Source organism: Rhipicephalus sanguineus, chromosome 6 (assembly GCF_013339695.2).
Source record: "Rhipicephalus sanguineus isolate Rsan-2018 chromosome 6, BIME_Rsan_1.4, whole genome shotgun sequence".
Classification (NCBI taxonomy): Eukaryota; Metazoa; Arthropoda; class Arachnida; order Ixodida; family Ixodidae; genus Rhipicephalus; species Rhipicephalus sanguineus.
In genome coordinates, this window is record NC_051181.1 from 71,120,909 (window position 1) to 71,192,997 (window position 72,089).

A 72,089-nucleotide genomic window follows, 5' to 3' on the forward strand; every position below is an offset into this window, starting at 1 on the left:
CCACTGAAAACATCCCTCGCGATCCCGAAGTCTTCTCCGGTCTTAGAGTTATTGTATCCAACGCAGGACAAAATCGGCTCACGTATTCCGGCAGCGAACCGTCGAACGAACAAGAGGACGAAAGCAGTGCGTGCCGGCTGATGATACGCATAGTTTCCTCGTGTCGTCACCCGGCATAACTAAACTCTTAACAGATCCGCTGTAAGATAGAGCATGGACATCTATAAAAGACTCAGAACAACAGTATCCCTGCTGCACGCATTCGATTTCTCTGTATACAGGTAAATGTAAGTACTTTGAGCAGTCTTCTTCAATTTCCCAATAATAAGAGTGTGATCTGAAAAGCAGGTGTCTTAGTTCCTGAAGACGATGATGTTGTTCGGGAGAACATTACCCACATTCTAGACAAATGGCCAAAATACAGTCATGAGCCAGTCGTATCAGTCCATGAACTTCTCCTGAAATAGGCGCTTATCAAAGAAAGTAAAGCTGCCTTGGAGGCTAGTTGGTACAGAGTGATTAAGAAGTATGTAACACACACACAGTGTTTCTCACTCTTTATATGATTATTGATGGGGCGTTACGCGGAAGATTCACGGTTCACCGATGACTCCCTCCGAAGCTTCGCCCCACTCATCGTCATTCACCACGTGGATATGCTGAGATTTTTTTCATTTGTCGTTTTGTCTAGTTCCTTGCAGTGTGAATAAGCCATGCATCAGGCAAGCTACCAGTGATGACCAATGACGTGGCCTCTTAGAGGGAGTGGATGTTCTTGGTCGGACGGCCAACAAGTTCGGGTTGGGGAAGGCTAGAGGCACAACAAGGTCGGTTGTTTTCTTCAACGAAAATTACCTTCGACTTCTTCAGTCGGACAAAGAACTCACGAGGCCTGTTTAACGACAAGGTGCTACAAGCAGCAGCAAAATACTTTGTACCTGTAAAAGAAAAGGCCGCAAGACTCAAGAAAGAAGGATTTGCGCTGCGCAAAGATTTTAAACTATCGAATTTAGTGAAGATAATAAGTGAGTGCAAAGGCGATTAATTATGGGCATTTTCCTTCGCAAAATCCCACACGGAAGGAATTCCGTCCCGTGGCATCGTAAGTGAAAGAGGTTCTTCGCAGCAGATAGTTAGCCGGCTTCTTTTAAAATGCCTGGAAACATTGCATGTTCTCGATGCCCGTATCACAAGTTCTAAAGGCGTCATCAGTTATTAACAAGGAGACGCTTCTGTCACATACGGTTTTTTCTTTAGACGCCATGGATTTGCTCTAATCTGTGCCTCAACAAGGAAAGTTTACCTCTGTTAGAGAATGCATTGACCGCAACTCTGTCGTAGATTTTCAGATTTTACTGGGCACACTTGTTTACAATTCAATAGTTTCATTTGAATTTTGCTAAGAGTCTACATTTACGTCTTTTACCGATGACTAGAACAGCGCCAGGGGACATGTATTCGTTCTTTTCTTGCTCCGGTGTTGTGTGACACTTTCTTGGCGCCTGTTGACCGCAAGATGCTGTGTTCGTTTGAGGATAGGTTTTCCTTATGCCTTTTAGATATTTTCACGGTGTATATTTAATGCTTGTAAAGACTAACCATGTTTTAGATTTGACGAGCGCATTAACGAAGTTTTAGATCCTCTTCGGCTGCATAGCAAGGGCACGGTCTTTACGCATGAATCCGCAGCCCTCCAAGGGCACAAATGTGAATAAAGACGTGTCAACAAGAACAACCTTCCCATAGCACCCTATAGTTTTTAAATCTGTCTTTATCTTTTGACAAAAACTACGTTTGTTGGCAGTACAGCCCACGTGGGTAAAAAGGTTTGCTCCCGTGCGATTCTGCGCGCTGTAAGATATTTTAAAGAGAGCAATAGCGAACCTCGGCATTGAGTGTATCTTCTTGAAGTCGTGTCCTCACGCGATGCAGGTTACGTTTTAAAACCAATTGGCAAGTCTATATTCTGCCGCCTTTCCGAGCACTGTCGTAGTAGCTGTCTCGAATTTTAAGCTCAACGCGCGAGCGTTGGCTGCCGAGTCGCTAAGCGCCGTATAAAGGAGCGCAGCGGCGATATGAACGAGAATACGCGCATGCGCGGAATGAACAGTCCGGTGCAGCTTTCGTCTACCAGGCTGATATACAAAATGGACCCAACACCACCTGTTCTTTTGTTCTTCCTTTTTCCCAGTTTTTTTATTGCCATGGCAGTTATCTTTGTTGCCTTAAAAAGTGCCGCGTGAAAAAAAATTAAAAAGACACAAAGCAATTTAAGAACAATGCTGATACGCACGTATAATCAGCAGTTCTATGTCATAGCTCATCAATCTCACAGGCAATCACTTCACATTTCCTTTATAACTTGATTTCAGCGTTCAAAAAAAAAAGGATGACGATAACGGTGCTCAAAATGAGCGGCGTTCGTGTCCGGTACCTGGAACAGCCTAGCAGAAGAAAGCCTCACAGGATTCCTCATCGCGCACAGGAACGTATTCTCGTTCATTTCGCCGCTGTTCTCCACTTTACGGCACTTACCGACTCGGAGGTCGACGATCACGCGTTGAGGTTAAAAAATGGGCGGCTGCACGTGGGCCAAACAGGGCGTTGTGTCAACGGCCGAGCACGGGAGCATGAATTATCCTTAAAAAAAAGGAAATGTCCCCTTGCCTGCGCATTGTGTAGCCTGTAGATGTGAGCCTCTGCTAAATAAGATCAAGATAATAGACAGGGTAGTGACACGTTAGAGCGAGAGTTATTGGAGACTACTCACATTAAGGAGAGAGTCGCGAGTTACATCAATGATAAGTCTGCTTGTCTTTTCCAAAATGAGATGGAGCTCTTTGATATGTAAGTGCAATTGCGTTTTGCAGATACCGAGGCACGCATGCGCAAATTGTTGTATTCTCTTGGGTTCGCAGTTCGAATAAATAGTGGAAGTTTATCGCCTGACCTTGCTGCTTTCTTCATGACGAACCGGTAGCGCAACCACACAGACACAAAAAACAACAAACAAGAAAAGACAGCTCTGGCTGACAACTACGTTATTAAAGACGATAGTCTTTCTTGGGGAACTTAAACGCAGAAATTTTGGTCTGTCTGTCTTTCTGTTTGTCGGCACGTCCCTCGATTCAGCCACTCGGCCAAAGTTGAACCACTTGCCCAAGGGCCAGCCGTCTTGAACTGGTACGGCTGTTCATACTTGTGAACGTTGTCGATAAAAAAGTAAATATCATGCATATCTGAGGTGCAACATCACTAGGTAAGTATTAGGTGGCGTGTTCCTTTAATAGAAAATGCGACGAAGTAAAAGAAGGCACAGGACAGGCGCTGCCTGTCCTGTGCCTTCTTTTACTTCGTCGTCGTCTAGTGAGCGCTGTTTCAACAAAGATGAAAGTGCGACTGCGCTGAAATTTGCCTTCCTCCGTGCCCTTCGCACGAGCTCATTGTTGTGTTTCGGTTTCGGTTCTGTATTGCACGGTACGAATGCCATGGGTTGGTGTTGAAAAACTTTAGTTTTGAGAAGGCCAAGAAGGTGAAAAAAAAATATTTAAAAAATGAAAAAGCAGCGTTGTGGGCGGCCTTCAGGCTGCCGGTTGTGGGCGCCGCTCTGGCGTTCCTGTTTTACTCAGGCGACGTGTAAATAAAAGAGTGTGGGGAGAGTACTCGTTGAGTGCGGACGTTTCTCTGCTTCAGCGCTTCGCGCCAAACCGCGTTTTCGGGCTGGCTGGCGTCCCCGCCGGTCGCGTTGGTCACCGCCGGTCTTCGCCTGCTGCTGCGCCGGGACTATCAGCACGCAACACAGCACTCATGTTTCCCGACGTATTGCCAGATGGCGTCCATATCTCACACAGCGCCTCTTCTATCGTCTTTACACGACATTTGCAGCGAAGCACGCAGATACACGGCCAATTTTTATTTCATAAACCACGTTTGCGCATGCGGGAAATATACGGGGTTTGTTTCTTATAACTGTCGTTTCTGAAAACAAAATTTACTACTGAAGCAACTTCAATACTGAACGTTCCAATCATCCAATTTTCTGCCTAACCAGCACTTTGTACTAGTCGCGTATTCGCTAAACTCATCATCATTCTCTAGAGTGACGCCTATAGCGTACCTTGCGGTTAGTTGGGTGCCAAGCTACCGCGTCAAATTTCAAACCAGATGGCTGATAATCGCGCGCGGTGGTTCCTAGATGGTCATGTATTTTGTCCACTGTGCTCGACACAGCTTTTATTACTGAACCTATATTCCGTAAATATTATTTGCTCCAACATACCATGAAAATAAGATTATCATTTCAGGAATACGGTGATCTTTCTTTTGCTTGGAAAAATAGTGTCTCACTCGCAAAGTGGAAGTGTATTTTACAAAACTGCGATGCCGTGTACTATCGCTTAACTTTATTTATACAGGTCTGGCCTACCGCCATCTGTTCTGTTTAATTAATATAAAAAGCCTAAAAACACTGTTCTTTTTATACTTCCTTGCAGTGGTTTCACTATCCATAAAAAAGCATTTCAATTTTTTTTTCAGAACCTCAGGAACTACTCTAAATTCCCAAAATATTCTTTTCCTTGAGATGTCTTCTCTGCGCTAAGGCAACAGGAATGCCTCTTAGTCACATACGAATTTTTTGGTGCCACAAGAATTCCTTCGTCTTCTTCCTTCGTGCCGTGTTCGTTTGTGCGCTATACAAACAAAGGATTCCTTCTTGATAATATTCCCAATAAAAATGTGGTACTTCGGAATTTTTCTCACTAGTTTATTGCTCTCCATAATATTGTATTTGTTAAGCGGTTTATTGGACGGGACTCGGCGACAATTCGCTATGGCGACAGTCAAGGCAAGAGCACGGGCTCCGAGAGCGAGCGGCATTTATAAGAGGACGACCCACTAGGAGCCGCTGGAGAAAGCAACCGTTAAACAGCACCAGTTCCGTCGCCACAATTACCCCGGGGTACGAAAAGGGAGCCGTCCGGCGACCTAACAGCTCGTCACTATGAGTGGGTCATAGTAGGCCTTGAGGCGCTCCACGTTGACTATGTCGCGCCCTCGACGGCGCATGTCCGAAGCTGGTTCGATGGGTTCGATGAAGTAGTTGACCGGGGATGTGCGCTCGACGACCCGGTATGGGCCTTCGTATTTCGGCAGCAGTTTTGAAGAGAGGCCACTTATAGTGGTAGGGACCGAGAGCCATACGAGCGCTCCAGGGAGGAACGTAGGCTCAGATGTGGTGGTGCCATCGCGAATGCTCTTCTGCAGCTCTTGTTTCTGCGTCGTAAATGTCTTGGCAAGCTCGCGACACTCTTCAGCGAGCCTGGCTGTGTCAGAAATAGGCGCACACTCAGATGGATCCGGCTTGTATGGAAGTATCGTGTCGATGGTGTGCGACGGGTGCCTTCCGTACAGTAAGAAGAAGGGCGAAAAACCAGTAGTGCTCTGAGGGGCGGTATTATAGGCGTAGGTGACGAAGGGCAGAATGGCATCCCAATTGGTGTGATCGGCGGCGACGTACATTGACAGCATGTCGCCGAGCGTGCGGTTAAAGCGTTCGGTTAGGCCATTCGTCTGCGGGTGGTAAGCAGTAGTTTTGCGGTGAACAGCATGGCACTCTTTCAGAATGGCTTCCACGACTTCTGATAAGAAGACACGGCCTCGATCGCTGAGAAGCTCTTGGGGTGGACCGTGACGCAGTATGAATCTGTGTAGTAGGAAGGAGGCAACATCGCGCGCTGTAGCCGCTGGGAGGGCGGCGGTTTCGGCGTATCGCGTTAGATGGTCAACAGCGACGATGGCCCAGCGGTTACCAGCCGAAGTCAGAGGAAGTGGTCCATACAAATCGCTGCCCACGCGTCCAAACGGACGGTTAGGGCAAAGTAGTGGTTGTAGACCTGCTGGCGACACGTGCGTTGCAGGTTTTCGGCGTTGGCAATCGAGGCAGGAGCGAACAAACTTGTGCACGTAGCGGTACATCCCACGCCAGAAGTATCGTTGTCGAATGCGGTGGTAAGTTTTGGATACCCCAGAGTGCGCGCATTCCGGGTCAGAGTGGAAGGCTTCGCATATTTCAGAACGCAGACTGCGGGGTATCACTAGTAGCCACTGGCGGCCGTCGGCGTTGTAATTGCGTCGGTGCAGGAGGTCGTCACGAATGGCGAAATGGTGGGCTTGACGGCGCAACGCGCGAGGATGGTGTTGCCAACGGATCAGTGAGCAAGTCGATTAGCGACGTGATCCATTTATCCTTGCGCTGTTCGGTAGCAATCGTGTGAACGTTGATTGAAGCAACAGCCATGTGAGGTACTGAGCAGGGGGTATTGTCGTCAGGCAAGAGGGAGCGCGAGAGGGCGTCGGCGTCAGCATGCTGGCGTCCGTTGCGGTACAGCACGCGGATGTCGTAGTCCTGCAGGCGAAGTGCCCAGCGGGCGAGACGGCCTGAGGGATCCTTCAATGACGACAGCCAGCATAGTGCATGATGGTCGGTGACGACATCAAATGGGCGACCATACAAATAAGGTCGAAACTTTGTAAGGTCCCATATGATAGCCAGGCACTCTTTTTCCGTGACTGAGTATTTGGTCGGCACTGGTAAGCCTACGGCTTGTATGCCACGACATATTCGGGGTACCCTGGTTTGCGCTGCGCAAGGACAGCGCCGAGGCCTACACCGCTGGCGTCCGTGTGTACCTCCGTTGGGGCCGTAGGATCGTAGTGGCGTAGTATGGGAGGAGACGTCAACAAACGACGGAGCTTTGCGAACGCGTCGTCACACTCGGACGACCACGAATTCAGGGGTCCGTTACTTCTAAGGAGCTTCGTCAGCGGCGATATGATGGTGGCGAAGTTTCGTATGAAGCGTCGAAAGTACGAACACAGTCCTACGAAACTGCGCAGTTCTTTTACGGACGTAGGTTTGGGAAATTCGGCCACGGCCCGAAGCTTGGCCGGATCGGGAAGGATTTCGTCCTTGGGCACGACGTAGCCGAGGATTGTCAGCTGCCGTGCTGCAAATCGGCGCTTCTTCAGATTCAGTTGGAGGCCGGCGTTGCGCAAACGCGTCAAAACATGCCTTAGACGTTGGAGATGCGTGGAGAAGTCCGGAGCGAAAACCACGACGTCGTCCAGGTAACACAAGCACGTGTGCCATTTCAAGTTGCGCAGAACGGTGTCCATCATGCGCTCGAAGTTCTCGGGCGCATTACACAGACCAAACGGCATGACGTTGAACTCGTACAAGCCATCGGGCGTGACAAAGGCTGTCTTCGGTGGAGCGTCATCCGCCATGGGTACTTGCCAGTACCCCGAGCGCAAATCAGGAGACGTAAAAAATTCGGCTCCTTGCAAGCTGTCAATCGCGTCGTCGATTCGCGGCTGCGGATAAACATCCTTGCGAGTGATCTTGTTGAGCCGTTGGTAGTCCACACAGAACCGCACGGAACCGTCCTTCTTCGCAACGAGAACAACGGGAGACGCCCATGGGCTGTCCGAGGGCCGAATAACGTCGCGTCGAAGCATATCGTCGACTTGCTCATTATTGACCCGCCGTTCTGCGGGAGACACGCGATATGGACGTTGCCGCAATGGTGGTTGGGCGCCGGTGTCGATGCGATGCGTAACAGCGGAAGTGCGGCCGAGAGAAGTTTGCCCGACATCGAAAGAAGAACAAAATTCTTCCAGCAGGCACAGAAGTTGGGAACGCTCGACCGATGTGAGGTCGTCAGCAATGGAGGACCTAAACACATCAGCAGGTGACGAATCGGACGTGGAAACAGCACTGGGCGTGCCGGAACTGGGACAGTGCGTGTCATCGGTTGCGTCCATAACTTGTGCGTCTTCGAGGAGTTCCACTCTGCCAAGACATTCCCCTCGCACCAACCTAGCAATATATGGAGATGGGTTGTGAACAAAAATAGCGGTAATGCCCTGAGTGACCTGGACGGTCGCGAAAGGTACCAGCAAGCCTCTCCTTGTGCAAACGTGGTCAGATGGCGAAATGAGTGCAATGGTGCCGGAGAGACCGGCGCAGTCGACTGACACAGCCGTCGACGAGTTTGGAGGCACTTTGGTATCGTCTTTGACGAGGATCTTGCTCGATACCGATGAAGTGTCTGCCGGCGTCAGATTGAGAACGGGGAGAGTTCGATTTCGGCTTGTGCGCAATGAATTACGGCGTCGTGGCGGGAGAGAAATTCCCATCCCAGGATGACGTCGTGAGAGCATGCAGCAATTATAATGAACTCGACATCGTACAGAACGTCCTGAATGACGACGCGAGCTGTGCATATTGCTGTAGGATGAATACTCTGGGAGCTGGCTGTACGGAGAGACATCCCAGAAAGTGGCGTCCTCACTTTTCGTAGTAATCGGCTCAATTTTTGGTCCATAGCGGATACGGCGTCTCCAGTGTCGACAAGGGCAGATGCGGGAACACCGTCGACAAACACGTCTATCACGTTCGATGGGCTTCGCTGAGGGCTTTCGCAGTTCGATAGCGTCGCAGCCCTTGCCTCCTGGACTGCGACGACTAGTCTTCCTGGTCGCGTGCGACCGGACGTGGGCGCATCGGCGACAGTGAGCGACGCCGTGACGGAGAGCGCCGAGTAGATGGAGCCTGGCGTGACGTCGGCGACAGAGGCGTAGGTGGGGCGTAAAATGTGCGGTTTGACTGGCTGGTGGCGGGCGACACGACTTGAGGAGGATGGACGCGATTGCAGTAACGCGCCACGTGGCCGGCGTAACCGCATGCGAAGCATATGGGGCGGTTGTCAGGTGTACGCCATCGGTTTGCTGGAGCAGGGCCCGCCCATGGCGCAGGACGTGATTGACGGGGTGGCGACTGGTATGACTGCATCGTTGGCTGCAGTCGTGGCCTCTGCATGACGTCGGCGTAGGTAGCCGGCACAGCCGCTTCGAAGGACTGATGTCTAGCGGCGGCTTCGGCGTAACTGTGTGGGGCTGCCGTAGGTATTACTGGGAACGTCCTGGCGACAACTTGGGCGTAACTGAGTGTTGCAGGAGCTGGATGGTGCTGGTGGTACTCAGGCATGACCTCCGCGATTTCTTGCTCAATCGCTCGAAGGAGGGGAGGGAGAAGAGTGGTTGATGGCTGTTGAACGTACTGAGGTTGAGCAAAGTCCAGCAGAGAGAACTGGCGCGCAATATCCTCGCGCACGAATGACTTCACCTCTGCGAGCAAGGCGGAGTGGTCGGATACGGTCGACAGGCCAGCGAGCTCGGCGTCGCGGGATGGAAGGCGACGGGTCATCGACCGCTGCCGGCGCAGCTCCTCGTAGCTCTGGCAGAGCGTGATGACATCGGCCACTGTGCTGGGGTTTTTGGCGAGCAGCATCGTGAAGGCATCGTCGTCGATGCCTTTCATAATGTGCCTCATCTTGTCAGATTCCGACATGGTGGCTTCGGCTTTCTTGCACAAATCGAGGATGTCTTCAATGTAGCTGGTAAAGGTTTCGCCGGCCTGCTGAGCTCGTTCTCGCAAACGCTGTTCGGCCTGCAGCTTACGAACGGCAGGGCGGCCAAACACGTTGATGATGGCGGTCTTGAAGTCGGACCACGTCGTAAAATCGGATGCGTGGTTGTTGTACCACAGGCCGGCCACACCCGCGAGGTAGAAAACCAAGTTGGTCAATATTCCCGCCTCGTCCCATTTATTGGGGACACTCACGCGTTCATAGATCGCGAGCCAGTCCTCCACGTCGGTCCCATCTGCGCCAGTGAAGACTGGGGGGTCGCGGATACGAAGGACAACGGGACATGAGGTCGGTGTAGGCGGAGGCGTCTGCTGGGCGGCGTCTTGAGGCATGGTAGCTGGTAGGGTACGGGATCGAAGCTCCAGAGGCATCGAATGGGAGCACAGCACTCTCCACCAATTTGTTAAGCGGTTTATTGGACGGGACTCGGCGACAATTCGCTATGGCGACAGTCAAGGCAGGAGCACGGGCTCCGAGAGCGAGCGGCGTTTATAAGAGGACGGCCCACTAGGAGCCGCTGGAGAACGCAACCGTTAAACAATACCAATTGCGTCGCCACATATTATTCTTATCTTTATTCTATATATACCAGTCATTCTTCAATTTTAGGGGCGAAGCTCCTTAAACCGTGGGTCGTGCGTCCCCGATGTATGTAGTAGCCACCTCTCGTTCAGCTCGTGGAGTGTCCGCTAGATGGCGGTACTTGTATATGATTAGTTCGTGGAGTGTCCGCTAGATGGCGGTTCTTGTATATATTGAAAACACTGCTCAAGGCCAGCTAGATAACTGAGGACGACGAAGTGGGAAGCTCGAGCAGCAACCACGATTTCTCTGAGGAAGACGACGCTCGGGTCTTCGGTTCTTCGGATGTGTTCAAGGCCTGCTAGATAACTGAGGACGACGAAGTGGGAAGCTCGAGCAGCAACCACGATTTCGCTGAGGAATACGACGCTCGGGTCTTCGGCTCTTCGGACTTCAACGCCTGATGCTCACCACCCCTTCACGAAGTGGTTCTGCCAGTCCGATCCCGCAACCTGTTCCTGCAGTGGATACACCTGTCCACCGCTACAGTCGCCGACTGCGAGGCCTTAGTCCCGAGGCCATCCCTCTGGAACTTCTCCAGCCAAGCCCTACATCAGGAGAAATGGCCACCGCCGTGCGCTTCACAGGTGACTGTTGAGCAGCCGACGCGAGAAAGTTTGATGTTTAACATTTCTCACGTGTTTTCTTTAGTGGGGCGAATTACTCGTATTGACGGTTTACCGATGAAGCCCTCCGGAGCGTCGCCCCACTCGTCATCATTCACCCCGTGAATATGCTGTAATTTTTTTCTTTAAACCTTAGGCGACCAACCCATTTCTCATTCTTCGTGTCTATTCAATTCAAAACTTGCCACTATATTCCGCTGGTTTTATGGATGATCTCCCGTAGTGGGTTGGAACCAAGAATCTGGGCAGAAACAAGCGAACGGAAGAAGACGCCTCATTCCACCTTCCTAGTGCCGTTCAGGTCGTGTCTGCCCGCACACGCCTTCAGAAGGGCATCCAACACCAAAGCACTAGTGAATGGCCACCCGTCAACGAAGCCGGAGAGCACTCAGCGTCGCCAGCAAGGTCACCACGTGGGTCAAGCAGTGCCGGTGCGGTATGCCAAGTCCACTGCTGCGGCGCCGAATTTCGCTGATAAGACCCACGAGTTGAACGCAAGCCACCACTCGTTCTGGCCATTCGTGGCTGTCTACCTGGGTATACTCTTTCTGACGGGACTTGGAGTCCTCCTGTACTTGGTTGCATCCAGCCACCACGAGATGAGCAACGAGACCACAACCGCAACACCGCGACGCTCGTGGACGCTGCACGACGTGCTCGTCGGGTCGACGCCGATCACTAAGTCACCACGTCGAGGGCTGACCGGCACATCTAAGTCCTCTGTCGGACTCTCGACAAATCCTGCATCGGAAGACGTGACGCATGAGAGCGACGACTCGTATAACCGATCGAGTGATGCTATGATTTATACGTAAAATGTGATCAATCCTTGACGTTACGTCTGCATTGACAGTCCTCAGGTGTTCGTCAACACAGAAAAGTAAAGAATCATATGCGATTGTCACTTGTGGATTTGCGGCTACTTAGTTCTACGCTGCTGTTTTTCCTCTTGCGAGAAGCACACACAGCAGCAGCAGCTATGATCATAAGGTCCCACCCGAAGGAAGCGCTTCTGGTTAGGTTATTGGTTTTATACGCCGTCAGGCATCGTCGTCCGGGTTGCACACTTCGCAATACTACTTTGGCTCGTGTCGGCTTTGTACTCGTGTCATGTCGTGTCGTGTCGGCTCACTCGTGTCGGCTTTGAACATACCACCTAAAGAAGAAAGAAAGTGACGCCATCGGGTTCGTCTGATGTGCCGTGAGGAAATCGTTGCTAATGAGCGCAGGGCTGTGAAATCGGCCAGCAAGAGAGTTCTGCATGTAGGAATTGTTATCCTTAGTACACGAATTAGAACACAGTGTAGCAGCGTTATCTGTCATCTGCGTATTTACGGGGCAAATGGCATCGATGTGTGTCTCCAGATGTTCGCTCAATCAATTACAGGTGCAACAGAGCATAGAATTAGCAGGTAGATGTTTAACGGCAAGAGCTCGGCGTTTCATCATCTACCAAGAAACGGTAGAAGATAATTTCCCATCGTCACACATCACATTGTTCCCGGCTCACAGGGGAAACATTTCCGGAACTCCTGACTGCAACCCGAACGAGCGGGCACACTAATTGGCGCGAGAACTCACTTTCCGCTTCTGCGGTCCGCCCCCTCGCTTCAATGCAGCCTGCAGGAACCTCGACAACAAAGACCCGCTCTTGTCATATTACGAACTCACCTCACATCATAGGTTAGGACGTCGAACTTTCCTCCTCCTCACACAAAGCCCAACAGAGCAGAAGCACTAACTTACAGACAGTTGCACACTCGAACATGCATCACACCAACGACACTAAGCAGTATCAATCCTGACTTTCCTAGTGTATGCCCACACTGTGGCCACGTATATAATAATTTCGAACACATGCTCTAGCTGTGTCCTGCCAACGCGGGCACACTTTTCTGTCCAGACCTCATGGAACTCAGCTCTCAGAAGCACAGAGCTTATCGTTCAGCTCAAGGCTGCCCAGAGGGCCCGGGCCGTTGCCGAAGGACTCTGTCTACCGACCCCGACCTGGCTGGAGCTGCCAGATTGATTTGCGGGGCCTTCGGCAGCCCTTCCTTTCTTCTCAGGACCTCAATAAAGTTCATACTCACTCATCGTGTACTTAGGGCGGTCCGGAGAGCGTGGGATGCGGTGGTTAGGCTTGGTCTAATTGTCCCCTCGTGGAAGCACCCTGCGGTGTCGCCTTAAGGGGTAGCACATGTTCGGATGCTTTAAACTTCGTACCGTACCGTATGTTAGCAAATGGGTCTGCGACAGAGCAGTAGGCATGAAATAGGCGGTAGGTGGTGCCACCTGGAGGGAATCAAAGCTAGAAAATAATATTGTATTCCTATGAAGACCATGTAAAGTAGTGAACAGTGCTGATACAGGATACCAAGCTCTGTAATCTTGTTTTATTTTTATTTAAGGCCTAACAATGCAATATTCTGAGTTGCAGGCAGTGTAACATACAAATCCCGCCTTATGTTATATCATCGAGATGCAATATCCTCACTCCACGTTGCGACTTCTGTACGCATCAGCCATGCACCCAAAGAATTCGAGCTTCCACTCTCGCTTTCCTGAAACGTATGCGCACTCTAAAAACAAAAAAAAAAGATTGCATGTTTCTTCTTTTCGTGAGTCCTCAGCTGTCACACATATAACCCTGATTAAACGTACGCGCTAACTCTTTTTTTGAAGATGATTCTGTCTACGGGGAGTCGTGATAGGCGCGACTCTACGAAGAGCAAGTTGTGGAAGAGCTTAATATTTTTGGTAACCAGACACTAACCAAAATGAGTAGCACGTAATATTGTTCTTTTTTTTTCCTTGCAGTGCGTACGCGTTGACACCATGCAGCCATATTTATCGGTGTTTGTTCTGTTGCAAAGAAAAAAAGCTCAAATTCGTGCAATGACGGAGCAATGAATGCGATAACAACGAATGGGAATGTTCTGCGAAGTAAGGCCAGCAGCTAACTTCTTCAAGATCCGATCTCGCGTAACTCTACAAAACTCTCTCGTAAGAGAATACGGCCGCTCCAGGGAGCGAAGCGGTTTTCGTACTGTATGGTGTATCACTGCGAAGTAAGCGCTGAGGGCACAGCACGCGCATGGGTAGAAGCCATCTACCAATGTCCGTCGCGATAGCGCGCCCTTTTTTACCGAAGCTCACAGTTGTTGGCCGAGTGACGGAGCCTTCCGAAACATCTTCCTGCTCCTTCGCTCACAAAAGACTGGCAGGACGTTTCCTCTCTGCTCGAGAAGGCATCGACCATAGCCCTGGCACAGCGGGCGATGTTATCGCATGAGCCCTTTGCGCAGACGATGATGACCGGCTCATTTCATCTCTGGTGTAGCCGCGTTCGTAGGCTTTTACATGTACGTAGAACATCCGACTTGTGGGCCGATGTTATCAGTTTCAACGTTATACGAAACATGACGGCGACGGCGAATACCCGCCGACATGTCGTGGCTCTACAATTGCTCTCGCAATAAAAAAATGGCAGACCTCACGCAATGTGGGAATCGATGTAATGCGAAGCAGCCAGCAAAGAGCTGCATACATCGTCGTGTTTGTCATTTAGGCTAATGAAGTCATTCATGCCGTGACATCTAGTTCGCTATACATCGCGAGGTTGTCATACATGCATGCGTGTACAACCTGGTGTATGCCAGGCTAATGGAACATATATTCTGCTGCATATACACAATGCGTGACCTGCTATTTATGTTCGTCACGCGCTCCTGTCATGCCATACCAATTTTGGTACATATCTAGTTAACAAAACGCCGCGAATGCACCACGAGCGTGGCGTGGCGCACTCGCGGAGATCATGCCCCACATGACATGCATATCATGATTTTGGTGTTACCACCTCTTATTTATGTTCGTCACACAGTCACGTCGCGCAATACCAATTTTGGTGTATATCGAGCTAGCCAAACGGCTGCCAGCGCACCATGAGCGTGGCACGTAAGTCATGCTTTACATGACATGCGTGTCATGATTTTCTTATTAACTCCTGTTATTTGTGTTCGTCAGACAGTCACGTCGCGCAATACCAATTTTGGTCTATACAAGCTAGCGAAACGGCCGCCAGCGCATCATGAGCGTGGCACGTAAGTCATGCTTTACATGACATGCGTGTCATGATTTTCATGCTAACTCCTGTTATTTTTGTTCGTCACCTAGTCATGTCGCGCAGAACTAATTTTGATGTCGATCAATCTCGCGAAACGGCCGCCAGCGCACCATGAGCATGGCGCGTATGTCATGCTGTGCATGACATGCATGTCACGATCCTCATGTTACCACCTGTTACTTGTGTTCGCCACACAGTCACGTCGCGAGACACCAATTTTGGTGTATATCAAGCTAGCCAAACAGCCACGAGCGCACCATGAGCGCGGCACGTAAGTCGTGCTTTACATGACATGCGTGTCATGATTTTCCTGTTAAATCTTGTTATTTGTGTTCGCCACATAGTCATGTCAGGCAATGCCAATTTTGATGTCGATCAAGCTACGAAACGGCCGCCAGCGCACCATGAGCGTGGCACAAAAGTCATGCTGTGCATGACATGCGTGTCATGATTTTCATGTTATCACCTGTCATTTGTGTTTCTCACACAGTCATGTCGCGAGACACCAATTTTGGTGTATATCAGGCTAGCGAAACAGCCACGAGCGCACCATGAGCGTGGCACGTAAGTCATACTGTGCATGACATGCTTGTCATAATTTTCATGGTGCCACATGTTATTTGTATTCGCCACACAGTCACGTCACGCGATACCAATTTTGCTGCATATCAAGCTAGCAAAAGGGCCGGAAGCGCACCATGAGCATGCCACGGAAGTCATGCTGTACATGACATGCGTGTCATGATTTTCATGTTAACTCCTGTTAATTGTCTTCGTTACACAGTCACGTCACACAATGCCAATTTTGGTGTATATCAATCTAGCGAAACGGCCGGATGCGCACCATGAGCGTGGAATGTAAATCATGCTGTACACGGCATGCGTGCCATGATTTGCACGTTTCGACCTGTGACTTATGTTCGTCATGCACTCTTGTCACGCCATACCAATTTTGGTGTATATGAAATTAACGAAACGGCCGCAAGAGCACCAAGACCGTGGCATGTAAATCATGTCGTTCGTAACATGGATATCATGATTTTCATGTTGTGGCCTGTTATTTATGTTCTTCATAAAGCCATGTTACGCCATACCAATTTTGGTGTCCATCCTCGAAAGGAAACGGCCAGGAGAGAACAAATTCGTAGGCGGCTAGATAGATAGATAGATAGATAGATAGATAGATAGATAGATAGATAGATAGATAGATAGATAGATAGATAGATAGATAGATAGATAGATAGATAGATAGATAGATAGATAGATAGATAGATAGATGGATGGATGGATGGATGGATGGATGGATAGATAGATAGATAGATAGATAGATAGATAGATAGATAGATAGATAGATAGATAGATAGATAGATAGATAGATAGATAGATAGATAGATAGATAGATAGATAGATAGATAGATAGATACGCTCAAAGTCGCAGAAGTTCGGTAAGAAATGCTTCGCATTTAAAGCCATGTTCGCAAAGGCAGCTAACGCAAGCTGCGGGTGCAGCTTCGTGCCGCCTACATTGCAAATAATGAACCACATTTGAGAGGACTGAAAACGATGGTTTTAAGATTAGATGTTATATATAAGCTTTGAGATGTTAATACTTATTTAACGAAGTTTTCTTACTCCTGACCTAGGTTAGGTTACTTAGCTAAAGCACGTTGTTGCGCTACCTTACGGCCAGGGGCAGGGGCAGTTTCGGCTAGCAGTGATCGCTGAAATGTTTGAAAGGGCACCCGATATTTTGCGTTTATACTCTTATCTACTTCATTATCTCTTACATGATGGCAAACTGCACCGAGGACTCGAAGCCTTCCTCGGGCCTTCTCGCCTTCAGCCCCAGTTTGCTCATTGCTAACGAAAAGAGAATAAGTTGTGCACATCACACGCACACGCAAACATAAAATGTACCAGCCCTCTCATTTCGCGACTTGATGCTTCCCGTGATTCGCTAACCCAAGTCTCACTGATTCTCATTGTGCATGCGATTTGCAAGATCTTTAGCCTCCTCAATGCAGCTTGCCTGGCAGCCGTTTGGTGCCTGTGATCTTCTTCTCAAGGTTGACAACGCGACTTCACACCGCACTGCGAATAATATACTGTGGCTCCACTAGCACTCCCGAATGAGTACGACCGTAGCACTCCTGGTAATTCCCTTCTGTTTGGTAATCAAAACAACACGACGAATCGGGTATCCATCGGCTAATTCTCAGTGTATTTTGTTCCTGTGAAAATACGTGCTCATTATTGGCGGTCCACAAACATCACACGTTTATTTAAGGGTTTCGAAAGCTTGCGTTCAGGTCATCGGTAAAAGCCCGTAAAAGTGGCCACTTCGCATTTCCACACACGCCTTCGCGTTCGACAAGCTCCATGTCGTAAACAACGATAATGTTCTGGGCCATATCATAGCGCTACGACTCGACAAGGCGCTTCGTCAGTTGTTCAGAGCTGCAGAACGCCACCATATAAAAAAGAATGTTCCATCAACCAACAATGTACTCGCTTGAGACAAAACCGTAACAATGGGTTAGGCCAGCCAGTTGGTCGCGATCACTCAGGCGCTCTTCTGCGAGGAGCTCGCGCACGGTTGGTCGGCCGAATGCGTGCGCGAAGGTAGTTTTGAAAGAGGCCCAGTTTGAAATCTCAGCCTAGTGGTTGTTCAACCAGAGTTCCGCTACTTCTCTCAGGTACGAGTTTGTCGTTGTCATCCCACTCGCTGTTGACACTCACTCGTTATAAAAAGGTCAGTCCTCGACGTCTTGCTCATCAGTACCGCTGACAATGACGGGTTCCCGCTCTCTTGGAACACCGGGACAGCGGACAGCTTGGCGTGTGGTAGCATTCTGCGGTGTAACATCGTTCGGCATTGTTGATGGTGAACGTAGATTCCCGTTATGGTGGGCCAGGAAGGAGAAGAAAACCAGCACTATCCACCACTTGGTGGTATGCGTTTAACGTTGAGGCAGTGAAGCTTGGACCGCAGAGCAAGCACGAGCACCAACAACAGCCGTCCTCGTCTTCTTTTCGCTGGCGCACTTGTATGCGCCCTACCGTGCTACAATTATTTACTAAATGCGAAGCATTTCTTAGTGAACCTTAGACATTTTGAGCGTTTCTATCTATCTATCTATCTATCTATCTATCTATCTATCTATCTATCTATCCGCCTACGTCTGGCTGCTCTCGTGATCGCCTCCTTAACTTGGTGTAGACCGAAATTGTCACGGGAGGGTGAGAGGATTTGGCGAATATGACTGTCGGGTCATGACATGAATAACGTGAAAATCCTGTCACGTACGTCATCAAGCCCTTTCCTCGAAACACGTGGGGCACATACCCGTTTACCATGGGCCGCGGTGTACGGGTATGCACCACAGGTGATTGAAAGTTTACATCTACCCAGAAACAGAGACAACAGACATTGATAATTTAAATGCGATAGCTTTAAGAAAATTCGGCAGATCCCACGCGTTGTGGGGATCTGTTTCATGCGAAGCAGTCGGCGAGTACTTCTGTATTTTATGGCTTTGAGCCAAGCGTTAGGAGGTAGATCGACGTGTTTAACACGAAAATGTTTTATGCCGGGGTCCACCAAGACTTCCGTGACGTATTTCCGTCACGGAAATGACGTCGAAAAAATGTACACGACCAGATGGCAAAGAAGAAAAGGTACCGTTAACGGGCGTCGAACCCACGACCGCTCGGTTCGCAACAGATGCCGGGCACCCTATCCACTGCGCCACGGTCACAGACTCTGGAGGCTTCACGAACGCGCCTTTTATATCTACCACTCTCCCATCGCCTGGGTGGTGTTGACCTCTGGGAGTGGTAAGGTAAAGTAATTCTTCATTGCTGCGGCCTCCGCGACTAGCACCTGCCACGCGTTACGCGTCCGTCTCGTTCGGCGCGTTTTCAATAGAAGTTTAATTTTGTCAATGCCTTAACACACCGTGAGGTGGCGACCTTTGCCCAAGCGTTGTAAAGGCGTCGGCCTTGCTCACGGCATCACGCTAATACAAGCCAAAAATAGCTCTGCGACGCGCGCCTGCCTCACCTGGCTGTAACACCGCGTTTCACGCCCACACGCTCGCCCCGAGAAAAATTGACGCCGGGCTATTCTAGCCACCATAGCCGGGCTACCGAAGCGGCAAGACGCGCTTTGCGTTTCCCTCTAGTCCGGCCGTGGTGTTCAATCACATTTTAACATGCCGCGTGATGGCGATCAAGTTCTGCGTCCAATATGCGACGCTCTTCCGGCTATCACACCTCGTTCTCTGATTACGCTTTCAACGTTAACTACTACAGCTGCCACATGGGTTTGTTTAATCATTTACCATGGACGTTAGTCGTCGAGATGGAGATGTACCACCAATCATCAAAGTGGGTGCATACCTTAAACGGTGCCATTAGCTGCCAGACATCAATATCATTGTGCAAACTCTCTTATATCAATGTAGAGTAAGCATTCAGTTACTTCTGTAAGGGCACGCTTTACTTTCGTGTTATTCCGATTCCTTAAGAGTATACGTTGTTGGGCTAGTTGGTTCATAATCTTCAAAATTGGCTAGCGCGAAAATCGACACGGACTAAGAAGGAACACTGATGTACAGGCCTGTCCTGTACAGCCTGTCCTGTACATCAGTGTTCCTTCTTAGTCCGTGTCGATTTTCGCACTAGCCAATTTTGAAGCGTATTCCGATTCTTATGACCAAGGGATCAACCATGTTTTTTTTGTAGGTGTAGTAGCTGTGTGCACATTGTGGGCTTTCCTGCATTGTACCTTTTACAGCAGTGCTGTCACGCTTGAGGTTGGCCCTGCGTCGTTGACAGAAAAATATGATTATCATGAACCGCCTCATTCTCCCTTCGTCCTCCTCTTGCTCTTCGTCGTCTTCTGCTTCGCTCCCAGAACACGTGCGCCGGTTTGTCCGGTGTGGGATACAATCATTCTGATGGGTGAGAGAGCGACTACAAAGAGAGAGAAAGACAGAAAGAGAGGGAGGAAAGCGATAGAAAGGAAAGAGAAAAATAGATACAAAGAAAGGAAAAAAAAGAGAGAAAGAGAGAGAAAGCGAAAGAAGGACTACATAGAGAAAGAGAGAGAGAGAAAGACATAGAAAGAAAAACAGAAAATTAGAGAGAAAGAAAGAAAAGAAAGGAAAGATAGAAAGGCAGTGAAAGAAATAGACAAAGATGGAACGATACAAAGAAAAAGACACAAAAAGATCGAAAAAAAGCAGAGGAAGAATAGCCATATTGAGTGTGTTATACCAAGGGGTACGAAAGAGAGAGGTAAGAGGATAAAAGCCTAGCCAATTCAGCACCAGCTGTTTGCCCGCCAGCTTTGCTGTGAACCAGCCTTGTGTGACTTGGTGCAAGTTCCGCGACTTTCCCTGTTTCTTTCCTTTCTTGCTGCAAGGTGCCGCAAGAAAGCCACCGGTTATAGTGCGGTTATAGTAAGCCACCAGTTATAGTGCGGTTATAGTAAGCCACTGGACGTTGAGCAACGAGCAAGACAGCTTAGCAGTGTCTGCTGTTGAGCAATGCGCCGCATCGCTAGGAAAGGTATCTTTAAGCACAAAACAGGACCCGGGCAAGAGAATATGCACAAACAAGAGCACGTTCGCAGCTGATTTTTTATGCCAACACTTCGCTTCACATAACCTCACTAAAAGCTCATCAAAACACAAACAGAGAAGAATACATGGAATAGAACCAAGCTTAATTGTATCCAATCAATTATAATAGTAAACTCCTTGTCATAAAAAGACCACTACGCATTGCTTAACATTGCCTGCAAGAAACACCAGAGCAATTGGAGGCCAGTCATAGGGAGCCACTTTATATAGAAGATTACCAGGAGTGGAAGCGTGCCAAGATCGAGGCAACTGCACCGCCATCTGTGTACATTGTCTTTGCAAAATCAAGCCAAACATAGGTTTCTTTCGTGATGAGTGGGTTCAATATCAAAAGAGTTAAACCTCAGTCTGTTTTATTACATATTATGGAATAATGTGTTTCCAAGACGAAGAACAGATTCCCGATCTGCCTATTGTGACTGCTCCAGTCACACAACACACACAAGGACTAGCGCAGAGAGTACTAGCGCAGGACTAGCGCAAAGGACTAGCGCAGAGGACTAGCGCAGAGAAAACGAGCAGCCAATACAGGAAATAACTTATATAAGATGGAAAGGCGGGCTCGCCTGTCCCTTCTTTGGTAAGCTCTCAGTGCTGCAAGTCCCAAAGTGAACCTTAAGAGAATGCCTTATTCCAAGAAGCGATAGTGCTCCTCGGAAGTTTCATTGGCGGGTCTACGAAAAACACACTGCAAGAGTCCGTTGAGTTAACCTCAATATTGGTGAAGACCTACGGCCGGCATTCATTTCTTCTTTTCCTGGGTCTGGCCGAACACTTCCAATGCTACGTAAAAACTTTGCTATTAAAACTAGATGTGTGACGCGCTGACCCAGAGAGTAAACCGTTCCAGTGAAATGGCAACTGCGAAAGGGCTTATGATGAGTTTGTGAAAATAATATCGTCGATGCCTATCCTAGGATACCAGTCTTTTCTTTACCGCTTGTGCTGAATGCAGATGCACCATACTATGCGCAGGGAGTGGACCTTAACCAGAACCTGTGAGAGTTGAATCCCCAAAAGCAATATGTAGTAGTGTATTACACCTATGCACAGAAGCGGGCTGGAATTAACGACTCGGCAACAAAATAGAACGCGCTTGTTGTATCGAAAGCTTCGCAGTATTTGCGAACGAACCTCGAGGCTGCGAAAGTAACGCTTTTTAAATGCGAAGCATTTCTTAGCGAACCTCAGGCACTTTGGGCGTTTCTATCTACGTATCTATCTACATAGCCGCCTACGTCTGTGCGCTCAACCGGTCGTCTCATAGGTTGTAGCATCATATATTTGCATAGCATAGGATGAGCGTATGACGAACACGATTCACTAATGATGACACGAATAACGCAAAATTCCTGTCGCGTACGTCATGAAACCCTTTCTCTCAGTCACGTGTGGCACATACCCGTATAGCAGAGTTCATGTTATACTGGTATGTACCACAGGTGATAACAGAGTCTTAGTCAACGCAGTAACCGCGAACATACACGTTGACACGGAAGGAAAGTGATAATAATAGTAATTGTTGTTGTTTTACATCCTAAAACCACCACATGATTATGAGAGACGCCATAGTGAAGGGCTCGGGAAATTTTAACCATCTTGAATTCCTTAACCTGCACTGACATCGCACAGTACACGGGTCTCTAGCATTTCGCCTCCATCGAAATGCGACAGCCGCGGCTGGGATCGAACCCGCGACCTTCGGCTCAGCAGCCGAACACCGTAACCACTACACCACAGCAGCCGACGCAAGGAAAGTTAGGGAGCTGAAGACAGAATACCTCTGGAAGACGCTGCGCTACCATACTGTCGTCCACGTGGTCGAAAACGTCGACCACGTGGATTATGCAAAAATCTTGGTCAATGCTTCGTACAATACCTCTGCCGAGAGGACCAGGTCCCTCATTGTTACCGGTGACTTCAACATTGATTTATCAAAACCCAACAACGCCTGGTTCTTAGACGACATGAAAGCCGGCTTGGATGTGGACAGGGCATCACAAGACCTCGGTGCCACGTCCAGGAGAAGAGTCATCGTAGATTATTTCTTCGTAAAAGCCATCTGCGGTGTCCACCAGCTCTACTATACCTCGCACTTCTCTACACTTAGACCGTTCGTAGCCGCGATCACGAACGTTTCCGATAACAAGTACTGTCCAGTTGCTGGTGCTCACTGATTATGGTGATGATGACCTTATTCAAGAACTGCCAAGAACCCCTCCCACATATTCACCTGGATTCGTGAAACGTGCGTGCATTTTCCGTCATAACGGAGAAGTATAAGCATATCAACTGTAACGCAGCTCTAACAACTACAACTGTGACTGTAACGTACGTGCAGTGCACCTGCGCGTGGCACTCGGCTGTGTATATGTCTATGGAAACTTTTGTGAATAAAGCTTAGCTGCGAGTAGCACCCGTCCTGTGCATCTGTGTTTCTTCATTTTCCTATTCGAATTCGCGCTATGCAGTATTGAAGAATATAAGCACTGCATATCAACCCGCTGCATTTGGTGTTGGTAACATGCATGTTGCTGTTGGCATCGTTAAGCGACTGTAAACAACTGGCTATACAATACATGTGCGACTCTTCAAAATATGTGTGTGCCTATGCCATTTCCACATTTCTCTAGCGTCATTCCGCAACGTTTCGCTCAATGCGAAAAATTGCGACACAGTCACCTTCCTGCGCATGCTTCGCATAACATCGATTCCCACGCTACGTGGGATCTGCCAAATTTTTACATATCACATGGCACTGACTACCTTTCTCGTTATTAGACAACCAAGCAGCCGCATCGGCACATGGTTAAATTACCTGCAATTTTATTTCGTCGTTTGCCATCGTCCAGGTGTTTTAGTCACTGATGTGCTGCATTGACCAGGCTCCTGATACCCACCGCAGTTAATAACCCTCTTCAAGTCAATGACACTAAGCACTGGGGTGGTACCGAAGAAAGGAAATTTATCAATGGAAACTAACATACCGACAACAATGATTACCAAGATTGAAGTTTGGTTAAATATGTTAGAACTGGTGCCACAATGGTGATTACGTGTCTCACTGCTTATATTTGAATTCCCGACACAGTCGAAAATTATTTGTTGCTGAATGACATCGAAGAGGAGATATCTTCACTTGCGACTTCGTTTTGGGATGCTTATCATGAATATCCTATATTAGCGCAGTGGTGGTACTGCATGTGAGTAAGGTGTTGAGGAAGTCCTAAGTAGAGGTGAAAGTCTTAGACGCGCCCCCAAAATGTGCACTGATCTGGACGCCAGTCGCGAATTCGAAATATAATGGAAATGAAATCCATATAAAATGGGAGGCTAAAGCTCATATGAGCCAGCGCACTGAGAATGACTGTATCTTCATTTGACAACAATTAATGATAAAAAAGAATGCACACGTTCCCGAAGTCACTATTATGGCCATCTGAAAAGGCAAGCGGGGCTCTGTCTTCAAATGGTGATAAATTGTCACTGCTGCGCTTACTTTGCTAGTTTGTAGAATAATACGCCATCTGGTATGCATTCTAACACAAATATCTAGCAGAAGCACTTGAAGAGCTTCGGCTCTTGCACAGGGTCTTTTGTGTTAGTTCGGTCAATTCTATCCTGTGATTTTGCACTGGTGTAAACGCGTCTTGAACATTACATCTTATAAAGCCAACACGACCAATTCCACTCATCAGTACCTGAGATCACCAGTGCTCAATGAAACATAAATAAGCTCCTTTAGATACGCGTAGACTCTCCCACACAAATGCAGTTGGAAAGTATCAAGCGTATACAAAAAAAAAAACGAAAACGCCAGGCCTGCGCGGAACATGCAGTACAGCCACAGCGAAAGCCGAAAGAGTGTCCTTTCTAAGGTCCGTGAAGCAACTACTACGAGTAAAGCGGCAAGGTAACCACTACGCCATAAGTCATCCGATTTTCTGTGAAGTAGGGAAGTACCCTCTATGTCATTACTCGTCATTCTACGGAGAAGCGAGGTACCCAAAACAAATTTGTAAGGAAGTATGTCCACTTTGTAGATGCTGTTGCTGATGGCGATGAAGCCTAATGGCTGTGTGCTCTGTAATGAGTTGGAAGCTTTAAACGATCCACTCATTACGCAATTCGCATTAAGTCATGCCGGATTGTTATTTTACACGTCTACCACGCTATATTCCATATGTTAACGTGATTCCGCTTCCGACATGACGCTTGGGTTCTTTTTGCGAAGGACTTTCAACCACCGCCGTGGCGCTGTGGAAAAATGTTCGACTGCCACACTGTGACCCGGGTTGAAATCCCATTCGATCCTTGATATTTGTTTCTCAATTCGCGCGATAGCGGTTACGGACACCGGTGGTGACGGTGGGGGACAGCTACGCCACCGTGATCTGCTGTTGTTGAGATATCGTAACAGGTTTCACTGTAAATGTGCTATTCCTGCCCCCCTTCACTCTATTAGGGCGCGGTAAGTAGGCGTTCTGAATTAGTGCCCAAATGCGACATCAGTGTTGCCCCCTGCCACGCAGTATCAGGCCAGCTAAAATTCTGTCAATACATTTTGGTACCAAAACGAAAAGGAGGCCGCCCGCGCAAAAGACGGACAAACGATATTCTTGATGCTAGAGGAAACTGTAGAGGAAAGCGCGCAGGTTTTTCCATATTTGTTTGATGGACTCTCCATCATGTGTTGGCTGCACATGTATAGCAATGGTCTGCTTGAACAGTTATAGAAGTAGTCGCGTGATATTAACTCCGTCTAAAATGCAAGAAGATGAACAACATGCGAATGGGCCTGTTGCAGGAATGCGGGACGACATCTTTATTTTAGCGCTTAAAGCACAAACACAAGAATGTCCACAGGACAGGTGATGTTCTGTGGACCTTGATGTGTTTGTCCTTTTAAAGGACATGACGCTGTCGTCGAGTGCACAACAAATAGCCCAGCAACATGTTCTTCTTAAGCAGGAAGACGGCCCTCTGGCAGCAAGTTGGTAACACGTTAAATATTTATAGCTTCATCAAATCACTTAGTGGCTTCTCGAATTTGGCTGTGTCTAATGTTATGCTTGGTAGTCACGTTGCTACATGAAGAGAGCCAAAAATAGAAGACTTAACTTCCTTCACTTTATTAAAGGCGATGAAAGTCGACAGAGCCATTTACCGATGGAGCCATGGTTCTTGAACCGATGCGCAGTTATTCACTTCTTGCGGTCTAATCCTCTACCACCTCCGACAGCACCACCAAGGGCGGCAGCTTCATTGATGAGCACAGCTGCAATAATTAGTAAAAATATGTTTAGATTTATCACTTGATATGTCCGAAGTATATTCAATATCTGTCGCACGGGCAAGCAGTCCGAAATGGCATCTTGTGTGCAGTGATATGCTACATGGTCTTTCTTTGTCGTGCACTACTCTGCTCACGCTTTAGGATATCCACAGAAGTAGGTCAGGCTTATTATTAGCCCGATATTTAACCTTAGTTAGCATTGTTCTTATTTTAGCACCAACACTCTTCATTTTTAAGAAAAAATGAAGGCCCTAACATACACTTCCTCATATGATGAACTTTTGATAATGCTAGTTTAATAGCGCGAAATAATGGCGACATTATTCTCTAACTTTGTGATTTATTTATTAGGTAGGTGCCTCGCTATTCTAATAATTGCCCATTATTCAAACAATATAAAATCTGTTAAGTAGGTACTCTCATGCTTCTTTTTGGTGATTCTATTTTTGTATTAAAAATAGAACGGAAGCGCGATGCTACGTTTTAACGGCGGATCGTCAAATATTATTACGACATCAGTTGATGCACACGTGCAGCGTTTCAGCAATTGTGATATAAAAAATGTACACTCAGAGTGTGACAATGAAGGGCTGATAAAGGTGGAATAACTTATCAAGATATCTGTGAGCTTTTTTGGGAACACTTGTACAAACGAAAATTTAATTAACAGGGCGAGAATCTAGACTTCTCTGAAAGACAACCGGAAATCCCACCTATTAGGTGTTTCGTACGGGACATGCCTTCTTCACTCAGCATACTCAATTCTTGATTCAAAATCATTTATTTATTTATTTATTTATTCATTATCATGAATAAAATTTTACCCTCCCTCTCATAGTTCCAGTTTTACCTCTATGAAAAACACATTTATCTGAGTGTGTAAGAAAATATGTTCCAGCTTCTAACAAAATCCCATGTCACCGTAATTCACTAAAGAATATATATCTATAAAATATGTGTGGTATAAAAGTATACCTAGTGAAACGGCAACCCACATGAAGGCGTTCACTCCAACGAGTCCGTTCATGTTGACTGGTATTGCAAAAAATATAAATAGAAAAATATTATCTGACTGCTTCGCATACAAATTTCCCGCAGTTTTCCAAACTTTCAATATTTCACCACAATAGGTATGACTATCTTTTTTGCTGCATAAAATTTACTTTTCAATCGTTTCATTGTAATAATATTGCAGTTATTTTATTCCTATGCTCATGAGTATTATATCACTCACAACATGTCGTTCGACACGATATCTAGGCCTGAGTTTTGAGAAGTGAGAGAAATACAATTTCAGGTACTAGCCATTCTGAAGTCGGTTTCACTACAGCTATTAATCGAATGTACCTGACAGACATGTGAGCGTGGTCGCAGTAGGAACCTTGGTGTGAAAGGGTCGCAATCAACCGATATGTAGAGGCGAGAACAAGCCTTACAGAGTATATCACCGTGCGCAATATTGTATTTTTCGGTTACTTACAATGGGGAAGGACAATCAAAATAGTGGGCTTTGCGCATTCGCGATATTGCATGCTCAAGTTTATATCAATATGGAATTTCAAATGCTTATCTTTTGAGAGAGTACATCAATATGGTTTATAACTCACAGCTGCAAGCCTATAAATCATGAACTATGAAAAGAGCGATTCTAATAAATGTGAATTAGTGAAAACTTGAAAGCGCGAACGACGAAGACGAAACACAAACAACAGGACTTGCGCTTAACTTGCAACTGGCGTTTATTGGAAACGAGCATCGTGATATACCCCGCATCAAGCTCATGCATATGCACTCGTCATCCCACAAAAGGTAGCGTGGGTTTATTTTGAAAACATGATATTTGAGCACAAATCTACGGTGTATCAATGTACTTCGAAAGAAAAGCCACTTCATTTTCTTTTAACAGCAAAGAGGGGCTGCTGACACACTTATCACCTGCTTTCTTTATCAAGTAAGCCTCGACGATTTCGCGTTCTGTTTTTGAACTGCTTTTTTTCAGAAAAGTGGTGTTGCAAAATAAAGGGGTACAAGCACATTGTTTGCAATGTTCTGCCATGTGGCTACCGAATCCTTTTCTGACATCGTTATTGTGCTGTCTCGCCCTGTCATTGAAGCATTGGCTAGTCTGTCCAATATAGACACGTCCACAATTCAAAGGAATATGGTACACTACGCTTGCAGTACACACAGTGTAGACAGTCTTATGATTGGTGTGACATTCTACACTGTGTACACTGTGTGTACACAGTGTAGAACTGTGTACACTGTGTGTGTACTGTGTGCACTGTGTGTACACAGTGTACACAGTACACACAGTGTACACAGTCTGCACTGTGTACACTGTGTGTACACAGTGCAGACTGTCTACACTGTGTGTACTGCAAACGTAGTGTACCCAATTCCTTTGAGTTGTGGACGTGTCTATATTGGACAGACTAGCCAATGCCTTCAATGACAGGGCGAGACAGCACAATAACGATGTCAGAAAAGGATTCGGTAGCCACATGGCAGAACATTGCAAACAATGTGCTTGTACCCCTTTATTTTGCAACACCACTTTTCTGAAAAAAAGCAGTTCAAAAACAGAACGCGAAATCGTCGAGGCTTACTTGATAAAGAAAGCAGGTGATAAGTGTGTCAGCAGCCCCTCTTTGCTGTTAAAAGAAAATGAAGTGGCTTTTCTTTCGAAGTACATTGATACACCGTAGATTTGTGCTCAAATATCATGTTTTCAAAATAAACCCACGCTACCTTTTGTGGGATGACGAGTGCATATGCATGAGCTTGATGCGGGGTATATCACGATGCTCGTTTCCAATAAACGCCAGTTGCAAGTTAAGCGCAAGTCCTGTTGTTTGTGTTTCGTCTTCGTCGTTCGCGCTTTCAAGTTTTCACTAATGATGGACCAACTCGCCCAAACCAAGGTATTGTAATAAATGTGGTATCAAGCCAGCATGAAGCTGTAATGCCTGCACGGGTCGAGTGGTTCTTCGCGGACTACAATAAGGATGCTACAAGGCCTTCAAACTACCTCGTTGAAATAGGCAAAGTGTACTGTTGAAATCTAGATAACGGCATAGGTACGACGGCATACCAGACCTTTGGAGAAAAACGCCGCTTTACTTAACATTATTGCTACCCTGTCTTACGCTCACCTCGAGAGAAAATTTTGAATGTTGGGTAATCAACACTGTCCCTTGGTCAATAACTACTGGTATATAACAAAACAAGTAAAGACAAGAATTCCATTGTACGTCAAGACGAAGACTGAAACATACGATGTAAATAGTAAAATTTTCATACAACCAATAAATACCCTGATTTTGCCGTCCCGCTTCCATGGCTGTAGTTTCGCTGGTGGTGGCACTCCTCTTTTAGGGGCGAAGCTCCTTAAGGCGGCACCCGTTCGTCCCTCGTAGTTGTCGTAGTCGTAGTGCGTATCCAGTCGTAACGCTAGTACCAGATCTTGACATCCAAGGTGGTGCCGGTGGGAGATTTTTCCTGTGTGTTGTTGAACAATAAAAAATTCGCAGCGTGCGTGTTAACTAAAAGCCGAATTCTTCTGTCTCTCATTCCCCTTTAGCAGCCATTGGCATGTTCCAGTAGGAAACGTTAGTAGAAGTAGAAGTGTAAGTGTTAGCTAAAAGACGACTTCTTCTGTCTCTCATTCCCATTAGCAGCCATTGTTTACCTCCAAGGTAGTGCCTGGTGAGATTTCTCCTGTACGTGATTAAACAATAAAAATTTTGTTCAAAACGCCGTTGATTGATGAAATAAACCAACGAAAGACGCCAGATGTTTTCTAAAAGCAAAACGAAAGAACGCCAGATGTTTCTAAAGCAAAACGAAAAGACGCCAGCTGCTTAACCAAAGATGCCAGATGTTTTCTTAAGCAATGGTTTTCTAAACAATGAAAATTCACAGCGTACATGTAAAATTAAAGTGAGCTGCGAGTCGTCATAACTCATCGAACCTTTAGTATAAACGCGCCCGATCTCACGTCGGTGATGATGTACTGGGCAGAATTCACGGAAGATTCACGGTTTACCGATGAACCTCCGCAGCTTCGCCCATTCATCATTCACTCCGTGGATATGCTGTAATTTTTCTTTTATTCTTTTTTCATTTAATCAAAATTTCGTTGACATATCATGTCCTATTCATTTTTATTTCAATTCGGTAGCCTGCAATACTTCGGTGCAGCAGGCAGGGCTTAAGCTTTTATTTTCTTTTAAGTACTTTTATACCGCCCAACACCACATTTTGTCCCTTGGTCACAGAAGACTATAGCGTGAATAATTCCTAAGGCGCATGGTACATATACAAGGTTGGTATAGGTATAGCTGCGATGCGGCAAATGCAGTGCAAAAATGTTCCAAAAGCCGGGAGAGTTCATGATTAAAATAGATACTCCGACTTAACACAACAAAATATAACAAAAAACTACACGGACGTTTCGCCACCTATGCGGGTGGCATCTTCAGTATGAACTGACACCAAATGAGTGAAGGTAACCCAGTCTATTTCTAGTCTCGTATGTCTCTGTACACATCCGGTAGGGGGCCACGGTTGCTGTTGCACGCCGACCTGTCACGGCGGATGAACCACGACTCGAGAAGCTTTCTCTTGCCCCACCTTTGTTCCCGAGCCAGCGTCGTTGCATTACTGAAGTCGAAGGCATGCCCCGTCGTCCAGCAGTGCTCGACGAGTTCGCTCTTGGAATGCGTGGCATGGGTGGCTTTGCCGACGTCCCCTTTGTGCTCTTTGAACCTCGTTGACCGCTTCCTGCCTGTTTCGCCGATGTATGTGGCGTCGCAGTCCCCGCACGGTACCTTGTAGACAACCCCGCTTTGATCGTTCGCAGGGGTGCGGTCTTTGGGCTTAGTGAACACGTTTCTCAAGGTACAATGAGGTCTCAAAACGGTTTTAATGCCCATCGGACGAAGTGCTCTCCGAACAGGGTCTGACACGCCCTGAACGTAAGGGATGGAAACAATGGATGTTGTGTTTTCTCGTGCCGCACTTCTTGTTCCCCCTCGCATACGTCTCATGGTGTCGTTGATAAACGTCCTCGGATAATGTCTGCTCCAACGCACCGACCACATTTTCCATCTCATGTCGCCGCAAGTGCTCATCAGAACACACAGTATCGCAACGGGACAAGAACGTCCTCACGAGGGACCCTTTGTGCTCGGCCGGGTGATGTGAGTGGAAGGACAAAAAGCCTCCGGTATCGCATTGTTTCCGGTACACTGTTGTTTCCACCCCGCCATTACAAGCCCTACGGACAAGTATATGCAAAAATGGCAAGGCATTATCCTTCTCTACTTCATAGGTAAACTTAATGGCAGGATGTACGCCGTTCAGTGCCTCATGGAAAGCAACCAGATTTGCCCTCTTCAGGATGACGAAAGTGTCATCAACGTACCTACGGTATAGTTTCAACTGAAAAGGTAGAACCTCCAGCGCCCGTGTTTCGACGTGCTCCATCACTAAGTTGACCACATCGCTTCTTCAGTTTATGATATCAGAACAAATTCTTTGTGTTGTTCCAGATGCCCTCTCCCGCAATAGCATTCATCTAAAGATCAAATAAATCCACACTATATAATTAAAGAGGGCAGTAGGCTAGTATCGAAGTGTTACAACGAACTTGTCGACTTATGCCAAATGAAAATCTTACTACCTCATCAACGCTAAGAACAACCAGACCTGGTTCGCACAACACATAAACGTTAACATTGTTTCGTAAGTAACCCTTGTTTACAGGCCAAATGGCCTGTATTTCGAAAAATGCCTTCGTTCATATCGAATCTGACTAAACAAATTGTGCCAGTCAACGCTTTACACAATATTAGCTCAGTTAGCCAGGCAAAGACAAAGTGCTCCTACTAACGAAATATCTCAGGAACGTGGCACCACATATTTATTGAAGTGGCCCATTGCACGTAAAGTGACAGGTATCATAGCTATACTCACCAGTATTTTGACGCTATACTCACCAGTATTTTGACGTCAAAATCGACGAGCTAACATTGCGGTTCGCTCGTCGATTTTGACGCTGAAGTTTCAACGGATGGTTAGGTAGAGAAGTAGCCGTAGCTGTGGCTCTTATATGCTACCACTAGCCAATAATTGCCTGTTATTGAAAAAAATACCCAGAGGCGTAAATCATATATTTTTAAAGAAACGCACTGAGTGTCGCAGGCAATTTTACAGGTTAGCATCTTTAATTTACAATGCAGTCAGAAATGGGAGCACAAATATCCAGCCAGCTCCACTTCGCGAACACTGTAGGGACAGCGAACCTGATGCCCCCTCTTCATCAGGCTGTATGGCACTTGTATTTTTTTCAACTCTTCGGTTCGTTGGCCCCTAGTTTCGGAGCCTCTTGCGCGAACATTGCGGTTCGCTCATCGATTTTGACGCTGAAGTTTCAACGGATGGTTAGGTAGAGAAGTAGCCGTAGCTGTGGCTCTTATATGCTACCACTAGCCAATAACTGCCTGTTATTGAAAAAAATACCCAGAGGCGTAAATCATATATTTTTAAAGAAACGCACTGAGTGTCGCAGGCAATTTTACAGGTTAGCGCCTTTAATTTACAAGGCAGTCAGAAATGGGAGCACGGGAAACAGGTTGATCAAATGTTTGAAAAGGACAATCATGCTCATCTAATTAAGGGGCAAGGCTCTGTAAAAGTTACATGTGTTTAAAAATTCTAGACTCCTCTAAATGAGATAATAGATACAGGTTACCAGTACTGCGCTAATTTCTTCATTTTCCATTAGCCGTCTGTGGAAAGTTCCTGAAGTGCTTGAGCGCTGTAAGCCGAAAACTATATAATTAGAAAGAAAGGCAATAGGCCATTCTTTATATTTATCTAAATTCCTCACGGTGAATTGAGAGCTGCACATGTGCAACAGTCAGCCCTCCTGGACCTTAGCCAGCATCAACGCGAGCCCGACGTAATAAAACGCATTCAACCCATAACACGCATCACACGAGTATACCAAGAAAGATCCAATTCCTACGATGTACAATCTTATCGAATAAATGAAATCTTCCATTATATATAAGACAGCTCCATGCGTTTCTGAGGCCCTTGTGGAAAGGTTTAGCATATTTTTCGGAGTCTAGGGTCAGCCGGGCAAAATGAGACATGAAAACGTATGCGGTATATACGTTTACTCTATGACTTCAGACATCGCTCTCTTAGTGGAATAATTATTCACTTTCAGCCGTTTGTCACTCTGTATCTACTTTTCTGTTCTGTAATACTGACGGCTTCTGCCGCTGGAACTAAGCGAAAGGCAGGTGAACTGCATCTCGGAAAATTGGAAGCCCAGCCCTTTCTTTCACACCTTCCGAGCAGACAGGGTACTGCAAACACCGAATCTTTCTGGACGGCTACACTACATGCCAAATATTTTACATTGAAGCTGTATATGCCAACGCGAAGCGCTTGTTCCTAGCGCAGGTATGTGCCACAGATTTTGAACAGGTCTCACTACCAACCACTGCTCGACTATAAGTGCAACAGTGTCCGCGGGCAAAAGTATATGTGCCACAGGAATTGGGCAACCCCAGTACTCAGGGCTGGTTCACTAAACTATGGAGAAACGGAAAATGCGTCGAAAATACGCATGCTGCTCAAATGGCTCCTCCAGATCGTGCTCGAAGCGCCAAGAGCATGCGGCAAGCAACTCAAGGACGCATTTCTCGCCAAAGAGAAGGCGGCTGCTCAAATGGAAAAATTGAAAGCAGCATAGGTCACACTCGAGTAAGACTTACCAAGGTGTGCGTTCGAGCCGCGCCCGTTCGTATCTGTTTCGTGCATTGTCTAAGAAAACTTAGCACAAGAAGCGCTGATCAAACAAGACTTTCTGTACCGCTCTGCGCCCTACTTCCCATTACTGGGCATTACTGTACCTTATTGTATCTTACTGTACCTTATAGTACATTACTGTACTTTTCTGCGCCTATCTGTCCCTTTCTGTAGCTTCCGTCAAAAATCAGTCTCACCTCTTTGACATGTGTAGCACAGCATCGGTGATCATTCACCTTCACAGGATTGACAGGCTGCGTGTTAAAACCAGTGATAAACACCGGGGCCGCCCCTTTCACCTTCGTGGGTCAAAAACCTGTGCAGGTTGTAAGAGCGGTGTTTTTTGCTTAGTGTAAGTTCTTACGGTTTTTCATTTGCCTGTAGACTGTAGTATAAGACAACGTTTACAGATGCAATGTAAGGCACACGCATGTTCGCTTTTGCTTTGGCCACCAAGGCTACAATGAGCACCATCTGCACTTCCGTGCATATACCTTACAGGCGCACATCAAAACTTAAGTGTGACTTCGTGGAGTGGCACTCCATAGGGCTACTTGTATCGCAGTGCCGAATTCCTGAGTTACCGTTTGTATGATGCTTTAGTTTTTCACTGTGACTTTACAATACGTTTCCATTTCTAGATTGTGAAGACAGAAAAAAAGATAAATAGAACTGCTTGCAGTTTAACGCAATGCAAACATACGACTTGCTATGCTACCCCGCAGTAGATGAGGTATAATTGGTGATAATGTGTAAATAGAAAAATGAAGGAAAATAACACTACGACAGCAACACCACAACTACAATCCTCTATAGTTTTCTTGAAAAAAATGTTTGGTAACGTCATATAGCTACAGCAAGAAAACATGGTCTCCCTTACCCCGTGGTTTCTTCTGATTTATTAGATAGCTAGCCGCAGGGCGTTTTACATCACGGCTTCGAAATCATCGCAGTGGCAGAGTTTGTTTATGTAACTTCATTGCTTCTTGCGGCTATTAACCAATTCCCTCTTCCGACAAGCAATAATCTGGTTCTGCTAGCAACAATGTTTAATCCTGCTTCCGCCGAAATTGGCGCGTAGAGAGGACTTGCAGCTAACAATCGAGCTTCATTCGCTTTATGTACCTTTGTATTGGCCTACACTACGGCGATATGTGTTGATAGGCTAGAGGCCTTCTGACGGCAGCAATAGCTTCGCTGAAATATCTTTGCCACGAAGTTCATGCAAGCGCAAGCAAGCATGAGATGTTAGCGCAATTTTTATGTTTCCTCGCTTTTTTCTACGATACTTTTCTGTCAAGTACTTCAACAAGTCGGCGGTTCTACTTTCAAAGGAAAGTACACATCAACGCTTGACAATGTGTAAAAAAAATTACTCAGACAGCACGGAACAACAGCAATCGAACGTATTCTCTAGAGACCTCAATTCCAAGAACAGGTGGCTCTTGCGGCAACCCTTATACACTCTAAGAAAAAAAAGCATCAAAAGAGGGCCACGACACCGAGAATCTCTTCGGGTACCCATTTGACACCTTTTGGAAGAAGACAGCATTTCTGAAGAAGTCACTGGACTCTCGTTAAGCGCGTTTTCATTGGCTTCCGTGATGAAGGCGCCGCCGTATATGCCTTATATATCGCGCTTTCGTCGTTCGGCGCCGTTGTGGCGCCATGGCTGGCCGATGGAGCCACTCTGGCGCAGCGCCTCCACCTCCCCTCTCAGTCTCCACGGTCTTTTGAAATGCGCTGTGCTGGCTGTGCGAGTTGCGTCGATTGCCTGTCTTGTAGTTTTTGTTCGAGTGAACATGCCCATCATCGGTGGCAGTCACGCAACGCTCCGTGTTCGAAGTGATGCTTGGAGGGCGTAATATTCATGGAGCTGCAGACATGGACAACATGCTCGTGTTAACAGAAAGTTTACTGCTTTCGTACGTACTAATTATACAGCTTTAGCTGGGCATCTACAGCAACTCTCCGGGAGTAGGCTGCTAGCCATTTACAGCACTAGTCTGCCTCTGCGGGGCTGTTGCGGGTGCCCAACTAAAACTATCAGTTAACGAGTTGACACCATTTGCGCAGGTCTGTACAAGCTCCCATAAAATGAGCGCACATTTTGTCTGCACTGCTGAAGGTGCAAGATGTCGTTTTAAGACGCGCTTTAGTCTACTTCATAATGACATTTCCATCAACAGTGAGTGTGCAGCATGCTTCCGTGCGTGGGAACGTGAAAAAGAAAGTCTGTGTACAGAACACTTAGACGCGCTATATATAATGGTTTTCGTAGGCTTAAAGACGGTAGTTTAGGATGTATTATAGTACGATGTTTCCAGCAAGTACGTGGTAGTCCAGCAAGTACGTGCAGTAATTCCGGTATATGACAATGATCTCGACGTAGACGGCGTCCGCGTGCGCTGGGTGTCGTTCGAGCGCTCCTACTCACGTGTGTTTATGTGTTTATCTGAATATTTAGGGATGGATGACGTTTGTAAAACACGCGGTCAGCACCCGCTCACGACGTGCCCCTGACTGCCGGAGGATGCGCTTGGGTGTTGGAATATGCCGGCGCAAAGCCGGGCTTTTTCTGAAAGCGAATTTTGAAGCGATATCTCAGAAAAGAAGTGCTTTCATTCGTGCATAGCCATTGCCTATTGCGAAACGAGGTCCTGCCTTCTTTTACGTGAAAATTTGTTTTCAATGCGAAATTACCTACAACGAAGCACATTTGTCAGATGTGTGTACAGTAACGGTGTGTTGAACACAGGGTGGTTTCAAATACAAATAATAGAGTGTGTGTGTGTTGGTTATTCCCAGAATCCCGGATCGCGTCTCCCGCCTCCTTTCTCCAGTGAACACCCACACTCTGGGAACCTAAGGTGTCGCTATGATCTGGCGCGTCACCACTCGTGATGGAAAAATGAATGGCGGCGTTCGCCCTGTCGACAAGGAAGTCGGTCCTATATACATTTCCTTTGGTCGGACAACACGACGTAGGAAAAGAGGTGAGTGGCACCAACGCAAGGGAGCCTAAACCAATTTCTTTTGTTGTTTACAAGAGGCTCACACCATCTTTTGCTGCATGTTTGTTGCCAAGTGATGCGCTGCAAGAGCTACTATTTGCAAGTTGTGTTTTACACGATAATGGCTAAAAAATTTGGTTCCTTACCATGCCTGTTTGTATTTGTTGATTTGTTGTGAGCCTTCAATATATCGGTGTAAATTACTTATTGTGTAGATTTTGAAAACTCTTAATGCACTTCCGTTTTCTCACCATATTATCACGTTCTGTTTTCGGATACAATACAAGGAGCGACAACATAGCAAGTCGCAAGTCATATGCCTCCAGCCGTCACCACTTTTTGATTTATTCATAATCATATGGAATAAATATGAAAACATGATGCAAATTTCTGCAAATAATTTTGCACCGAATGACACTCTGGCCATCACTATCATACATTTTAGTTGGCTATACTCATACAAGAATGTGAATAAGGAGTACCTCAACGGCTTAATTGAAAACCACAAACCATCTTTTCGCGCTTTCTGGATTACTCTGCTGGAAAAGGTGTGCTGTATTGATGAGTTTCATTAAAGTAATGCCAAAATTTAACTAGTATTTTTTTGGAGTCACTGGGCACAACGGCCAATATTATTGGCAAAAGTAGAGAATGGGTCAATTGAGTAACTTAAAATAGTTGTGGAGCCGCGTGACGCTTCGGTGTCTGTCATTTGACCCCCGTAGGAGTCTAACCGGCACGAGTCGTTTGACTCTCGCATAAGTGGTAATGTGATCCTTCGGATAACAGTCCTTCCACTCTTCCTAGAGGGTCATGGGTACTCTCCTGAAGCTCGCTGACTCTAACCCACTGAGAGAGTCACCGTGAGTCTTCAATGCGAGTCGTATACGTGGCAGATCAGAACTATCCGAAAATAGTCACCTTTACTCTTTTTTTCTTGGAGTGTATGAGCAAGAGATTATCAGGCTTTCTATAAATTATCTCACATCCTGTTAATGATATCATGTTTGTCATTATGTCATTTCCCCCTTTCAACTTTTCGATTTCCGTATTGCCGTATTTAAACCTTGCTTCATAAGACAGTAGATAGCAAAATGATGCTGCAAAGGAAGTTCAGTAAATAAAAGAAGTCACCGTTTCGCCGCAAGGGCGAAGCAAGGAATGCGATAGCAACAAATTGTAATGTAATACGAAGTGAGGGTGGCAGCTAACTCTTTTGGATCCGAGCTCACGTAACTCTAGAAAACGCATGTGTAAGAGAATATGGCCGTTCCAGGAAGAGATCTTCTCTCCGCAATGTCTCTTCACGTTGACAGCGCAGCACGTAAAAGGATATACGAACCACCTGCTGATGGGTGCCGATATAGCGCGCGCCAGCGATCGCACCAGACCCTCAGAATAAACGCTCATCGTTGCTGCTCGAGTGACAAGCCCTCCCCACCTCGCGTGTTTTCATGCTCGTTCAAGACGATTTCTTCACTGCTTTGACGGTAGGCCCCCCGAGCGGGCTGACGTTATAGCATGCGCCCTCCGAGCGACGGAGATAGGCGGGATCGTTTGATCTCTGCTTCAGCCACGTTTGTCGGCCCCGCTCGCGCGCTTTTACGCGTGGTTGAATATACGATGCGCGGGAGGATGTTATCAACTCTGACTTTACACGGGACATAACGGCGACGGCAAAAACCCGTTGAGAGTCTCCCTATAATTTCTATCGCAATAAAATAACTGGCCGGTGAAGGAGGAGGGGGGAAAATATTGGGCTTCTACTTTGCGAGACTCAGTCCATCCATCTTTCCTATAATTCTATCGTCAAAAGGCGGCATCATTCTAGAAAAGCAAAAGAGACCTAGAATGACCACGGCCTCTAGTTGAATTATTAGGCCGCCAAAAAAAGCGATGTTTGAAGTCGAAGAGTAAACGTTTAAAGTGGCATTATTTCTCGTGTCTCATTTGATACGGCTTACCCTCCCTCCCTATCCCATTCCTCTCTTTCTTACTTTTCTGTCTCCCCTTACCCCTTCCCCAGTGCAGGATAGCAAACGAAACTCAAGGGATGGTTTGGTACAGGAGTGTCCGTCGCTGTGGCTCTTATATAATACCACCAGCCAATAATTGCATGTTATGATACCTTTACGTATTAATTACGTAAATGATATATTTATATGAAATATGTTTTCTGGTTAACCTCCCTGCCTTTCCGCAATACATTTCTCTCTCTCCTTCTCTTACCCTAGACTCAGGACAAAATGCCAAAGCTTTTTCCAGGGCCCTCAGAAACGCGTGGTGTTGTTTTATATATAATGGGAGCTTTCCTTTATTCGACAAGATTGTGCATCTTAGGAAGTGGATCTTTCTTGGTACACCCTTGTGATAAGTGTTATAGGTTGTATGCACTTTATTATGTGGGGCTCGCGTTGATGTTGGCTAAGGTCAGGAGCGCTGACTATTGCTCTTGTATCTCTTAAGTCACCGTGCGAAAACTACATACAGAGAAAGGAATGTTCATAATAGCCTTACAGCGCTCCACCAGTTCACGAACTTTCCACTGAAGGCTAATGGAAAATGATGAAATTAACCCACTACTGGTAACCCTTACCTAACATATTTTAGATGAGACTAGAAAATGAAAGCAGCTGTATTTTTTACAAAGCCTTGCCCCTTAATTAGATCAGCATGATTGTCCTTTCGAAAACATTTGATCAACCTGTTTCCTCTGCTCCCATATCTGATTGCATTGTAAATAAACATGCCAGCCTATAAAATTGCCTGTCAGACTCAGTACGTTTCTTTAAAAATATATCATTTACGTAATTAATACGTAAAGGTATCATAACATGCAATTATTGGCTGGTGGTATTATATAAGAGCCACAGCGACGGACACTCCTGTACCAAACCATCCCTTGAGTTTTCAGCGTCAAAACACTGGTAAGTACACGTATGCATACCCGTGACTCTACGAGCGAGCAATGGGCCACTTCAATAAGTATGTGGTGTCACGTTCCTGAGATTTCTCGTTAGTAGGAGCACATTGTCATTGCCTGGTAAACTAAGTTAACACTATGTGTCTACTGGCAGAATTTTTTCTCAGCTTCGGAATGAAAGAAAAGCAAGTTTTAAATACAGGTCATGTTGGCCAGTAAACAAGAAACACGCTTATGTGATATGCCAACCTGGTGTGGTTGTTCTTTGCGTTGACAAGATGGTAGGATTTTCATTTGGCAAATATTGCCACGTTATAGTTGTACCACTTCAACCTCAGACATACTGTCCTATTTAATTGCATAGTGGGGATTTCTCTGATTTTAACAGAGTTGTGTTGCCGTAGAGCTCATAATGAACAACACGAATATTTTCTTCTGATATCACAAACTGAGAAGCCAGGTGTCTAAGGCACATTGCACTTACCGTCTCGCAGCTATGCCTACCTCGAATATGTATCATGAATTTTAAGAATTACTCAAGCGATAGTCTTCTGTGGCCAAGAGACAGCTACCCAACAATAATGGCTATATTTCAGGTGAGCGTAAGACATCGTAGTGATCACATTAACTAAAGCAGTGTTTTTTATTCGTCGAGAAACTTCTCCAAAGGTTTGGTATTCCATCCTAGCTACGCCCTTATCTAGATTTCAAAAGTACACTATGCCGATTTCAACAAGGTCGTTCGAAAGCTTTGTAGCACCTATATTGCAGGCAGGGAAAAACCACTGAACCCGTGCAGGCATTACAGTTTCATGCCGACTTGAAACCACACTTATTATAACTGGTGTTTTCATAGTTCAAGATTTATAGGCTGGCAGCTGTGAGTTATAAAATGTATTCCTGCACCCTCTCACGAGGTAAGCGTCTGAAATTCCATATTTACAGGAACTTGAGCACGAGAATGCCCACTATATTCAATGGCCTTCAGCTTTGTCATGCACAAAAAAATGAAATATTGCACTCCATCATATACAATTCGAGGCTTGTTCTCGCCTTCACATGTCAGCTGATGGCGACCCTTTCACACCGATGTTCCTACTGTAAACACGCTCACATGTCTCTCACGTACATTTCATTAGTAGCTGTATTGAAACCGACTTCAGAATGGCTAGTACCTGAAATTGTATTTCTCTAATTTCAAAAAACTGAAGCTTAACTGTCTAGTCCGAAGACATGCTGTGAATGATATAATACTCCTGCGCCATACGAATAATATGCCTCCAATATTATATACAGTAAAACGATAAAAAAATAAATTTAGTGCAGTAGTAAAGGATCGGCATAGATATTGTGGTGAAATGAAAGTTTGAAATTCTGTGGAAAATTTAAATGTCAACCCAGTGTTGTATTGTTTGTGAATTTATATTTTTTTGCAGTACCAGTCAACATGAACGGATTCGTTGGAGTAAACGCCCTTGTGTGGGTTGCTGTTGCACTTGGTATGCTTTCCTTCATAGATACATTTTTTACAGAATTACGTTTACATGCGATTTTGTTAGAAGCTGGAGCATCTTTTGTAACACACTCACATCTCTGTGTTTTAACAGAGGTAAAAGGGGAACTATGAGAGCAAGTGACAAATTTTAATGAAGATAATAAATAATAAATTAATTAAACAATATTGAAATAAGAACATTGCCTGCCTAGTGAAGAAGCCATCTCCGGTACGAAGCACGTGATGGGTGGCATTTTCGGTTCTTTTTAGAAGTGTGTCTTCTTGTCATGTTTATTAAATTTTCGTTTGTGTGTATGTGTTCAAACAAATTATCAACTAGAGGCCGAACAGCTAGTAAAAATAGTTATACAGGATGCGTTTTTTTTTTTAGAGTATACAGATTTACCTCAAAAATATTGTAACAGTGAGGCGCCCCTGTCTTCTTCGCAGACAAACTTTACGCCGTAACGGAAAAACGTTGCCGCACGTAAAGTTACATTCAAATAAGCAATTAATAGAAGCTCGTTGATTAACTTTTTAATCATGAAGTTAACGCAGTTTGGATCAAAAATATCCTGCCAGCTCCATTTCACAAATGCCAGGCCTGCGCTGAAACCGCAGCACAGTCACAGCGAAAGCTGCAAGAGCGGCGTTTCTACAGCCCGTTAAGCTCTCTTGGGGCTACAATACAAGTACACTAGAAAGGTACCCACTACGCCATAAATCACAATTTTTGTGAAGTTAGGAAGCACTTACTAAGCTATTATTCGTCATTCTGCGGAGAAGCGAGGCATCAGCTACGCGTCTGTAAGGCATTATGTGCACTTTGTTGACGCGATGACTGATGACGATGAAGAATTATGGCTCAGCACTTTGTAATGGGTTGGAATCTTTAAACGGCCCACCAGTTGTGTTATTTGCATTGGGTGACGCCCGATCGCTATTTCCCTCTCCCGTCATGCTATATAACATACGTTGACGTGGGAGAGAGACGGGGGGGGCGTAGAACTTTACTGAGACCCCGAGGAAATGGATCATGCGCTTATGGGCTTCCTTAGCAACCAATACAAGTGCACTTGCGAGGAACCCACTGCGCTATAAGTCATTGTAATTTTACTGAGACCCCGAGGAAGTGGATCATGCGCTTATGGGCTTCCTTGGCAACCAATTCAAGTGCACTTGCGAGGAACCCACTACGCTATAAATCATTGTAATTTTACTGAGACCCCGAGGAAGTGGATCATGCGCTTATGGGCTTCCTTGGCATCCAATTCAAGTGCACTTGCGAGGAACCCACTACGCTATAAATCATTGTAGTTTTTGAGAAGTAGGGCAGCAGGCACTGTGCCATTTTTCGTCATTCTACGGAGAGCGTTGGTGCCTGCTAAACCCATGTGAGGCATTTTGCGCACTTTGTTGATGCTGTGCCTGATGACGATGAAGAATTATGGCCGAGTCCTTTGTAATGGGTTGGAAGCATTCAACAACCTACTCGTTGCGCAATTCGCACTGTGTGACGCCTGGTTACAGAATTCGCATTGTGCGACGCTTGGTGCTTATTTTACTCTTCTACCACGCTATATTACATATGCTAATGTGGTTCCTTCCCGACATGAAGCCCGTATAGGACCTTTTTGCAAAGCAGTATTAAGCATCGGCATGGCTCAGAGGTTGAATACTGGGCTCCCACGCAGAGGGCCCAGGTTCGAACCTCGTTCCATCCTGGCATTTTTTTCTTATTTCGAGCAATACTGGTTACGGACACCGGCGGCGGCGGCGGCGGCGGACAACTACGGCGCCAAAAACGGCCGGTGAAATGATCTCATAACAGCTTTCGCTGTAAAACGTTGCCGCACGTAAAGTTACATTAACTTTTTAATCATGAAGTTAACGCAGTTTGAATCAAAAATATCCCGCCAGCTCTATTTCACGAACACTGTCGAAACAGCAAAGCTGAAGTCCCTCCTTCATCAGGCTGTATGGCACTTCTATGTTTTTCCACTCTTCGCTTCGTTGGCCCTTAGTTTCAGAGCCTCTTGCGCGAACATCGCGGTTCGTTCGGCAATGGCACGCCTGTCCTCGCGTCAGCTCTCGCAACCGCTCACGTCGGGTGGCGCCTTCACTGTGAGAACAAGCAATGTTCGCCATTCTGAAAGCGAAAATTCCTGGACACTGACACTGACACGCTCTTTCACACTGCACTGAACCTCACCCTCACCCCACTGCGAGGTCACGTGATCACCTCTACGCCGAGCCTGGATATAAAATCCTCCATAAGAACAGTTTCGCTGTTAAAAGTTGTAGGACGTGACGATTTAAGGCATGCTCAGTTTGTAGAGATCCCGGAAAGCGCAACAAATTTGAAATATTATTGCTCGAAATTCAAGGCCCCGATTCAAGCGATATCGAAATTGAACACGCCGGGTGCGGAGGATATTATTATTTATGAGTACCTTACAGCGCCCTCGTGGGGCATTGTGTAAGGGGGGCAATACAGCATGTACAAAAAAGATATAAATATACATAGGTGAAATACAGATTATTACAGATGTAACTGAACGCACGAACATAGAAATGCAAAATATACTAAAACAGCGAAATGTAGTGTCTAAAGGCGTTACACAAAAGATAACATAAAGTAACTGTTTAGATAAGCTATGGTTGTTATGTAATCGGCGTGAAGTTCGATGAGCTAGATTAAGGTGAACAGATGGCATCATGCTAGTGTGGATGAGTTTGTGGAACAGTGATAAAAGGGAAATGTCACGGCGAATTTTTAGTGGCTCGAGTGCAAGGCCATATGCAAGGCCATATGCGGCAGCTGTATTACGTTAGACCGGAAGCTCACGTGACAAAGTAAAAAAAAGGCGCGTAGCAGCGGCATCTGCTCGGCAAAATAGCAAGTCGTCTCAAATACCCAGTTGGACCGCTTATTTTTTGCATTTGGTGTGTAGTGCTTAGCAGTTTCTTTGTCGCTATACCCAAGAAAACCGCAATTTCCACTTTTTGTTTCACTGTACAGCCTGAAACTAGGCGGCAGACACTGGGACGCTACTTCTCGCAGACAAGCGAACCAGTTCTTTGTAATTTAAAGTTTAACGTAGAAACGGATAAGCGCTACACACCATTCGCAAAGAATAAGCGATCAAATGTGTATTAAAGACGGCTCGCCGTTTTTTCTGACCGAATTCCGCTGCGACGCGTCCTTGTTTAAAGTGTGTCACGTGAGCTTTCGCTCTGACATAACACAGCTGGCGCATTTCCTGCGCGCCCGGCGCACTCAGTATCACGTCGCCTAGATCGGGGTCTTCAATTTACAATAAAAATGTCTCAAATTTCTTGTGCTTTTGGGGATTTTTAGAAATAGGCATGTCATATATTGTGATGTCCTACAACTTTTCCATTTAAACAACTACCCTCAAGTTAATGATTCAAGGTTAATTAACAATGTTTTTTAATTAATCCTGTCAGTGGAACTTTAGGTGCGGCAATGTTCTTTTGCCTCGGTGTAGAGTTCGTATGCGAAGACGACATGAATCTGACTGTCAAAGCATTTCTATAAACAAATCTGTATTGTATAAAAAATCACCCTCTATATAGGCTATCCTTGAAAGTTCACCAATCTTTTGATAGGTTATTCCTTCTCTATGAAAGTTCCACTCTGCGTGTGAATTTTTAATCGTGCTTACTGAAACGCTACGCCGGTGCAGCACGTAATGTCTAAATAGATCGCGATCCGCCTCTAAAAGGTCGCGTCGCGCTTGCGCTCTATTCTTAATACAAAGGCTGCATCATCACAAAGGAGCATGACAGTACACACGCATAACATTTGTTAACATTTCATTAGCTGCAGTTATTATAATGGCGACGCAACTAACACATAATTAAATCGCAAGATGAAAAAAATAATGTCTTCATTATTTCGCGATATTAAACTAGCATTATCAAAAAGTACATCACATGCGGAAGTCTTTGCTAGCGCGTTCTTTCTTTCTCATACAAGTAAGAGTGCTCGTGCTAAATTATAAATCTTGACAACTAACGTGAAACATCGTCTTTCTAATAAATATGACCTACTGCTGTGGATATCCGAAAGCGGGGGCAGAGTAGTATACCATAATAAAAGATCAAGGACCATACCGCTGTACGCAAGATGCCTTTTTGAACTTCTTGCCCGTATGACTGTTATCGCATACTGATGACTTATTACTGATGACCTCTTGTTTGCAGCTGTGCTGGTCAATGAAGCTTCCGCTCTTGGTGGTGGAGTCGGAGGTGGTAGAGGATTAGACCGCAAGAAGTGAATCACTGACCATCAAGTCAAGAACCATGGCTCCACTGAGAAATCGTGCCATCAACGTTGATCGCCTTTAATAAAGTGATGGAACTTAACTCATGTCGTTTTGGCTCTCTTTTATATGCGAATTGAACTCCAAGCATAACATTAGTGATAGACCAAATACGACGAGCCACTAGGTGATTTCATGAGGGTCGTATTGTTGCTCATCAAGATTTTGTTGCTGGGCTAGTTGGGGTATACTTCAAGACATCTTTATCCTAGCGCTAAAAGGAAAACAGATAAAAGACCATAGAACAGCGCTTTCTCCGTGGTCTTTTATGCGTTTGTCCTTCTAGCGCTAAAATGAAGATGTCATCACGTATTACTGCAACACGCCCATTCGTATGATGGGATGTTATGTTGGATGGCCCAAACTTGGCGAAACTCGGAATCTTTGCGAGCTCTAGCAACACCCCCTTTTGAACGAGCTAACAGTACGAAAAGGTCAAATCTATCCATCACTGCGCGCTGTGTCCCATTGGTTACGATGCAACGCGTGGTCACCTCAGAGAAGTCGATAATGTTGGGTGATGTCGTCTAACCAGAGGCATCTGCAGAAGTGCAGAAGTGCACCCATGCAATGAAAGTGTCAGAAACTTTTAAAACGAAGCTAACTAGGACCTTACTCACTAAGCCCATGCAAATTATGCTCGTGTTAATTAAGGCCACGCCACTTAGGCCTGATCTAATTAAGACCTTGTTAAATAAACTTGAGTAATTACTGACGTGTTATTCAGAACGTTACCAATTAAGACATAACTATTCAATGTTCAACTAAGACCCAGCTAATTATTATCATCAAAATTGAGACCGAACCGACGTGGCCTTCACTCCCAAGCAGACTGAGTAGACGAGCCACGTAAAAAGCTGGAATAAGCTAGATGATCACAAGCTCCTCCGACGGCTCCAGACTTGCACAAGTAGTGCAAGCTAAATTTGGTTAGCTTGCACTACTTGTGCAAGTCTGGAGCTGTCGGAGGAGATATTTGATGCACAAAGAAGCTGCTGCTTAGCTTCCACCGCATGAAACGCTTGAGAGGCACACTGGGACTATGACAGTCACGAGTTGAACTGGGGCCTTTCCAGAATGAACGAGTTCGTACCCGATTTCGCGCGTCAATCAGTTTGATAGACAGACGAACGAGGCGAAGATCGGGTCCAACCACCGCGTTTACTCTTGCCTAGGAGCAGTGCTCACGCCGCAACACCAGCGAGCGGCAAGATTCCTCTGTGAGCTTGATCGCACAAACTATGCACACACGCACGAAGAACTGAAGATCATATCATCACGCGGCTACGATGTCTCGCATTCAATTTCACCGCACTCATGACGAACCAATCATAGCCATGAGGCAAGCACTCCTGGTGGCATTTGCTGTGAGAAAGTTTACTATTTATTTGTTTGTAGAGAGATTGTTTCTACCAATTCGTTAGCGCAAAATACTATTCAGACGTCTGATGTAAGTGGCAGTAACCTGTCCATTTATTTATGTGTAATAATCGAGAGAAGCGAAACGAGCTGCACGAGAGAGCAGCGTCTGCGCACTTGTTGCCTTCGAGAGTGCAAAATTCCATGCCCACGGAGGAACAAAACTTGCCCGACAGAGTACAAACGCCCGCAAACACGCCTGTAGGTGGCGCGATGTTCAGTTGACGAAAAGATAGCGTGACAATCACGCTGACGTCGCTGCAATGTTGAAACGTTGAGTGTGTAACGGCGTTGACGCGTTCGCACGCGGTGTGCCTTTGCAAACCGCCGCAAATGTCGCGCATGCATTCTTAACACCATGGTCTTCTTCTAGCCGTTCTTATCAACGCTGCTATCGCGCGCTGCGCACTGTGTTCCTATCGTGACCGCCGTAGTGCGAGCTCGGAGCAAACTCATGTTCCCAAGATGATCGAGCAATCCTACATTGCACCCCTGTTGCGTACAGCATATGCTCCGGGGGGAGGCAATCCCTGTGCCTCTCTACTGCAAGACAACACCAGTATGCATCCAATGCGGCACGGTGGGGCACCGGACGGACGTATTTCCCAATCCGAATGTCGTTCGCTGCTCAATTCGTCGAACGCTGAATCCAGAAGCCGCGCCCAAGTGCCACGCCAAAGGCGCTGTGTGTAACGGTGCGCACATCACGGGTCCATTGAATGAAAATACAAGTACTGACGTGCCATCGATGATCAACGAGAACAAAGTCTGGTTAGAAACGCCAACATCTCCAACAGTCCATAGGGACACAACAAACCGCGTCAACGTTCAGTGTCTCCATCGCCTGGAAAGGGCGGCAAAGCGGAAGTAACAGACACACCCGCTACGCACCTTCAAACAGCAGCGGACAACCAACGGCACAAGGCCAAAATAAGTAGTCGTCCATCTGTCCGGAATCACCCACATAACATAAGACAAGACAAGGACACTAACAAGGCGATCTGTGCTGACAAAGTACCCTCCAGGCCTTCTGCGTTGGCTGAACAAGGGCCTAATTTATAAAATATACGGTTACGACAAGAACTAAATGAGCACCTGAAGTGTCACTGCGTGAAAATAATGTATAGTCATAAGGCCTTACTCACAAATGCATTTTATGAAGCAGAGATGGAGGAAGACGTCCAATACACTACAACAGATCTAAGAACGCATGCAATGGCGCAATCTATATTGTTGCAGAAAGCGAAACGGGAAGTGACAGCCGCGTCATTGATGAGGCTAAAATCGACGCTATTGGCCGAGAGATCGAGCAGAGTCGGCACCTAGCGGCGAGCGGACCAAACCTCGAGGTGTGGATGGCTCCTTGCGTCGTCTGCTAGCCACACCGTGTTCGCATGTGTACGTGCGTCATGCTCGTCCTCAGAGGACAGATTGTTCCGTTGTGCTGGCACAGTATCGAATGCTTGTGCGTATGAATACACGATTTACACAATCATTTCGCCTTCGAGACTGTATGTACTCTAATAAGTGAGTGCATGCACGTAACGGTATGGTGCTAGGTCTAACCATCGTACCAGCCATTCGCCAAAATCATTTCAATGTGGGTGCCACTTTGTCGTTCAAGCACATCACATAGCGCATTTGGCGCCGTCCTAAACGAAAGAAGTACTAAATATTGAGGTGTGAATGTAGAATTTTAGCGACGCATTCTCGTAATGTGTCGGCTATTTCGAAATCCTTGTGATACCGCCAAGTATGAGCTAGCGTCTGCAAAGGCCGGTTAGCGGTAATAAATACCCCAAGCCACGCATTTCTTCAGCGGTACACGTATTCATGGAAACAACAAACTTTAGTGCACAAAGCTCCACTTCATCTAATTCCGCAGAAGTAAAGGCTCTTGGTTTTTTTTTTGTAGCTGCTACATCAAGAAGTAAATTCTGAGTCGCGCAACGCGCTCAGTCACACAACATGATTTATGTCCTGGTATAGGCAGTACACAAGTTAAACACGTAGAAATAAAGCAAGACAAAAGCATCGGGCACAGTGCACAGTGACTGTATGTGAGCATTGATTGTCAGATTGGGAACGTCAGTCCGGCTTCGTGCATTAATGTGGCAATGGAGGGCGTATATAACACCATTAGGCTACAGTCAGCGTGTTTTATTCGCCAACAAAGAACTGAAACCGCCTACAGGGAAGCGCCGCTGCGTACATTTGTATACACGCCTGTAACGACCTATCCACACAAACGCGGCGACGGCGCTGCCGCCTATAGCCCGATCTCACGGGGAATAGTAATGCGGTGCATACAGCGCGGGCAGGCAGATAAGGAACGAGAACTCCAGAAGGTCATCAAACGATGCGTTCAATCAGACATCGACGAGAGCATTAGAGATACAATATAACGCACCCTTCACGCAATCCAAGAGCGCGAGCCTTGAGCTCACGCTACAGGGCCTCGAAGTAAAGTTGGATTGTAAATTGCAGGAACGTGAGGGAAGCACACAGGCAAACGTTCCCAACATACCGGGGCGATAAACTAGCAAACGCAGAGATAGATGTGATTCGTGGGGTACTGGAAGGAACCCCAACACTACAACCTACATGAACAAGATGGCTAACGCGTCCATTCAAAAATTATACAGCGGAATTTTAGGGGCTTCCGTAAGAAAAGAGAAACGCTGAAACAATACAGACAATCTCCTGCAGAAATGCCTGCTAATATTGTGCTGCAGGAAGTGAATATTGAAGTCAAACTCAGACACTGCAACGCACACCAAACCAATGCATCTAAGCTAGAAGTACTTGTGGCTGGGCTAGTTGGTTCATCATGATGAGGGAAATTCTAGATGCCTAAAACACCGCAATAAGAACGAAGAAGCACAGATAAAGAGCACAGGGACGCTCATTCATTGTGCTTCTTCGTTCTTTTTGTGGTGTTTTAAGCGTCTAGAATTTTCCCCAATGCAGCTACTTGCCTGCTCGTACACAAAGACTGCATCGCATCCACCATAGGCCTCAAGCTCATACAAAATGTAGAGTACGGTTTTATTCAGCTCCTTCCTCACACGTGATCGAAAGCCAGCTTTTACATCCTTAACGTCTATAGCAGACCACATGATAACACGGCGACATTCGACGAAATATTTCAAAAGGCTGGTTGTAATAGTGGGAGACTTTCATACGCATGCAATTCAGTGGGTATGCACCAAAGAAGACCAAGGCCAGAAAATTGACGGACACCATATCTAATTGCAGTCTCACGTTACTCACAGACCCGTAACAACCCAGGAGGATAGCTAACACTGTATCCCGAGATACGTGCCCTGACCTTTCGCTAGCGAAGCACGTATATGACTGCGAGTGAAATAAAACTCAAGAAACACTTGGGAGCCACCACTGTATCCTGGAAATGACGCTACAGCATGGATAATACTGTAAAAGCAAAACACAAGATAGGATCACCGATTGTACCGCCTTCAGGAAGGAAGAACATAGCCCACTAACAGAGCCCATAGAACAATACGAAGAATGGGCCAACACGCTCTTTCTAACCAAATTTTGCACCTGGCTACCACCAAAACCGGCAGAAAGGTCCTGGATCTCCACATTTACATTCCCCCTACAGCGTCGCACAGGAGAGACATACCCCGTGAATGGCAGGGCAGTTTCCCGACAAGGTCCTTACACCGCAACATGCAACCAGATTACCACCGCGGAAGAGCAGGTCGAGCTAAAGCCCTGAATGAACGTTACTCTAATGCAGAGGGAGACAGCTTCGTAGACGCTTGAGGCCCCGTGGGAGGAATTTCTACAACAGCAATAATCCACCAGTCAGATAGCTGATGGCCTATCACTAAAATGCTCTGATGCATCCATTGAAGAGGAAATCGCAATAGCCCTAGCAGCAACACACTCCACTGCGGAATATATACTCACAGACTCTAAGGAAGCGTTCAGGAACTACATGAGCCGATTTATTTCACCTCCAGCTAACGCCATTATATGGCAGGTACGAACATGAGCCATAAGAAAGCAGCCCATCTGTGGCTGGGTCATCAGGGGCTAGCCGGAAACGAGTTAGCACACAACTCGGCCCGAGCATTCTTTCCCCGGGCTCTGTCTACCGAACCCTCAGACCGCGGCATTCAACCACCAACACCGACTACAACATACGCAGATATACTGCAGCTAGTTCGCCTGCAAAGAAAACTTTCCCTCATCCCGCTAAGCCACTTCCCAAAGCCATCTGACAAGGCAGGCGGGAGTGTGTCTTCAAATGATGATAAATTGCCACTGCTGTGCTTACTTTGCTAGTTTGTCAATTAATGCGTCATCTGGTATGCATGTTAGCACAAATATCTCGCAGAAGCACTTGAAGAGCTTCGTCTTTTGCACAGGGCCCTTCTGTGTTAGTTTGGTTAAGGCTGTTCTGTGATTTTCCACTGGTGTAAACGCATCTTGAGATTACATCATATAAAGCGAACGCGTCCAATTCCACTCGTAAGTACCTGAGATCACAAAGCTCCATTAGATACGCGTGAACTCTCCCACACTGAATGAGTTAGTAAACGCTACACCGATCCGCAACCGGCAAAGCATTGTAGCGTCACGTCGAGAAATCTTGGATGGCAGTTGTAACTGGAGGAACGATTCAAGGTAAGGTTCTGTGGGCGACGATTGGAGTTCAGCGGAGAATTCCAGTCCGCAAGCGTGGCATTATGCGCGATGGGCATGGCAGCTGCAAATGTGTAGACACTATTGAACATCTCATCTGCCACTTTCCTCAATTTGATGAAGATTGCCGCAATCTCCAGTGTGTCTGGAGTAGACTCGATGATCGGCCCTTCAATGAAGGATAGGTCTTGGCAGCCTGGTCACGCAGCACATCAGCCAAAAAAAGCCACATGCACCTTCCTGCGGTACTTGAAAGATATTTCATTGAGCGACCGTCTGTGAAACTCGGCAGTGTGTGTATGATGTGAAATGTGTTTTTCCTTCTCTCTGTCTCTCTCTTTTACTCCCTTGTTTCCCATCCCCGTTTTTAGGGCAGCAAACTGGACTTCATTCTAAAGAGACAGGGCGTGCGAACACGGACACAAGAAAGAAGTCAGGACACCACAAACGCGTTTGTGGTGTCCTGACTTCTTTCTTGTGTCCGTGTTTGCACGCCCTGTCTTTTTAGAATGAATACTTACCAACTAGCTCAGCTCTCTGTTATTCTAAACTGGACTTATAGTCTAGTTGACCTCCCTGCCTTTTCTGCATTCGTTCTCTCTCTCTCTCACCCGCACTAATGCAGTTGAAATGTATCAAGCGCGTACAAAAAAAACGAAAACGCCGGGCCTGCGCGGGACACGCAGCACAGCCACAGCGAAAGCTGGAACAGCGGTCTTTTTGAGTCCGTTTTAAACTCTTTTGGCGCAACTACGACGAGTACAGTAGCAAGGGCACCACTACGCTATAAATTATTTGAATTTTTGTTAAGTAGCCAAGCATTCAGTATGCCATTACTCGTCATTCTGCGTTGAAGCGAGGTACCCGCTACAAAACTGTAAGTAATTATGTCTACTTTGAGGATGCTGTTGCTGTTTATGAAGCCTAATAGCTGAGCTCTTTCTAATGGGTTAGAAGCTTTAAACGATGCACTCTTTACGCAATTCGCAATGTCGTGCCTGGTTGTTATTTTAGTCGTCTACCATGCTAACTACATATGTCAACATGATTCCGTTTCCGACATGATGCCTGTAGGTTCTTTTTACGATGCATTTTCAAGCACCGGCGTGGCGCTGTGCTAAAAATATAGCTGATCCCCATTTCACAGTAATCGGTATAACACAAAAGTGAAACGTGTCTTCAAAGGGGTAGCTGAGCGTTCATTGTGCAGTGTTTCGCCCCAAGGGCGAAGGAAGGAATGCTATAGCAACAAATTGTAATGTCACTCGAAGCACGGCAATCAGCTCGAAACTTGCTGCGAGCTCTAAAGCAGAAAGGACGCACAAAAAGAACATACACAGTACGAGCGCGAACTAACAACTGTCACAATTGCTACTTCTTTGTGTCTGAGCAGGGCGCTCCTTGCGGAAACGCGGCCGCTGCCGCGAGCGAAATGATCTTCGTGCTCTCTGTAACATCAGTGGAAACTTGCGGTGAAAGCACAAGACGTACAAACCCCTCCATCACGAGATAAACGCGCGCACGAGAAACAACCCTTGTAGAGGCGCGCTCGCATCGCAAAGCGCGGGGCGACGAATTTTAAAGCGCGCCCTCCCCTCGCCCGTCGCGCCGCCTCGCTAGCGATAACAAGAACATCCTGAAGCCACCGAGCTCCAAGTACTGTCAGCGGTAAATGGTGTTTATGTTACCACACCCGCTTCGTCTTTTATTTTGATGTATTCGGGTTTGACCAGCAAGGGCGGTTATCAACGCTCGACGCTGACCGCACCGCAGTGTTCGAGAAGCTTCGCGAGTGTAGTAGAGCGTTTTGTTAAGGTTGCACGCAGGACGCGAATAGTCTGGATTATTCCAGTGCTTGCGCGACAACCATTGATAAGACTGGAAAGTTCGATGCGTGATGTATAAAAGACGGCGCATCCCAGCCATGAGCAGTTGATCGACGGTCGACGCTTTGTTCGCCGCTATCAGTGTATTGCTGTAGTTTGACTCAGTTTCCCGGCCACAAATTCGGCCAAATAAACAGTTTCATCTCGGACGTGCTGACAGCTGTCTTCATCGACGTCACGTCCACGCGACAATATATAGCTCCCCGTTGCTAAGCTGAACAACGTACGTTCTGTGGCCGAGTGGTTGCGCGCCTCTCGCAGTGAAGCGCCGGGTCGAATGTTCGACTCCCGGCAACGGAACTTTTCTCTTCTACTTTACTTTCTTTGCCATCTGTTAGTGTATATTTTACAACGTCACATCCGTGTCGGAAATGCGTCAGTAGAGCCGTGGTGGGCCCCGGCATAAAACACTTTCGTGTTAATATGCGACTGCTACGCTGTGGCCCGGGTTCAAATCCCATCCGACACTACATATTTCTTTCTCATTTCGCGCTACAGCGGTTACGAACAGCGGTGGTAGCTGTGGCGGACAGCTATCCCACCGCGATCAGCTACTGTTGTGATCACATAACACCTTTCGCTGTAAAAGTGTCATTCCTGCCACACTTTCTCTATTGGGTCGCGGTAAGTATGCGTTCTGAATTAATGACCAAATGCGACAAGCAGCGTCATTCGCTGCCACACAGAATCAGGCCAGTGAAAATTACAATGCATTTTGGCACTATCATGAGACGTACGAGTCCAAAAACGAAAAGGAGGCCGCCCACGCACAAGGCGGACAAATGATATTCTTGATGCCAGAGAAAACTTTTCATTGCTTCTCGAAGCGTGCAGGTTCTTTCCATATTTGTCTGATTGACTCTCCATCATATGTTGACTGCACATGTATACAACTCTTATACAAATGGATACACATTGGTATACACATGCATACAAATGTATGCAAACAGTTATACAATTGGTCCCGTGAAATTAACTCCTTCTAAGAGACAAGAATATGAACAACATACGTATGTACGTGTTGCAGGAATGCATGGCGACATCTTCATTTTAGCGCTTAAAGCACAAACGCATGAAAGTCCACAGGACAGGTGATGTACTGTGGTCCTTCCTGTGTTCTTTTATAGGAATGACGATGTTGTCAAGTATACAACTAGACCAGCAACAAGTTCTACTTAAGCAGGAGTACGGCCCTTTGGCAGCAAGTTGGTAACACGGTAAATATTTATAGCGTCATCAAATGACACAGTGGCTTCTCGTACTCGGCAGTGTGTAATGTTATGCTTGGTTGTCAAGTTGCAGTATGAAGAGAGCCAAAAATAGAAGACTTTACTTCCATCACTTTATTAAAGGTGACAAAAGTAGACGGAGCCATTTATCGATAGAGCCATGGTTCTTGACCCGATTGGGCGGTGATTCACTTCTTGCGGACGATTCCTCCGCTGCCTCCGACACCGCCACCAAGAGCGGCAGCTTCACTGATGAGCACAGCTGCAATAATTGGTAAAAATGTGTTTAGGTTTATCACTTGGTAACTCATAAGCATGCGATAACATTCGTACTGGCAAGAAGTCAAAAATGGCATCTTGTGTGCTGTGGTATGGTACATGGTCTTTCTTTATCGTGCATTACTCTGCCCACGTTTTCGGATTTCCTTAGAGGTAGGTCATGTTTATTAGAAACACGATATTTAACCTTAGCTAACGAGATCTATATTTAGTGACCAACACTCTTCAATATGTAAGAAAAAATGAAGGCGCTAACATACACTTCCCTATATGATGTATTTTTGATAATGCTAGCTAAATATTGCGAAATAATAAAGACAAATTATTTCCTCATCTTGTGATTTATTTATGTGGTGGTTACCTCGCCATTCTAATAATTGCTCATCATTCCAACTATATAAAATGTGTTGCCTAGGAACCGTCACGCTTCTTTTTGATGATTCAAATTTTGTATTAAAAACAGAAAGGAAGCACGAAGCTACCTTTTAACGGTGGATGATCAAATATTTACATGACATCAGGGGCTGCACAGGTGTAGTGTTTCAGTAAGCGTGATTTAAAAAATTCACATGCAGACTGTGACAACAAAGGGGCTGATAAATAAGGAATAACCTATCAAGATATTTGTGAGCTTACGAGGATAGGCTACATAGAGAGTGTTTTTTAGAAAAAACATTTTTTTAATAAAAAATGCCATGACAGTCAGGCTCATGTCGCTTTGGCAAATGAATTCTAAGCCGAGGCGGAAAAATATTGCTGCATTTAAAGTTCCCTTGACATGCGAAATTTAAATGGGCATGTGAAACACCTTGTATGACTATTTTAGCAAGCTGTTCGGCATGCACTTGATTTTTTTGGAGCACACGCACGAAAGCAAATTTCATTACCATGACGAGAAGCTAGACTTCTCCTAAAAGCAACCAGGAATGCCACCTATTAGGTGCTTCAGGCCGGAGATTCCTCCTTTACTGAGCAGGCTATATTATTATTTCAATATCATTTCATTTATTTAATATTTGTTATCTTGAATGCATTTGCCACTCGCTCTCACATTTCCCGTTTTACCTCCTTCAAAAACACAGAGATTTGAGTGTGTTACAGAAGACATCCAGCTTCTAAAAAAATACCATGTAAACGTAATTCACTAAAAAGAATATATCTATTAAATATGTGCGGTGGGAAAGTATACCTAGTGCAACAGCAACCCACACGAGGGCGTTCACTCCAACGAATCCGTTCATGTTGACAGGTACTGCAAAAAATGTACATCGACAAATATTATCCGACTGCTGGACATTCAAATTTCCCACAGTTTTTCCAACTTTCAACTTTTCCCCACACTAGCTATATGACGCTCTTTTATTGCTGCATAAAATTTACTTTTTAATCCTTTTATTCCATATAATTTCGGATGTTTTTTATTCTTATGGCAACGGGTATTATATCACTCACAACATATCGTTCCACATGATATCTTGGCTTTAATTTTGAGCAATGAGAGAAATATAATTTCAGAACATCCGAAACTAACGTACTAGCCGCTCTGAAGTCGCTTTCAATACAGCTATTAATAAAATGTACGTGACAGCCATGTGAGCGTGGTTGCAATAGTGTCAAAGGGTCGCAATCAGCCGACACGTGAAGGAAGGAACAAGCCTTACACAGCGTGTGACTGTATGCAGCATTGCAATTTTTTCATCATCATCATCAGCCTATGTACGCCTACTGCAGGGCAAAGGCCTCTCCCATGTTCCGCCAATCAACCCGGTCCTGTGCTTTCCGTTGCCACGTTATACCTACAAACTTCTTAATCTAATCTACCCACGTAATTTTCTTTCTTCCCCTCACGCGTTTGCCCTCTGTTGGAATCCAGTCAGTTACCCTTAATGACCACCGGTTATCCTGCCGACGTGCTACGTGGCCGGCCCATATCCATTTCTTCTTCTTAATTTCAACTATGATATCCTTAACCCCCGTTTGTTACCTGACCCACTCTGCTCTCTTCCTGTCTCTTAAGGTTACACCTGTCATTTTCCTTTCCATCGCTAGCTGCGTCGTCCTCAATTTAAGTTGAACCCTCTTTGTAAGTCTCCAGGTTTCTGCTCCGTAGGTAAGTACCGGTGAGATGCAGCTGTTATATACCTTCCTCTTGAGAGATAGTGGTAGACTACCATTCATGATTTGATAATGCTTGCCGAATGAGCCCCATCCCATCCTTATTCTTCTAGTTATTTCACTCTCATGGTTCGGCTCCGCGGTTACTACCTGTCCTAAGTAGACGTACTCCTTTACAACTTTTAGCGTCTCGCCACCTATCGCAAAGCGCTGTTCTCTGCCATGATTGTTCCACATTACTTTAGTTTTATGCATATTAATTTTCAGACCTACTCTTCTACTTTCCGTATCCATTTCAGTAATCATGACCTGTAATTCGTCTCCCGCGTTACTCATCATTGCTAACAGAATTACGACATTAGAGTTTAATCAACCAAGGGACCAGGCAGGATTTCGTACAGGCTTCTCAACAATAGACCATATTCATACTATGAATCAGGTGATAGAGAAATGCGCGGAATACAACCAACCCCTATACATAGCCTTCATAGATTACGAGAAGGCATTTGATTCGGTGGAGACATCAGCAGTCATGCAAGCACTGCGGAATCAGGGCATCGACGAAGCCTATATAAACATAATGGAAGAAATCTACAGCGCATCCACAGCCACTATAGTCCTTCATAAAGAAAGCGACAGAATCCCAATAAAGAAGGGCGTACGACAGGGAGACGCGATCTCTCCAACGCTATTCACCGCGTGTTTACAGGAGGTTTTCAGGGCCCTAGATTGGGAAGAATTAGGGATAAGAGTTAACGGAGAGTATCTCAGTCCCCTGCGATTCGCTGATGACATTGCAATTTTTTGGTGACTGACAATGAAGAACAGTGAAAATTCTGGGCATTGCGCATTCGCGAGATCGCGTGCTCAAATTCATGTCAATATGGAATTTCAGACGCTTACCTGTGAGAGAGTACAGCAATACAGTTTATAACTCACAGCTGCCAGCCTTTAAATCTTGAACTATGAAAAGAGCGATTTTAATGAATATCGTGTCAAGTCGGTATGAAACTGTAATGCGTGCACGGGTTCAGTGGGTTTTCGCTGACAACAATATGGGCGCTGCGAGGCCTTCAATCCGACTTGCTAAAATAGGCAATGTGTACTTTTGAAATCTCGAAAAGGGCGTAGGAAGGACGGAATACCAAAGCTTTGGAGAAGGTTCTCGACGAATCAAAAACACTTTTTAGTTAACGTCAGCACTACCGTTCTTTACGCTCACCTTGAAATATAAGCATGAATGTAGGGTAGTTTACGCTCTCTCTTGGTCACGTGTGTGATTCTTAAGAAGCATGGTGCACATTCATGGTAGGTATAGCTGCGATTCGGTTAGTCCAATCGACCATAGGCACATGGCTTCTCAGTTTGCGATATCAGAACATTTTTGTGCTGTGCCTTCTTCGGCAATTGCACTCAGTAAAAAATCAGACATACACACAATAAAATTAAATGCGGTAGTATGGATATGTGTCACATGAAACTCTTATCATCCTATCAACGAAAAAAAACACTACAGCAAGCTCGCATAACACCTAAAGGTATTTCTTGTTTACTGAACAACATGTTCTGTATTTCAAAAATGCTGTTTTGTTTAATCTCGAGTCTGACAAAAAAATTTCTGCCATCAACGCTTTACACAATATTAGCTCAGTTGGCCAGGCAATGACAAAGTGCTCCTACAAAGGAGGGATCCTAGGAACGTGGCACCACATACTTATTTAAATGGCCCATTGCTCGTAGAGTCCCGGGTATGCATAAAAATACCTACCAGAGCTTTGACGCTGAAGTCTCAATGGCTGGTTAGGTACAGGAGTGTCCGTAGCTGTGACTCTTATATACTACCACTAGCAAATAATTGCGTCTTATTGAAAAAAATACCCAGAGACGTAAATACCATATTTTAAAAGAAACGCACTGAGTGTGACGGGCAATATTACAGGCTGGCATGTTGAATTAACAATGCAATCAACCATGGGAGCAGAGGAAACAGGTTGACGAAATGTTTGAAAAGGACAATCATGCTGACCTAATTAACAGACAACGCTTTGTAAAAGTTACAGGTGCTTCAATTTTCTAGTCTCATCTACAAGAGATATTAGACACAGGTTAGCGGTACTGCGGTTATTTTGTCATTTTTCATTAGCCTTCAGTGGAAACTTCGTGTACTGCTTGAGCCTTGTAAGCCGAAAACTAGGTAACGAGAAAAAAAGGCAAAAGCATTTCTTTCTATTCATCTAGTTTCCTTACGGTGACTTAAGAGCTACACAAGCGCCACAGACAGCCATCTTGGGCCTTAGCCAACATCAATGCGAGCCCCACATAATGACACGTATAAAACTAATAACACGTGTCACACGGGTGTACCAAGAAAGATCTAATTCCTATGACGTACAATCTTATCGAATAAATGAAATCTCCCATTGCATATAAAACAGCGCCATGCGTTTGTGAGGCCCCTGGAAAAAGGTTTAGCATATTTTCTTGAGTTTGGGGTCAGCCGTGCCAAATGAGACACGACAAAGTATGGTATTTAAACGTTTCCTCTCTGATTCCAAACTTTGCTCTCTTAGTGAATTGATTACTCACTTACAGTCGTGGGTCGTTCTGTATCTATTTTGCCTTTCTGTAATACTGCCGTCGTTTGGTGCTGGAACCAAACGAAAGGTAGGTGTACTGCGTGTCGGGAAATTGTAAGCCAAACCCTTTCTTTCACGTCATCCCAGCAGAGATGATACTGCAAACATGAAATCTTTCCGGACGGTTATACTACGGGCCAATTATTTTACAGTGAGCTCTGTATGCCGACGCGAAATTCTGGTCAATAGTACAGGCATGTGGCACAGAAACTGGGCTGGTCTCACTACCAACCACTGCTCTGCAAAAAGCGAAAAAGTGTCCACGCGAAAAAGTGTAGCTGCCACAGGAATTGGGCAAGCTCCAGTGCTCGCGACTGGTCCACTAAAGTACCGAGAAACGGAGAACGCGGGGAAAATACGCATGCTGCTCAAATGGCTCCTCAAGTTCGTGCTTGAAGCGCCAAGAGCATGCGCCAAGCCAGACAGCAGCACGCATGTCTCGGCCAAGAGACGCATGCTGTTCAAACGGAAAAGCATACGCTGCACTCAAAACAGGCTTTCTGTACCATTCTGTACCTTAATGCACCTTACTGTACCTTTCGGCGCCTCGCTCGTCCTTTCTGTAGCTTTCTTGAAATTCAGTGTCACCTTTGTGCCATGTGCTACAAAGCATGGATGATCATCCAACTTCTCAGGGTAGACTGGCTGCGTTATAAACCCAGTGAGAAAGACCGGGGCCGCCCCTTACACCTTATCTGGCCAACCATCTCCACATGGTGTAATGCGGAGATTTTTTCATTACTGTAATCTTCTTTTTATTTTTCATTTGCCTATATACGTAGTATAAAACAATGTTTACAGATGCAATGTAAGGTACATACATGTTGGCTTTTGCTTTGGCCACCAAGCCTACAAATGACACCACCTCCAATCCCGAGCATAAATCGTGCACGTGCACGTCAATATTTAAATGTGACTTCGTAGAGTGGCGCTCCATAGGTCTACATGTGTCGAAATGCAGAATTCTTGATTTCCCGCAGGTACTATGCTTTATTTGTTCACTATGATTTTACTGCACGCTTCCATGTAGAGCTGTGATGAATACAAATGAATAATAGAAAAGATCAATAGAAATACTTGGAGCTTAACGTTATGCAAACATGCGATTTGCTACCCTGCAGTAGATAAGGTAAAAATTTATGCTAATATATAAATAGAAGAAACGAAAGAATACGAGACAATGACAGAAAACTACAATTACCATCTCCTATAGTTTTCTTGAAATCATTATTTGGTACCGTCATACAGTCACAGCAAGGAAACATCGTCCCCACTTCCTCATGATTTCTTCTCATTCAGTCGAATAGATAGCTTCAGGAAGTTTCACACCACAGCATCGCAGTCATCACAGTGATTGTTTGTTTATTCTACTTCATTGCTTCTTGCCACTCTTAACCAATTCCGTCTTCCGACAAACAATATTCTGGCTCTACTAGCAACAATGTGTAATCTTGCTTCCGCCGAAAGTGACGCGCTGGGAACCCTTGTAGCCAACAATCCACTTCATTCGCTGTATGTACTTTTGTGTTTGCCTACACTTCGGCAATACGTGTTGATCAGTCTTGGGCCTCCTGATGGCGGCAATAGCTTCCCTGAGTATCTTTGCCTCTAAGGTAATGAAAACTCAAGCAAAAATTACATTTTTTCGCAATTTTTATGTTATCTAGCTATTTGCAACGACATTTTTCAGGCCATTACTTCTTCAAGGTTGGCAATTCTACTCCCTCAGGAAAGTACACATCCACGCTTGGTGATGTGTAGAAAAAATCTGTCGCGCAGCGCGGAATAATAGGAATCGAACGTATTCTCTAGAGGCGTCACTTCCAAGAACAAGCAGCTCTTGCTGCGTTCCTTGTGTGATATAGAGATGATCAGGCTTTCTATGAATTATCTCACTTCCTGGCAATGATATCATGTTTGTCATTGTGTCATTTCCCCCTTTCAACTTTTCTATTCCCGTATTGCCGTACTTAAACCTTGCTTCATAATCCAGTAGATAGTGAAATCAGGGTGCGTAAGAAATTAGAGTAAATTAAACAAGTCCCAGTTTCACCGCAAGGGCGAAGCAATGAATGCGATAGCAACAAATTGTAAAGTTACACGAAGTGAGGCTGGCAGCTAACTCTTTTGGACCCGATCTCGCGTAACTCTACAAAAGTCTGGCGTAAGAGATTACGGGTGCTCCAGGGAGAGATGCTCTTTCCGCACAGTGGCTTCCCGTTGAGAGCGCAGCACGTACAAGGGTATACGAACCGCCCACAGGTGGTTGCCGAAATAGCGCGCACTCCAGCAATCGCAACGGGCCCTTAGAATGAAAATTCAAAGTTGCTGCTCGAATGACACCCCCCCCCCCGTCGCATCTTTTCATGCTCGTTCAAATCCGTTGGGGCATTTCCTCTCTGCTTCGACAGTAGGCCGCCATAGTGGTGTGATGTTACCGCATGCGCCCTCCGAGCGACGGACATGAGCCGGCTCGTTTGACTTCTGCTTCAGCCGCGTTCGTCGGCCTCTCTCGCGGGCTTTTACACGTGGTAGAACATGCGATGTGCCGGGGGATCTAATCAATTTGGACTTTACATGGGACATGACGGCGACGGCGAAAACCCGTTGACAATCTCCTGATAATTGGCTATCGCAATAAAATAACTGGCCTGTAGCTTCGCTTTCCGCGAAGAATCACGTTTACAATTTCTTCTATCTGGTCAAGGGGAGGGGGAAGAAAATACTAGGCTTCTGACTTTGCGAGACTCAGCCTACCTATATGTCATTTAGTTCCATCGTCAAAACGCGGCATCATTCTAGAAAAGCAACAGAGACGTGGAATGGCCACTAACTATAATTGAATTATTAGGCCACTACGACAGCGATGTTTGAAGTCAGAGTAAACGTTTCAAGTGGCATTATTTCTCGTCTCTCATTTGATCCGGCTTACCCTAGACTCGGGAATACATGCTAAAGCTTTTTCTAGGGGCCTCAGAAATGCATGCCGTTGTTTTTTTTATAACGGGAGCTTTCCTTTATTCGACAAGATTGTACATCTCGGGAAGTGGACCTTTCTTGGTACACTCTTGTGATGCACGTTATAGGTTATATGCGTTGTATTATGTGGTTCTCGCAGTGGTGTTGGCTAAGGTCCAAGAGGGTTGTCTGTTACGCTCGTATAGCTCTGAATTCATCGTACGAAATCTAGATAATGAAAACAAAGGCTCATAATAGCCCTACAGCACTCAACTAGTTCACGAACTTTCCACTGAAGATAATGGAAAATGATGAAATTACGGCACTACTGGCAACCTGTATCTGACATACATTTTAGATGAGACTAGAAAATGAAAGCAGATGTAACTTTTACAAAGCCTTGCCATTTAATTAGATCAATATGACAGTGCTTTTCAAACATTTCATTAATGTGTTTCATCTGTTCCCCTTTCTGATTGCATTGCAAATTAAATATGTCAGAGTGTAAAATTGTCTGTCACACTCAGTAGGTTTCTTTAACAATATGGCATTTACGTATTTGTGTATTTTTTACAACAAGACGCAATTATTGGCTAGTAGTAGTATATAAGAGCCACAGCTACGGATACTCCTCCACATAACCGTCCACTGAGACTTCAGCGTCAAAGCACTGGTGAGTATACCTATGCATACCCGGGACACTACGAGCAATGGGCCACTTCAATAAGTATGTGGTGCCACGTTCTTCAGATTTCTCGTTAGTAGGAGCATTTTGTCATGGCCTGGTTAACTGAGCTAATACGCTGTGTTTAGTGGCAGAATGTTTTGGTCTTCTTCGGCATGGAAGAAACGCAGGTTTGAAATACCGATCACGTCGGTCAGTAAAAAATAAACACGTTTACCTGGTAAACGAATCTGGTGTGGTTGGTCTTTGCGTTGATAAGATGGTAACACTTTCATTTGGCAAATGCCACCAAGTTCTAGTTGTAACACTTCAACCTCAGACCTACTATCCTCTTAATTGTATTGTGCCGATTTCTATGATTTTAAACAAAGTTTTGTTGTCGTAGAGCGCATTGTCAACAACACGAATTTTTTGTTCTGATATCACAAACTGAGAAGTCAGGTGTCTAAGGCACATTGCACTTTCCGTCTCGCAGCTATACCTACCTTGAATGTGTATCATGCTTCTTAGGAATTACGCAGGCGATAGTCTTCTGTGACCAAGAGACAGCGTAAACAACTAAAAATTAATGGCTATCTCTCCAGGTGAGCGTAAGACGCGGTAGTATTGGCGTTATCTAAAGCAGTGTTTATGATTCGTCTAGAAACATCTCCAAAGCTTCGGTATTCCGTCCTACCTACGCCCTTATGTATATTTCAAAAGTATACTTCGGCTGTTTCGACAAGATCGTTTGAAGCACTTGTAGCACATATATAGCATACAGGGAAGTACCACTGAACCCGTGCAGGCATTCCAGTTTCATGCCGATTTGACAGCACATTTATTAGAATCGCTCGTTTCATAGCTCAAGATTTAAAGGATGGCATCTGTGAGTTATAAACAGATATGATGCACCCTGTCACATGGTAAGCGTCTGAAATTGCATATTGACATGAACTTGACCACGCGATCTTGTGAATACGCCATACGCGCTATTTTCGCCGTCCTTCTACATTGTCAGTAACCAAAAAATGGAATGTTGTACACGGTCACATACTGTGTAAGGCTTGTTCTCGCCTTCACATGTCGGCTGATTGCGACCCTTTCACACCGCAGTTCTTACTGCAACCACGCTAACATATCTGTCACGTGCACTTGATTATTAGCTGTATTGAGACGGACTTCAGAACGGCTAGTACCTGAAATTGTATATGTCTCATTTCTCAAAGTTAAGCTTAAATATAACGTGCGAAGACATGCTGTGTATGACATAATACTCCTGCGCCGTACGAATAAAATACCTGTAATATTATATACAGTAAAAGGATACAAAAATAAACTCAATGCAGTATTAAGGGATCGGCATAGATATTGTGGGGAAATGAAACATTGAAATTCTGTGGGAAATTTAAATGTCAACCCAGTCTGATATTTTTTGTGAATTTATATTTTTTGCAGTACCTGTCACCATGAACGGATTCGTTGGAGTGAACGCCCTCGTGTGGGTTGCCGTTGCATTAGGTATACTTTCCTACCGCACATAATTTATAGATATATTTTTAGTGAATTACGTTTACATGAGGTTTCGTTAGAAGCTAGAACATCTTCTGTAACACACTCACATCTGTGTGTTTTTCATAGAGGTAAAACGGAACTATGAGAGCGAGTGACACAGTTTATTCAAGATAACGAATAATCAAGAAGTTAAACGATATTGAAATAAGAATATAGCGTGCCTTGTGAAGAAGGCATGTCCGGTACGAAGCACGTGATAGATGGCATTTTCGGCTCTTTTTATAAGTCTGTCTTTTTTCCTGTTTAATAACTTGTCTTTTGTGTGTGTGTGTGTGTGTGTGTGTGTGTGTGTGTGTGTGTGTGTGTGTGTGTGTGTGTGTGTGTGTGTGTGTGTGTGTGTGTGTGTCTGTGTGTGTGTGTGTGTGTGTGTGTGTGTGTGTGTGTGTGTGTGTGTGTGTGTGTGTGTGTGTGTGTGTGTGTGTGTGTGTGTGTGTGTGTGTGTGTGTGTGTGTGTGTGTGTGTGTGTGTGTGTGTGTGTGTGTGTGTGTGTGTGTGTGCGTGTGTGTGTGTTCAAAAATGTTATCAACTGCAGGCCGAACACCTACTCAAAATATTTATACATGATGTGTCTTTTTAGAGTATACAGATTTTTCATAAAAATGCTATAACAGTTAGGCCCCTGTCGTCTTCGCAGACGAACTCTACGCCGACGCGTTAAAACGTTGCTGCCCCTAAAGTTACATTCAAATGAGTAATTAATAGGAACTCATTTATTACCTTTTTATTCATTAACTTGAACGCAGTTTAAATGAAAAATATCCAGGCTGCTCCACTTCGCGAACACTGTCGAAACTGCGAAGCTGATACCCCTCTTTCATGAGGCTGTATCGTACTTCTGTGTTTTTCAGCTCTTCCCTTCCTTGGCGCTTAGCTTCGGTCCCTGTTTCGCGAACGTGGCGGTTGGCTCGGGGACGATACGCCCACCGTTCTGAACGCGCAAACTCCTGCTCACTAACACTTACACGGTATTTTACACTCCACTGAGCCTCACCCTGACACCATCTTAGCGCGTTTCTGGAAGGTGCACCGCTCACCCGAGCCTCGAGATCACGGTGTAAGAATATACTCAGGTGATGACACTCTTCCCCCAACGCATGGGAAACCGCAATCCGCGCGCGTCCAGATAATGTTCGGGTTCTTATCAGATGACTTGCAGAGGGCGCTACGAAAAGCGGGGCAGTCGTCTCCATAGGAACGCGCATGCTGCTGATAACGTGCATTTTTTGTGCCATTTTGCTGGATAATGTGCATCCGCCAAGCGGCGTCGAGGGGCGAAATCCAGAGAGCAACAGGAGATGGCACGGCGAGCGCGGCGGCGATGACGCAGCACAACCGTGATTCGGCTACTCGTGGGCGCATCTCCGCCTCAAGCCATTAGATGGCGCACCGCTCAACGGACCGACGACCGAACATTTTCTGGCCGCTTAGGCGCGCGCAGTGTCAACACCTGAATATTCTTACACCGTGCTCGAGATCCTCCGCCCTCGCTCTCACCTCTCGCAGTACGGCGCAGCCCTCCTCTCCTACCGAGTCTCCCTCTCGCCCCACTGCAAGGTCACGTGATCACGTCTACGCCGACCCCGGACATGAAAGCCTCGACTAAGAACAGCCTCGCAGTTAAAAGTTGTAGGACGTAACGATTTATGGTATGCTCATTTTGTAAAGATCCCGAAAAGCGCACGTAAATTGAGATATTAATCATCGAAATTCAAAGCCCCAATCCAAGCAATATCGAAATTGAACGCGCCGGGTACGGAGGATAGGCAGCAGCTGTGTTACGTTACAGCGGAAGCTCACGTCACAAACTGAAAAAAAAAGGCATGGTCAGCAAAATACCTAGTCCTCTCAAATACCCAGTTTGACCGCTTATTTTTTGCATTCGGTGTGTAGTGCTCCTCAGTTTCTTTGCCGCTGTACCCAAGAAAACCGTAATTTCCACTTTTGGTTTCCCTGTTCAGCCTGAAACTAGGCGAGAGACACTGCGACGCTACTTCTCGCAGACAGGCGAACGAGTTCTTTGTACTTCTTTAAACTTTAACGCAGAAACGGACAAGCTCTACACACCAATCGCAAAGAATAAGCGGTTAAATGGGTATTTAAGATGACTTGCCGTTTTCCCTGACAAAATTCCGCTGCGACGCGTCTTTGTTCAGAGATGGTCACGTGAGCTGCCGATCTGACGTAACACAGCTGACGCATTTCCTGCGCGCCCGGCACGCTCAGTATCGATTTCGCCTGGATCGGGGTGTTGAATTTAGATGATTATTATAGATATGTCATAAATTGTGACGTCCTACAACTTTTCTACCTAAATAACTGCCCTCAAGGTAATGATTACAAGTTAATTAACAGTGGTTTTATTAATTACTTATGCGAATGGAACTTTAAGTGTGGCAATGTTCTCCGGCCTCGGCGTAGAGTTCGTTAGCGAAGACGACGTGAGCCTGACTGTCATAGCATTTTTACAAAAAAAATCTGTATTGTCTAAAGAAACATCCTATATATAGGCTATCCTGGAAAGCTCAAGAATGTTTTCATAGGTTATTCCTTCTCTATGAAAGTACCACTCTGCGTGTGCATTATTTTTAATCGTGCTTACTGAAGCGCTACGCCTGTGCATCATCTGATATCGTCTAAATAATTCGTTATCCGCCTTTAAAAGGTGGCATCGCGCTTGCGCTCTATTCTTTTACAAAGGTTCCATCATCACAAACGAGCATGAGAGTACACACCCATCAGATTTTATAATATTTCAATAATTGGCAATTATTAGAATGGCAACGCAACTATCACATAATTAAATCGGATGATGAAAAAAATTATGTCTCCATTTTTTCGCGATATTAAACTAGCCTTATCAAAAGTACATCACATGGGGAAATCCATGTTAGCGCCCACTTTGTTTCTTCTATAATGAAGAGCTCTGGGGCTAAAATACGAATCTTGAAAAGTAAGGTCCAACATCGTCTTTCTAACAAGTATGTCCTACTTCTGTGAACATCCGAAAGCGTGGCCAGATTAGTGTACAATAAAGAAAGATCATGTACCATTCCACTGTACGCAAGATGTCATTTTGGACTCATTGCCCATACGACTGCTACGGCATACTTAGGAATTATCAAGTTACAAACCTAAACACATTTTCGCCAATTGTTTGCAGCTGTGCTCATCAATGAAGCCGCCGCTCTGGGTGGCGGTGTCGGAGCCGGTAGAGAAATCGACCGCAAGTAGTAAACCATTGCCCAACAAGTTACGAACCATGGCTCCACCGAGAAATTGTTCCATCGACCTTCATCGCCTTTATTAAAGTGATGGAAGTTAACTCCTGCGTTTTTGGCTCTTTTTATATGCAAATTGAACACGCATGCGCATTAGGCATAGCCCAAATACGAGAAGCCGCTAAGTGATTTGATGATGATCTCTATTCTTGTTTAACAAGAACTTGTTGCTAGGCTGGTTGGTGTATGCTTGACGACACCTTCATTTTAGCGCTAAATGGAAAACACATGATTGACTGTAGAACAACGCTTGTCCTGTGGTCGCTCGTGTGTTTGTCTTTTGAGCGCTAAAATGAAGATATCACGTGTTCATGCAACACGCTCATTCGTATGCTAAGGGGCTACGCAGGATGGCCCGAGTTTGGCGAAACTCAGAATCTTTCTGAGCTCTAGCGAGACGCCCTTTTGAACGAACTAATAGTACGAAAAGGTGAAATCCAGCCCTCAAATCGCGCTGTGTTCCATTGGCTACGATAGAACGCGGCGTCACGTCAAGGGTGGTCGACAAAGGCTGGTGGCGTCTTAAAAGCAGCGGTATCTTCTTTCACTTGTTTGTCGTTCCACTCAGTGCAGAAGTGCACCCATGCAGGAAAAGCGTCAGGAGTTTTTATTAGTTATATTTGTTAGGGGCACCGGCTGTGTAAATTTATTTTCAAGCGTTTAATGTCTGCACTAAGTATTATGTAGACATTTCTTGGACTTCGTTTTCCTCATCTGTGAAAAAATGTCCCAATTTCGCCGCAAGGACGCAGCAATGAGTGCGTTAGCAAGAAATTGCAATGTCACACGAAGAAGAACGAGAAGCGGCTCGATATTTGCAGCGCACCGCCGAAGCAGGAAGAAGGACGCCCGAAAAGAACGCACCAGGCATGCACAGGACAAGCGTTAACTAACAACTGTGTCTATTGTTACGTCTTTGTACATGAGCAACGCGCTGCGAGTGTGGACAATGGAGAATCAGATGCTCTTAGGTATTCCTTTTTCTTTTAAATGATGGCGCGTGCACCATGGAGCACGGTGTTAGAAGTATTATAGGTGGACCGACGGCGCCTCCGGAAGCGGCGAACTTTTGTCCGCGGTTTGTGGCGTCTTGTTCACAGGGCCCTAGATGGCGCTACACTACTGGTGGCTCAAGAGCGGTATCAGGCGTGGTCGCTTCGGAGCCGCGACCGCCCCTCGAAATGAATAAAAAAACTGTGCGTTCGCGCTATAACGAGCGCAAAAATAAATAAATAAATTATAACTTCGAATAAATCGAAATTTTGACGATACAGCCGCTACCTGTTGAATATGTTGAATTTGCCACCGCGAAGGTTGGCGGTGGCAAATTCAACATATGCTTTCCTCATTCGGACAATTAAAGATATGACAGTGACGTCACGCTGAAATATGACAAAAATTAGTTCTATTTGTAGAAGTATAGTTTAGATAGTTAGAAAAAATACCGCATTAGCCGTAGTATTACAACAGAAAATGCACAGTGTCTTTGCTGTCGCGAACATTCGAAGTAATTTGCGGTCGTTGATCGCGGATAAAAAAATGTGTCACGAATACGACTGTTTAGCTGGTCGTGCATAAAATACTGAATTTTAGCGAATGCCAGCAGCTAAGTTTGAGGCACCGACGAAGGATATGAAAAAGCATCCTGGTTTGGCACTGCGAGAAGGGGAGACATTATGAATGGTGGATATATGTTTCCGATTCTTCTCTGTTGCCAACTGAGGAATATATTTTACTGTTTATGTCTCGCATAGTCACCCGAAGACAGCGTTACTACTTCGTCTTTCAAGGAACATGTCGATCGCGGTGTGCGGAGTCTTTACGAGCGTAGCCAGTCAACCGCGATGGTACACCGGTTACGGTACTCGGCTGCTGACCGAAGTTCCCTAGTTCGATCCCAGCCGCGGCGGTCGCATTGTGATGGAGGCGGCGTGCTAGAGACCCGTGTACTCTACGATGTCAGTGCATGTTAAATAACACCACATTGCCGAAATTTGTGGAGCTCTGCTACGGCGTCCCTCATAATCATAACGTGGTTTCAGCACGTAAAACCCCATATATTCTCACTGTTAACAAGCGTAGCTTTCGCACAGAGAGAGAAAGACTGCAAACGCACGTAGGTGTTAAAAAAAAACGGGCCAACTCACGACGTGGATGAACTTAAGACGATGAACTCAAAACGAACTCAATACTTCGTCGGCACGGCGTCATTAGCCAGAGCCGCCTTTCGTGATGTGCTCACAAGAACGTGCCCTTTGTACACTGCTTCCCACGTCTTCGTTATGTACCTCGGCTCGAAGTGCTTCTCGCACACGTAATCAGTCGACTGCAGCACGCGGTCCTTGCGCGGAATCGCATGGCGCCAAACATTCAGGCGTTCCGCATCTCAGGGTGCAGAAAAATCGACTTTTCAGTGCAGGTCTTGTACACAGAGTTGCACCGCGGCACAAAACACTTTTTGCCCATTTCACGGCTTTCTCACTCGAATAGCATGACCTGCCATCGCACAAAAAGAATTAAACGAGGAAGCAATGTGGCGACAACTGCTTCGTCACCGTGGCTTGGTCGGAAGAGAGGCCGGCGCGCGCCGCTGTGAGCCTCTTGACTGCTCCTGCCACCTCGCGGCGTGACGGCGCGGAGGAACCGAAGTTCGACGCAGCGAGCGCACGGCGCCGGTGCTGCGTCGTTCCACCTGTACTTCTAACACCGTGCCATGGAGTGACCTCCTGCGTTTCCTGCCACACGGGGTCGTCTGATGTAAGGTGTGCCCGGTGTTCTTTGTTTGTTTTTTTTTTCTTCCACATCACGAGTGGGTACCGAACAAGGAGGTTTAAAAAAAAATTCTGGAGTGGAAGTTCTCGCAACGCCTTGGCACCAAAATGAAGCCAGCTTTTGCCCACCAAAGATCCCGGAAACATGCCCTTTTCTCGTGGTGCCTACTCAGAGTTCAAGTGGCTTTGATCTTTTAGTTTAAATACTACGTTAATTATAAAATAAAAGAACGTTGTTGCCGACAAAAGTAACCCTTCGAGAGGAGTATTGGCGATTTATCTCCAATAAAATTTGCCATGATTTTGAGACCTACATATGAAAACTCGTAAAACAAAGGCACACTTGGAGCAGTATCTGACCCGTAAAAATTGCCATGAGAAACTCGTCTGGCGTGCGACGAAAACGCTCGCTTTCCTTCGCCGAACGCCGATGGCTTATCGTGCCCCTACTAAGATGGCGGGCGCAGCCGCCATCTTTTGGTGGGCACGGCTTCACTCTTGCGCAATGATTGCCACTCCAGCAATTTTTTTAAACCTCCTTGGTACCGAATAGGGCCACATTGTCGTGCGCGTCTCAAGGGCAGTTTTCAAACTGAAAAAAAAAAATTAGGAGCGTTGCGTCTGCATGTTTCGACAATGGATAATCAGACGCTCTTAGATATTTATTTTTCTTTTAAACTGCGGCGCGTGGATTGACCCCCCTGCTTTTACTGACACACGGAGGCGCCTGATGTAAGGTGTGACCGGTATTCTTTGTTTTTTTTTCTTCCACATCATGAGTGGGTACAGGAAGGGCCACTTATCATGCGCGTCTCAAGGGCAGTTTTCAAATTCAAAGAAAATTAGGAGAAAACACGCTCAAGCTCCTCCGAGCTTTTCTTACCACCAGCGGTAAATGGTGTATACAAATGGCTCAGCGTTATTTCGCCGGCGCATACATGGGGCATGGTTGACTTCAGATTTCAATAGTAACAAGAAAGTACATTCTGTCTACAATTGTTTCATATGCAACAGTGATTCTATGCGAGGTATCTAGTCGGGTACATCGTTCTGCATTTTTTGCAATTCAAGAAACGAAGTGATTCCCGAAAGTACTCTATGGCTCGTCGAGCATCAACATCAGCGTGACGTACAACCATTCGGGACATCAAAATACTGTGAAGAGCCAATAACATTGTAATATCATAGGGAAATCCATCATCATTTTCAATCATCAAATACCTTA

General features: G+C 45.8%; 1 long non-coding RNA gene across 1 annotated transcript; it reads right to left on the reverse strand.

Moving 5' to 3' along the window:
• Nucleotides 1–25,639: 25,639 nt before the first annotated feature.
• On the reverse strand, nucleotides 25,640–58,769 carry LOC119397905 (uncharacterized). Its single transcript, XR_005184667.2, has 3 exons — nucleotides 58,751–58,769; nucleotides 56,057–56,119; nucleotides 25,640–25,751 (listed from the first exon to the last, which is right to left on the reverse strand). It is a non-coding gene; the product is annotated as an uncharacterized LOC119397905 (long non-coding RNA).
• Between the last annotated feature and the right edge of the window lie 13,320 nt (nucleotides 58,770–72,089).